Here is a 72,089-nt window from a genome sequence, read left to right on the forward strand (position 1 = left end):
ATGGAGTCCTGGAATGCATTCCACACAGGTATGACTAGCTCCCATTCTTCTATTAGGTCTTTGTTCAATACTTTCTCAATGGTTCAGCTTCTAACCATGATCAAGTCTTTCCTTTCAGACCAATTCTACTGTAGGTGATAAATACAACTATGAATGTGTAGATACACATGCTCCCTGAAGGCACTGGAAAGTGATCAAAAGCAGGTAGATACTGGATGGAGTCAACATTTGGTAGAGAAAACCACAGAGTGAATTTCTAGTTTTCAGAAGTTTTAATCTGAGAGCAGGCTCCAGTCTGCTCTGAAGACGGCAACTAATACTCTGATATAAAGCCCATGCTCTTGCCATTTTGGGGCAATTACAGTCATCTGAGGAATCCCAGGAAAACAACAATAACAATGGCAACAGCAACAGTAGCAGCAGCAGTAGAACCAGCAAAGAAAATGTCAAAATCCTGTGAATAAACTTTGTCAAAATCTCTTAACAGGCTCTGAAACATGGAAGCAGGGGGCAGCTTCCAAGCAGCCCAGCTAAGCCTAAAAGAAATACATTGAGATTTGAGTTGCAGTGGAGACAGAACTTAAATTTGCTTACAGCCCCAGTGAACTTCCTGCTTAAAAACAATCAATATTCTTGGCAGCAACATTTCAGAATCTCTACAATATATCATTCCTAATGTCCAGGTTGTAATCCAAAATTATTGGATATATGAAGAAACAGGAAAATGTGACTTATTCTGAAATGGAAACACAATTAATGGGGCTGACATCAACATAACCCAGATGTTGAAATTTGTGGACAAGGGTTTTAAATCAGCAATTTTAAGTATTCTCAAAATTGGAAAAAGATATGTACATGATGAATAAAACAGAAAATATCATGAGATAAATAGAAATTACTTCTTTGGCACAATTGTTTGCTTTATTCTACAATATAATATATATTTTTATTATACTTTAAGTTCCGGGTTACATATGCAGAACATGCAGGTTTGTTACATAGGTATACACGTGCCATGGTGGTTTGCTGCACCCATCAACTCGTCACCTACATTAGGTATTTCTCCTAATGCTTTTCCTCCCCTAACCCCCCCTACCCCCTGGCAAGCCCCAGTGTGTGACGTTCCCCTCCCTGTGTCCTTGTGTTCTCCTTGTTCAACTCCCACTTATGAGTGAGAACATGTGGTGTTTGGTTTTCTGTTCTTGTGATAGTTTGCTGAAAATGATGGTTTCCAGCTTCATCCATGTCCCTGCAAAGGACATGAACTCATCCTTTTTTAGGGCTACATAGTATTCCATGGTGTATATGTGCCACATTTTCTTTATCCAGTCTTCTTGATGGACATTTGGGTTGGTTCCAAGTCTTTGCTATTGTGAATAGTGCCACTATAAACATACATGTGCATGTGTCTTTATAGCAGAATGATTTATAATCCTTTGGGTGTATACCCAGAAATTACTTTTTTTAAAATTTTATTATTATTATACTTTAAGTTTTAGGGTACATGTGCACAATGTGCAGGTTTGTTACATATGTATACATGTGCCATGTTGGTGTGCTGCACCCATTAACTCGTCATTTAGCATTAGGTATATCTCCTAATGCTATCCCTCCCCCCTCCCCCCACCCCACAACAGTCCCCGGTGTGTGATGTTCCCCTTCCTGTGTCCATGTGTTCTCATTGTTCAATTCCCACCTATGAGTGAGAACACGTGGTGTTTGGTTTTTTGTCCTTGCGATAGTTTGCTGAGACTGATGGTTTCCAGCTTCATCCATGCCCCTACAAAGGACATGAACTCACCATTTTTTGTGGCTGCATAGTATTCCATGGTGTATATGTGCCATATTTTCTTAATCCAGTCTATCATTGTTGGACATTTGGGTGGGTTCCAAGTCTTTGCCATTGTGAATAGTGCCGCTATAAACATACGTGTGCATGTGTGTTTATAGCAGAATGATTTATAAGCCTTTGGGTATATACCCAGTAATGGGATGGCTGGGTCAAGTGGTATTTCTAGTTCTAGATCCCTGAGGAATCGCCACACCGACTTCCACAAGGGTTGAACTAGTTTACAGTCCCACCAACAGTGTAAAAGTGTTCCTATTTCTCCACATCCTCTCCAGCACCTGTTGTTTCCTGACTTTTTAATGATCGCCATTCTAACTGGTGTGAGATGGTATCTCATTGTGGTTTTGATTTGCATTTCTCTGATGGCCAGTGATGATGAGCATTTTTTCATGTGTTTTTTGGCTGCATAAATGTCTTCTTTTGAGAAGCGTCTGTTCATATCCTTCGCCCACTTTTTGATGGAGTTGTTTGTTTTTTTCTTGTAAATTTGTTTGAGTTCTTTGTAGATTCTGGATATTAGCCCTTTGTCAGATGAGTAGGTTGCAAAAATTTTCTCCCATTCTGTAGGATGCCTGTTCACTCTGATGGTAGTTTCCTTTGCTGTGCAGAAGCTCTTGAGTTTAATTAGATCCCATTTGTCAATTTTGGCTTTCGTTGCCATTGCTTTTGGTATTTTAGACATGAAGTCGTTGCCCATGCCTATGTCCTGAATGGTATTGCCTAGGTTTTCTTCTAGGGTTTTATGGTTTTAGGTCTAACATGTAAGTCTTTAATCCATCTTGAATTAATTTTTGTATAAGGTGTAAGGGAGGGATCCAGTTTCATCTTTCTACATATGGCTAGCCAGTTTTCCCAGCACCATTTATTAAATAGGGAATCCTTTCCCCATTGCTTGTTTTTGTCAGGTTTGTCAAAGATCAGATAGTTGTAGATATGCGGCATTATTTCTGAGGGCTCTGTTCTGTTCCATTGGTCTATATATCTGTTTTGCTACCAGTACCATGCTGTTTTGGTTACTGTAGCCTTGTAGTGTAGTTTGAAGTCAGGTAGCGTGATGCCTCCAGCTTTGTTCTATACCCAGAAATTACTTTTTAAAACACATGCACTAAAACTAGAATTCTAGAATGCAAAAATACACTCTCTGAAATTTTAAACGTTGACTGGATGTACTTCACAGAATAGTAAAAAATGGCAGATGTGTCAAAGAACTTAAGAAAAATATAATTGAAGTTAATTAATTTGAAGAACAGAGAGGAAATGATTTTTAAAATATACAACATATGTGTAATTGCAGTCTCAGAAATAGAGAAGACAATGAATAGTGCAAAAAAAATGTTTGAGCAAATAGCAACTGAAATGGTAAAAGACAAACATCACCTTCTCAGTGAGGTCTTCTGGTATGAACTGAATGTTTGCATTTTATTCCCCCAAAATGCATATTTCAAAATTCTCACCTACAATATAATGATATCTAGAGGTAAGGCCTTTGGGAAGGGATTAGATCATAAGGGTGGAGCCCTCATGAATGTGATTAGTGTCCTTATAAAGAGACCCAAGAGAGCTCTCTTGTCCCTTTCCTACCATGTGAGGACACACTGAGAAGGTGCAGTCTACAAACCAGGAAGCAAATTCTCATCAGACAGTGATTATGTCAGTGCCTTCATCTTGGACTTCCCAGGCTCTAGCAACTGTTTGTTGCATAAGTCTATGTTGTTTTTTATAGCCACCCAAATAGACTCAGACACCTTCTCAGACTACTTTTTGTTAGATTACAACCTCCTTTCTTCCCAGTATTGTACATCCTCCCTTATGCCTTATTTTTCTCTATATCACTTATATCCATCTGATATACTAGATACTGTACTGGGATTTAAGCTCCACAAGAATGAGTATTTTAACAAACATTTTAATTGCTATATCCTTAGTGCCTAGAGCAATACTCACCATATGGTAGGTACTTAATAAATATTTGTTGAATGTTGAATACATGAATCTCACTTGTATTCCTAACTTTGAATGCAAAATTTCCAAGCATCATCACTGAGTGTATGGTGCTTATGCTCAAATGACATTCACTCTATGAGCAAGAGAGTATGGGTAACTTTTTTATTCTCTCTTCGTTTTTCAAGTGGCTTTTCAGAGCCCATCACACTGCAATCAATGAACTGGGAACTGTTTTCTGAATTCTCTCTCTGTAGTTTGAATGTAGAGTGAGGAATTCACCTGAGCGCCTGAATTCTTATCTGTTCTTGTCTACGCATTTCCCTAAATTAGCTTATGTGGTAGAAACTGAAGTCTCCAAGGCACATATATTTCACATTCAAAAGCATATTCCTAACATTGTGTTACAGGTGTCAGAATTCATCATGTGTCAGATAAATCCTAGAAAGCAGATGAGCACATATCTTAGATGACACCTTCCTACTGTGGCATCACTCCTTTTTTCCCCTCAGATATCTAAACAACCAGAGCAATAACATTTAGGTGATGTTGTGTTTACTGTGTACCCTCCATCTGGGTGAAGGCAGACATGTAATGGGGCTTGTCCACTTTGATGTTGTAAAGGGCTTGCCCTGGGCAGCATTATGAAGGAGGCACGGTTTGACCTGGGTGTGTATCCACTGTGTGTCAGTCTTGACCTGCAGTGCACCAACCTGTTCTTCATGAGAAGGAAATTATTTATAAGTAACCCAGTCACTTCCAGGAGTATAATTAACACAGCCAGGCAGTCTATCTCCTTTTCCTCCATTCTTTGTTTCTTCCACAAAAATGTATTAATTGTGGGTTTCATGCCGGACTCTATGCTAGACAGAAGTGATCTCTGCCCTGTGGAGCTTAGAGTTTAATGGGGATTTAGGAAAATAAGTGGCTGATCAACATATAATGCCATTAAGTATCACAAGAGAGCTTAAAGCAAAATGCTGTGGCAGCTAGGAAGAGCCATGTGACCTAATTTTGTGGGAGCAGACAAGGCTTCCTGGAGGTAGCTAAAGCCAAGAGGATGGGTAGAAGTTAACCAGCTAAAGTTAAAAGAATAAGGTTGAAGAGGAGATTTTTGGCTTATATAAAGGTATAGAAGTGAGCGAGTTCTAGATGTGTCCAGATCACTGACAGTGGCTTGCTGTGGTTGGAGCTTATCACCATAAGGAATAGAGAGAGAAGCTGCTGAAGAAATAGGGAGTCATGCAGGGATTGGAAGGTGTTATTAAGGTACTCCATTGCATCCTAAGAGCAAGGGAAGTTAATGATGAAATTTTGGCTGAACGATGATGTAGTCAGGTTTTATCTCAGGAAAATTATCTCATCATATTGTGTAAAATAGATTTGTGGAAGTGTTGTGGGAAACTGGAGGAAGGAAGAAGAAATGGAAGCTGTTGGACCAATAAACTACATAGTGGGGAAGGAGACTATAGAACAGATTTGAGAGATCTCTAGGAGGCTTCTTTAACCCCACAAATCAATAGAGCCTTGAAATTAATCTTGGTCATTCCTATTCAAAGACTTAAAGCACAAACACTGGAAAGTTATTGTCAAAAGACTGCCCACTGGCCCATGTTACTTCTAGAAGGAAATTAAGGGGGGATGGTTAAGTATAACTGATGGAGAACTGAGTCAGTCCTGAGGACCAGAGCCCAGAAGGATGCTAGAGAGCCTCTTGCCCATTGTGCTGGAGGGTGGAATCTGTATATGACAGACAGTGCCAGGTGAAGGCAGAGTTTCTAAAAAGCACGGAGCTCCAGGAATAGAAATCAGGAGCCAAAGGGGTGAAGTAAGAAATTTAAAATACTGAGCAACAGAAGAGAGCATAGAGTAGCTTTTCTAAAGAAAAGGAGGAATCTAAAGAAAAGGGAAAGCATGCAATGGAATGACTGTCAGAGACCCCTAAATGATATGGTTTGGCTGTGTCCCAACCCAAACCTCATCTTGAATTGTAGCTCCCATAATTTCCACGTGTCATGGGAGGAAGCTGGTGGGAGGTAATTGAATCATAGGGCAGGTCTTTCCTGTGCTGTTCTTGTGATAGTGAATAAGTCTCACAGGTTCTGATAGTTTTATAAAGGGGATAAAGGGGAGTTCCCCTGCATACACTCTCTTGCTTGCCGCCATGTAAGATGTGCCTTTGCTTCTCTTTGCTTCCCACCATGATTGTGAGGCCTCCCCAGCCATGTGGAACTGTAAGTCCATTAAACCTCTTTCCTTCATATATTACCCAGTCTCGAGTATGCCTTTATTAGCAGCATGAGAACAGACTAATATACCCCTAACCAAGACTGTAGCTGGCCTTTTATGAAGAGGCAGGGTCTTGGCTATCCTACTCCCTTCAACTTGTGTCCCTTGAGCTTTTTCCATTTCCCTCAGGACACTGGTACCTGGGGTGAAACCCTGACCTTTACTTCAGCCAGCCAATGGGTGCCCTCCCTCTACTCAGCTGACAAAGGGGTATGCTGCCTGTTACTTCAGCTAATGGAGGGTGCCCTGCCCTTTCGGAGAGATGAGGGATAATGATTTTGTTGTTTTCATCCTGTCAGTGTCAATTCCAGACCTCCATGCCCACCCTGCCTTGCCTTGTTTTCAGATGATAGTTCTCTGAGTGACCCAGTAGGGTCACTATACTTGCTGTTTATAAAGCTGGTGTGCACCTCCTCAGAGCTAAACCCTCACTCACCTGTGAAAACACACTTCTTTTGTGTGTTTTTCTGGAGCTGAACTGACTTTGCCATGCCTGTCTGCAGACATAATCATAAGATGTTGTTTCATCAATATTCTGATTCATATTCCTGCACACTACTCTTTGACCCTCAACCGTCCTTTGCTCAACAGCTTGCTTTGTGTGATGTGTAATTGTGCCTGGGAACCAAGGCTTTCATTCTCTTTTCTGCCCTCTCTTGCTTGCTTTTGGTTTTCTCCAGGTCAGAAAACACAAAATGCTGGTCTGCTGGAGAAGTGAGAGTGGTTTAACTCTCTTCTACAGTGTTATTTTCATGATTTTCATGACCTTGTGCTCTCACAGAAGTTTAAAAAGTTGAACTTACTTTCCAGGGTGCTTGGAAACTTCTAATGAGAATGGAGATAGGATTGATGCTTAGAAGCTTGGTCATTCCAAAATAATCCTTACACAGGAAAAATCAGAAAATATGAAATCCACTTTAAAAATGTGTGATTCTCGGCCAGGTGCAGTGGCTCACGCCTGTAATCCCAGCACTTTGGGAGGCCGAGACGGATGGATCACGAGGTCAGGAGATCGAAACCATCCTGGCTAATACGGTGAAACCCCGTCTCTACTAAAAATACAAAAAATTAGCTGGGAGTGGTGGTGGGCCCCTGTAGTCCCAGCTACTCCGGAGGCTGAGGCAGGAGGATGGCGTGAACCTGGGAGGCGGAGCTTGCAGTGAGCCAAGATGGCACCACTGCACTGCAGCCTGGGCGACAGAGCAAGACTCCATCTCAAAAAAAAAAAAAAAAAAAAAAGTGTGATTCTCCTAAATGCCAAGAAAAAAATATATAGCTGGCACCCCAAGGGATCATGACCTAATAGCATACCCAATCGTGTTTCTCTCAGTCTAGTAATACAGTTCTCCTCAGAGCCCTCTCCGTAAGGATCTTGGGATGTAAATAAGTTACAAGACTGGAACTGCATACCAATCAGTGTCCTGTTGCTATTTACTGGCCCTGTTTCAGTTCCCTGTGGCTCCAAGAGTAAGACAATGGGCCACATTGCCCTTCATTAGATGTTTAATGCTTTTGGAAAGGAGTAGGGTGGACCAATTCAAGATTGTTCTAACTTTTGTTTTTCTTTTGTCCTTATTGCTACCTCTTGTCACTACCTGTCTTCTTAGCTCTCTATATATTCATTGCCACTTCAATGAGAGGTTAAAATTTCCCTGTGGATATGGTTCTAGGCCAGAAGAAAAAGCTGTTTTGTCGCTTTAAGGAAGGTACCAAAGTGAAAATGAGGAGATGAAATATGAAAATCCAGAATAGAGTCACATTGGCTGTATGGAGAGGAAAATATTCTTTAAGACTTCCTGAAATAGGAAGGGGAACATCACACTCTGGGGACTGTTGTGGGGTGGGGGGAGGGGGGAGGGATAGCACTGGGAGATATACCTAATGCTAGATGACGAGTTGGTGGGTGCAGCGCACCAGCATGGCACATGTATACATATGTAACTTACCTGCACATTGCGCACATGTACCATAAAACCTTAAGTTTAATAATAATAAATAATAATAAAAGAAGAAAAAAAAAAAAAAAAAAAAAAAAAAAAAGAGTGAATTATAGAATGTGAAGAATTATACACCACTTACATACATTTTAAATCCTTAAATGTGGTCTATAATTTAAAAATGTATTGTTATTACAAAATAAAAAAAAGCCATGCAAAATAAAAAAAATAAAAAAAAAAAAAAAAGACTTCCTGAAATAGCACATTTAGGATGTATCTGTATCATTTAGGATGTATCTGTATCTATATTCTTATCAATATCTATTCCAATGCTGACCCAATTGCTTATGTTTCTCTGTATAAATGGTCCATTTACATAAGAAATTATGATAAGAACAATTTATTTCTCTGGGGCATTTTGAACTTTTATTAAAAAAGGTACATTTCTTTTTTTTTCCTTTTTTTGTTTTTTTAATGTACCACATAGCTTAACGGTATGAACATGACAGGAAAGATATTTAATTTTTACACTTAAGAGATTCATTTTCCTAGAATTTGGTGCATTATAGTGGATTGAGAATCATTTAACTGCATACTTTAGCAGCAATATGAAAATTCTAAAAATGAATTTTCTGACATAGAAAAGTACATCACAGTACTTTTCTTATGCTCTTATGAAAACTGCTCTTATAAAAGATAACATTTTTCCTTCCCTAAATGAAAAATAGATGAATAAACTGTTCCAATTTGTAAAAACTAAAACAAAGATTTGTTTTAAATTTGAACTACTCAGAAATAAATTTGGATAATTGCAATATTTGTGGTTATAGAGACATTTCAGCTTTCCACTTGCATTTTAGTTTCTTCTTTTTTAATACCTCCTTTTATTTCTCTTATATGTCAAAATGTTAAAAAAAATCCAGGGAACTAGAAAAGTAGGATAGATTCAGATGTATAATCTATACTTCCCTTTCACTCCTAGTTATTTCTTTATAGACTTTGGGGTGGTGAAAATGGGAAAAGAACTAACTTTTGTCAATAGAAATTCTGCACTAGGCCGTGTGCCAGGCCTTTCTCGGGTTATCCCTATTCAGCTTCACAATTGTTTATTGGGTCTTAATATTTCTACTTTTCATCTGAAGAAAGTGCAAGTCCACACAACTGGTAGGTGAAAAGCCAGGATTTAAATCTATGACTCTCAGACTTCAAAATGTGTCCTCAATACTGTACCATTTTGTTCCCTTCTACCCCAGGTTATGATTCACTGAAAGTTTATTTACTCTTCAGAGTGAATCCCAATTTAATGAGCTCCAAGGGACATCAAAATTATTAAACTCTAAACATCCTTCAAAAAAATTGCATTTAATGTGAAGTAATACTGAGGGAACTTTTTCTTTATTAATTTTTTTAACGTGGAGAGAATTCTTAATATTACTAGTATTTTCCTAGGAATACAGCTAACAAGAGAAGTAAAGGACCTCTTCAAGGAGAACTACATGTCACTGCTAAAGAAAATTAGAGAGGACACAAATAAACGGGAAAATATTCCATGCTCATGGATAGGAAGAACCAACATTGTGAAAATGGCCATCCTGCCCAATGTAATTTATAGATTCAATTCTATTCCCATTAATCTACCATGAATGTTCTTCATAGAATTAGAAAAAAACTACTTTAAAATTAATGGGGAACCAAAAATAGCCCAAATAGCCAAGACAATCCTAAGTGAAAGAACAAACCTGGAGGCATCATGCTACCTGACTTCAAAGTATACTACAAGTCTACAGTAACCAAAACAGCATGATACTGGTGCAAAACAGACACACAGACCAATGGAACAGAATAGAGATCTCAGAAATAAGACCACAAATCTGCAATCATCTGATCTTTTACAAGCCTGAGAAAAACAAGCAATGGGGAAAGGATTCCCTATTTAATAAATGGTGCTGGGAAAACTGGCTAGCCATATGCAGAAAATTGAAACTGAACCCCTTCCTTACACCTTATACAAAAATTAACTCAAGATGGATTAAAGACTTAAATGTAAAACCCAAAACTATAAAAACCCTAAGAGAAAACCTAGACAGTACCATTCAGGACAAAGGCTCAGGCAGTATTTCATGACAAAAACGTTAAAAGCAATTGCAATAAAAGCAAAAATTGACAAATGAGATCTAATTAAACTGAAGAGCTTCTGAACAGCAGAAGTGAACAGACAACCTACAAAATGGGAGAAAATTTTTGCAGTCTTTCCATGTGACAGTGGTCTAATATCCAGAATCTACAAGGAACTTAAACAAATTTACAAGAAAAAAAACAACTCCATGAAAAAGTGAAAAAAAGACATGAACAGACACTTCTCAAAAGAGGACATTTATGTGGCTAACAAACATATTAAAAAAAGATCAACATCACTGATCATTAGAGAAATGCAAATCAAAACTACATTGAGATACAATGTAATACCAGTCAGAATGGCGATCATTAAAAAGTCAAGAAACAACAGATGCTGGTGAGGCTGTTGAGAAATAGGAATGCTTTTACACTGTTGGTGGGAATGTAAATTAGTTCAACCATTGTGGAAGACAGTGTGGTGATTCCTCAGAGACTTAGAATGAGAAATACCATTTGACCCAGCAATCTCATTATTGGGTATATACCCAAAGGAATATAAACCATTCTGTTATAAAGGTACATGCACAAGTATGTTCACTGCAGCACTATTCACAAAAGCAAAGACATGGAATCAACTCAAATGCCATCAATGATAGACTGGATAAAGAAAATGTAGTACATATATACAATGGAATACTATGCAGCCATCAAAAGGAATAAGATCATATCCTTTGCAGGGACATGGATAGAGCTTGACACCATTATCCTCAGCAAACTAATGCAGGAAGAGAAAACCAAACACCACATGTTCTCACTTATAAGTGGGAGCTGAACAATGAGAACACATGGACATAGGGAGGGGAACAACACACACTGGGGCCTGTTGGGGCAGGGTGGGCAGCAGGGGTAGGAAGAGGATCAGGATAAATAGCGAATCCACGTGGGGCTTAATACCTACGTGATAGGTTGATAGGCTCAGCAAACCACTGTGGCATACGTTTACCATTAAATGTAAGTATATATATATATACACACACACACATACATACATACATATATATATACACATATATGTAGTATTTTCAAGTAGATTAACAGAGGAAAGTGTGTGGTACAGAAATAAATTGTCACTTTCCTTGTAGTGGTTCCTGAACTGGGAAAACTTATTGTTAGATTACTTTGATTTCTTTATTTAAGTTTTGTTATGCCATTAAGCTATAAAACATATCTATGTAGGAGAAAAATTAGAATATATCAATAAACCACCATCCAGGGGCAGCTAAAGTTAATGTTTTCTTCTAGATTTGTATGTATATATGTAATTTTTTACAGAGATAGTATATTTTACCTACTAGTTTAAAATATAAATTTTTCCCCTTAAAAATCTCTCCAATATTTTATGTCAAAAATAAACATCCATATTAATTTTAGAGACTAATATCATAAGAATGCTTCATAGTTTATTTAGCCTATATTGGACATTTATGTTGTTTCTAATATTTTATTTACATAATGTACTGTTATAAGTATCCATGTCCATGCATCTTTGCACATCTCTGATTATTTTGTAGGATAAATTGCCAAGTGTAGTTGTTTTAGATATAGCCTTGAATATTCTTATTTTTGAATATTATAAAGGTAATATACTTGGGGGCAACCATTATTCAGAATTCAAGCTAGTCTGTATAATGACACTGTTCAGCTCAGAATGGAAATATCAGATCTTTAAGGGTAACAATTTGAGACACTTATGTAATGTCCCAAGTTTGAATTTTGAATTTCTGACTTGTTGAATTATAGAGAACATTCTTACCTTACAGATGAGGACATTATTATTCATTTACATATCTGTCATTCCTTAATATGTAAAGTCCTTGAGAGCCAAGATCACATTCTTTTTAAATTTGTGTCTTAGAACCAAGCACCATACTTGGCTCAGAGCCCCTGTTCAAAAAATATTCACAAATAACCTTTGGCCAGGTACAGTGGCTCATGCCTGCAATCCCAGTGTTTTGGGAGGCCTAGGCATGAGGCCAGGAGTTTGAGACCAGCCCAGGAAACATAGCAAGACCCCGTGTCTACAAAAGTAATTTAAAATAATTAGCTGAGAGTGGTAGTGCATGCCTGTAATCCTAGCTACTTGGGAGGCTGACGTGGGAGGATTGCTTAAGCCCAGGAGTTTGAAGTTGCAGTGAGCCATGATTGTGCCACTGCACTCCAGCCTGGGCAGCAGAATAAGACACTCTATTGAAAGAATGAAATAAAGAGAGAGGGGGAGAAGGAGAGAGGAAAGGAAGGAAGGAAGGAAGAAGGAAGGAGAAGGAAGGAGAAGGAGGAGGGAGGAGGAGGGAGAAGGGAGGGGGAGGGAGGGGGAGGGAAGGAAAGGAAGGAAGGGAAAGAAAGGAAAGGAAAGGAAGGAAAGGAAGGAAGGGAAAGGAAGGGAAGGAAGGAAAGAAAGGAAGAGAAAGGAAGGGAATGAAGGAAAGAAAGGAAGGGAAGGGAAGGAAGGCAAGAAAGGGAAAGGAAGGGAAGGGAAGGAGGGAGGGAGGGAGAGAGAGGGAAACAAAGAAAAAGAAGGAAACAAAGAAAGAAATTATAAATAAATAACATTTAGGTATTGAGTGGCTAACAGATTTGCTGAAGGTCAAATGGCTAGTTCAAGGTAATGTTCACACTTGAACCCATACTCTTGATTCCAGACTTCTCAATTTTACAAGTGCCTCCTCCTGAATTTCCCCAACAGTGTAGGGGCTACTACTTATGAGGGAGTGCCATCCCTCGAAAGCAGGAGAGAGGGAAAGAGGGAAGGAGGCAAGAAAGGAGGAAGCACAATTAGGAGGCCATGTTACCAAGAACATCACCTTTTGGTATCTAAGGCCACTGATTGCTTGATGTCATGGGATCATTTTTTCTGGGAGGGTTTTTGAACAACAGCAATTAAAGATACTCCATTAGTAGGAGAAAGAGAGACATTTATCTGTCAGTTGCAATCTCCCATGAAGCATTAATCCATTGGTTGTGCATATGTAGGCTTTGAATTAATTCATCTGGAATGGGAGATGGAAGACAAGATATATTGTTGGCTTCTACCTACTAATGTCAGTTGCTATGGGAGTTGGGATAAAACAGGTAGCTAGGGGATATAGAAACAGAAGTGGTTGAGCAGATCTGATTAGTGCCTGCAAGTTGTCTGATACAACTAACTTACACATTCATTCTCTTGGTTAATAAATGTTAAACATATCCTTGCATATGGTGATGAGTTAGTGGTGAGCATATACTCAGAAACTAGATACAGTCTTTGTTCTCCAGGAACTTACAACTTTAGCTTAACTTGGGCTCGTCAACCATATTTCTTTTTTATTCTCAGGTGCATTCCCATATCTTTCTTTACTGTACCCTTTTTTTCAGAAAACTGTACTCTTGTGGGTTTGGCCAGTGAAGACACTGGAGGACGTTTTAGAATGGGAGTTAAAGTGGTGACATCTCTAGCAGCAGTAGCATTTCCTCTGGGGTTCTACCTCCCTCATGGCAACCTGTGGCTCTGGCTCCATGGTTGGGTCTGCCTCCTGGGATCCTCCTATTCCCAATGGTGCTCCAGCCCTAGGAATAGTAGTGGCTTCCTGCTGTTGTTAATCGATGGATTTCCTCACTGTCTCCTAATTTTTAAAAATTCTTTCATCACCTAGTAACCAATTAGTGAAACCAAGTGGACCTCAACAAAAACAGTTCTTCCAAAAAAAAAAAATGAACCAATGACTCCTAATAGTTTCATTGATCATGAAATAAATAATAATCTGCCAATGTAATATTGAAAAGGGTGACTATTTCGCTCCCTACCAGTTCATGAAAATCATCAGAGTAGTAAATTTTTAATGCAGACCTCATCATTAAAATCTTATTTTATTTGAAGCCACAAGGAGTTAATATAAAACTAATCTAGAGGGATAAGCATAATCTTGTCAGGACGGACATTTTTCTTCATGAAAAGGGAACATTATTTCTGCCAGGAGGTCATTAGAAATCAAACACATATGTTGAAATGCTGACTCTTACTTTAATTTTGAAAGAATGCTGCATATGTAAACTGATAAAAGAAAAAATATGTATTATTTTCTCTTTACCTTTCCAATGCCTTCATTTCCTTTTTCTGAATATGAGGATAAACATGGAAGGAGAGATATAGAAAAGGTTTTTAGGGAGGTCAGCTGTCTCTCTAGCCATTGTGCAACATCAAATGACCTTTATGAATAATACAGTGCAAGCATTTGCACAGCTGAGCTATGCTGTGTGGTCTTAAAAAAATTAATGGTGTCTGAAATTTGCATAAACTCTAAGCAATATTAATATTATTGCAATCATTATAATCTGTATTAATATTCATTGTGTACTCTATTAGGTGCTTTATAAATGTTATCTCATGAATTGTCAAAATATCCTATAAGCTCAGTATCATTTGTCCTATCTTACAGATGTGTAAAGCAAGAGAGATGGAGTACTATGCCCAGTTTTACAGAAAGTAAATAATGGAACTGTATATTAAATCCAAATCTGTGAGACTAAAACTCCCTACTGCTTTCTCCATACTATGCTACTATTTTCACTAGATAAAACTTTTTTTTACTTTAAGATCTGAAAAGTATAAGTGATTACTGATCTATAAACTATGATATTTTTAATAAACATTTAATTTTTTCTGTTCCTTAAAAGTAGAGTATGTGAATTGTTTCTCTCGGCTGTTCTCTTTCATAGAGAGAAATTCATAGAATTATGAAATACAGTGAGTCCATAGAGAATATCTAGTCCAACCTCCTAATTTCACAGATGAAAAATCTTAGGTCTAGAGGCAGAAAATGATTTGGGCAAGAAAACTGCTACCTCTCAGAATCTTCATTTGCAGACAGGCATATGGTATCCATTGAGACTTAAATGGAGGAGAGAGGAATGGCAGGTTTAAATGAAGCCATCTGGAAGTTACCACTTGCCAAATGAAACAGATGGAAATTTTCTTTGACATGTAGCAAGGGACCCTGATGTGGGCTTCTTCTGTCTATTCCATTGGGAATTCTAAGATGTAAGGACTTTTGGAGAAGATCAGGCTATTGAGGATTCCAGCATGTGCCAGTCCCAATAGGCTTATATTTAGGATAGTTAGGAAAATATGATCAACTCTCACAAGGAAAAGTGATATCCTATAATTTTCTGAAGGCTCTCCTAGATTGAGAGGGCACCTGTCACAGGTTGGTAGAGAATCAAAGTACAGTTTCCAGTTCAGTCTTGGGAAACTGGTAAAGGAAGAGGGAGTGATTTTTAAGATGATTGTGTGAGATACTCTTTTATGACTCATCCTGTAAGGAGGTTTTCCTGAAAAACTGAAAGGACAAGTCAAATACTACAATCCCAGGAAAGTGAAAAGTAAAGACCAAGGGAAAATGAATACAGAACAAATGAAATAATTTTAACACTGATGATTAAGGTTAGTTTGAGTCACAAAAGGAGAAGGACAATTCAACAGAGACCAAGAGACTGAGGGAAAGATGTACAAGAACCCCAGAAGGAACAGGCTTCAGGGACTGCCAAAGAATCAAGAACCCAGAGAACAGTATGCTCAGCCTTCAATCTCTCTCTTTCTCTCTCTCTCTCTCTCTCTCTCTCAATCTTCCTCCCTGCTTCCCACATAATTTCAAAGCAGAGTATGCCATCCCACTGACCCAGAGTTTATACCATCTCAGCTCTAGTCACAAGAACAAACTATGTGGCTTTCTGTGAATCACTATCAAATTCCAAGACAGAATATTTGACCCTTGTTCCAATCACCTATCAAGAAGGAGGTTGGACAAGTGAGAGTAGACATTCTGAAAGAAAGGGAGTTTTTTAAACTGAGCAGACACCCTACAATGTCAATATCAGCCAATTTTTTGAAATTGAAACTGGATCACAGCAGTGGCTAATGGGGCTCTTGGTAAGCAACATAGATTGAGAATGAATTTTATCTTGATTAATGAATGGCAATCAACTAATATTGTAATATACTCATTACCAAAAATAGCCAAATAGGAAGGTATAAAAAGAACAGAATAAATGAATTCATTTATAATAAAGAAAAATAAAGTGACTTTATATGTAATATTTTGCCTCATGGACAACTTTACCTGGCTTAAGTCATTGTTTACAACTCTGATTCTTTTTTTTTTTTTTTTCTTTTGAGACAGAGTTTCACTCTTGTTACCCAGGCTAGAGTGCAATGGTGTGATCTCGGCTCACCTCAACCTCTGCCTCCTGGGTTCAAGCAATTCTCCTGCCTCAGACTCCCAAGTAGCTGGGATTACAGGCATGTGCCACCATGCCCAGCTAATTTTGTATTTTTAGTAGAGATGGAGTTTCTCCATGTTGGTCAGGCTGATCTTGAACTCCCATCCTCAGGTGATCCGCCCACCTCTCCCTTCCAAAGTGCTGGGATTACAGGCGTAAGCCACCACGCCTGGCTGCGACTCTGATCCTTAAGACCATTTTGTGACAATTACTTCTGTCTAGCTTTTTCTCTCTTTCCTATCTCGGGATAAAGGGGTCTGTCATTGTAAAATGAGGCTTTGTTTTGTGGAGAGTAGCAATCTAAATACAAGAATTTTGTGTCATAATACTCAATGTAGTGACGTTTTCCCTTTTTTCCTATGATACTATTTTAATAATAAAAGTAAATATGTTTATTGCATAATGTTTGGAATAGAGAATCGTATAACAAAGGAAATAAAATCATTCATAATCAGGTATAGTGATTTTTAAAACAAAAATGATTTTAATCTAATTCTAGGTTTAGAAGCATTAAACAGACAAATGAATGTTCTTAGATTTTTAGAATCCAATCCCCTGTATGGTAATAAGAGACACTTGATTGGATAAAAACGCCTTCAAGTATTGACAGCCTACTGACTGATGTGTTTTACTATTGCCCAATGCAGCACAAACCCTTGGTATGTAGGTGCTGCCTTTGTAAATATATCAGCTGCTGAGTGTATTAAAATGCACTGAATTAATCAAGTGTGACTGATGATCTTAATTGGTGGTGGAGACACAGTAACATTTTTCTCAAAGCAACTACATCATGTAATTACAGAGGAAACTGTATAGCATTTGTTAGTTAGACTAGACACCTCTAATGACGTTAGCCAAGCAAAGGGTATTATTATCTCCCATTTTAAGATTTAAAAATCTGAGACAAATATCAGTTAAATAGGTAACAGCTCCAAGGTCATACAAAAGAATTAAGAGCAAAATCAGACTTTAGGTCTCTTTAACCCTAAACTCTATGTGTTAACCACTACAACCCACAAACTTTCTGACTGATTGGGTTATAGTTTATGTAAAAAGAAATAAAATATTTATCACTGGTTCCAACTTTTATATATTTCTGGGGTTACTTATAGATGCTGAAAATAAATTAACTCTAGAATGTAGCTCCATTGCTGAAATAAATAAATAAATTTGATGAGTTGTAGTATGGGCATGAAATGACATCTGAAGTTAAAGAAAATAGGAGAAATAAGTCACTTAGAAGAAAAACTGTTTTTACATAAAATCAGCATCCAGTTTTGATAAGAATCAAAGCTATTTTAATTTGTGCTTTTCAATGAAAATAGAAATAGTCTCATCATGATCAAATCAAATATAATATAGATTAAAATAAGCATAAGCATAGCCAGAATATTGAGGGCAAATCACTTACTTTTTGTATAACAACAAAGCTATTCAAATTAGAAATCAAATCATATGTATTAAATTAAAAATATATTTACTAATAATTTCCTTGGACAGTGTTTTCAGGGTAAAATGCTTAAATTTGTTTCTGAGATTAGCTCTTTATTCTTAAAAAGCAAGTGTTAACATTGTTTATTATTTATTATTTTTCCCATTTTAAGATGAAGAAAATAAATGAGGTTTAGTCAACTGTCCCAAGTCACACAAGTATGGAGCCATCTCACTATACTTCATATGGTGTTGATACCTATGTCAAATTGCAATGTTTTCTAGGAATAAGTCAGATGAATAAGACATTATTAAGTGTTCTCCAAATTTTGTAATCAAAGTGTTTTCTTAATCACAGTTGTAGGAAGGGCCCAAAAGCTTAGAAAGAGCCATGTGTGTGTGTGTGTGTATGTGTATATATATGTGTATGTGTGTACATGTTTGTGTGTGCGTGTGTGTGTGTGGGTATATATATATATATATATATATACCCACACACATATGTATATGTGTATATATATGGATATATGTATCTATGTGTATATATATGGGTATATATATACACACCCATCTGTAATGGAAAAGAAAATAGTGAGTTTGAACTAATTGGTCCTCCCATCACTGTGCCAATCTCTGAAGCTCCTCAAGAATACCTCAAGAATAGTTTAAGAATATTTCACATAATTTATAATTTGATTTGTTGTAATTTTTATCTTTTGTTTTAAGTGAGAGAAAAAAATATACAAACAGACAATGGCCAAACATAAAAAAATGGAGCTCCGACCCACAATATTAGCACCCAGCCCAGGAAACCAACCCATTATCTATAGTAACCAGCCCAGGAAGCCTGCCTACTCTCTACAAGTCAGACTTATAAGAAGTCAGACCACTGTCTCTAACAACCAGACCCGAAAGCCAAATAGTAACTCCTGTAATAATTAACTGGCAGTTTACCTAATTTTAGTCCCTGTTTCAAATTTAGGACCAGCTAGAGAAAGCCAAATATGTACCCCCTAAGCAATTACGTAGGAAGTCCCACTTCTAGTTATGCTACCTTCATCAGGATAAGAGATTAGGATTAGGGGCTGTTCATGACAACAGCTCCTAATCAGGACACACCTGAAGTCTTCCCTCTATTCCACTATAAAGCTTTCTTGTTACTCTTGCCTGCCTTTGAATCTCTGCCAAAATACAAGTGATGGTGGCTGACTCCTTTGCTATAGCAAACTGAATAAATAGCCTTTTTCTCATGTAGTGGGTCTTTTAAAAAACATTCTCCATATAAAAGCTTTGTTATTTATATAAAAATGATACACAATTACTATTTTTAAGAAAATTTCAAGCAATACAGGAGAAAACAAAAATCTAACCACCCAAAGATAAAACACCATCACTATTAGGTGAGCATAATAGCAGATACATATTTTTGTCTACAGATAAACAAAAGAATGAATGGGTAGATAAATGAATGAAAATGATTTTTATAAAATGGCATCCAGAAACATATTCTATTTTAAATTAAATGTATTGAATTAATTTTATGTATTGAATTAATGTATCGAAATGTATTGAATTAATTTTACACACACATAAATATATGTATATATATACACATATATACACAGACGTATATATAAAACAAATATATATATTTGTTATGAATAGATTGTTCTGAAGGTAAGTAAAATATTGTGAAAAATAAGATGTGGCAAATCATTTTTTTGAACTCAAGACTTTAAGTTTAAATAGTACCAAATTCCTGCATGCTATGAAGAATAGGAAAAATTTGTATTTACATTTCTCATTCCTCCATTTTCCCTTACTTTCTTATATTAGTTATTTATATTAGCATGTTTGTTCTGTCAAAATTGGTAATATTTACATTATTTTATATAAAAACATAATGGCTAACATTTATTGAAATCTTCAGATTCCAAACATTACTCTAAGGCTGCCTGCCTGCCTTCCTTTCTCCCTCCCTTCTTTTTTTAAATTTCTTTGTTCTTTCCTTCCTTCTTTTTCTTGTTTTTTTTCTTTTCTTTTTTTTTTTTTTTTTTTTTTTTTGAGATGGAGTCTCACTTTGTAGCCCAGGCTGGAGTGCAGTGGTGCCATCTCAGCTCACTGCAACCTCCGCCTTCTAGGTTCCAGCAATTCTCCTGCCTCAGCCTCCCAGGTAGCTGGGACTACAGGCACATGCCACCATGCCCAGTTAATTTTGTATTTTTTAAGTAGAAACAGGGTTTCACCATGTTGGCCAGGCTGGTCTTGAACTCCTGACCTCAGGTTATCCACCTGTCTCGGCCTCCCGAAGTGCTGGGATTACAGGCGTGAGCCACCGCACCTGGCCCCTTCGTTTTCTTTAATCTGAGAGCTGTCCCATACTCATTTTTGGCTTACAACATATTATATTTCTTGGCTTGTTCAGGCTTTTTATATTTATCATGTAATTTAATATTCACCAGGATCCTTTCAGGCAAGTATTATTATCCCATCTTACAAATAAGAGAACTGAGATACCAAGTGGTTGAGTAATTGTCCAACATACATTTAATAAGCAATGGAGCCATATTTTAAACCCATTCCAATCTGTTATCAGAGTTTGAACTCTTCATTTCTGTAGAATAGCCATAGTTCCACAGTTGTTTAGGTTTATTTTTATCTTTAAGTGGATTTATATGGTTTGGATTTGTGTTTCCGCCCAAATCTCATATCGAATTGTAATCCCCAATGTAGGAGGAGGGACCTGGTAGGAGGTGACTGGATCATGGGGGTGGATTTCCCTCTTGCTGTTCTTGTGATAGTGAGTTCTCATGAGATCCAGTTGTTTAAAAGTGTGTAGCACCTCCCTCTGATCTCTCATTCTCTTGTTCTGTCCATGTAAGACGTTTCCTGCTTCCTTTTCACCTTCAGCCATGATTGTAAATTTCCTGAGGCCTCCCCAGCCATGCTTCCTGTACAGCCTGTGGAATTGTGAGTCAATTAAATCACTTTTCTTTATAAATTACTCATTCTCAGATAGTTCTTTATAGCAATGTGAGAACAGACTAATACATGGACCCACTGCTTACTTCCAGTACCTTACTATGTTTCTCCATTTCTGGATTCTTTATTTTGATTCAGTTCTTGGTTTGCTGCATTTTATTGCATTGCATTGAAAGACATTTTATAAAAGTTCAGAGACATTGAATTCCTTTATTTGCTTCTTAATGTCTAAGAATATTTGTGAGTTGTTTTTCTACTCCAAGAAATATGAGTCTGGATATGAAATACTTGAGTCATTTTTATTTCCCTTTGGACTTTATATACTTTTCTCAACTGTTCCTGTTTCATTAATAGTTTTATTAGAAATTTCCTACTCATATTTTAGTTTTCCAAACTCAAAAATTATAGTTCTAGAGTTTCTTTTTTCCCAAGAACAACTCTTGAGGACTTTATACCTTATGTTTACTCATTATTAAAAATTTCTGCCAGAAACTTCTATACTTGAATGATTACCTCCCTTGATAATTAGCTTTGGGTCACAGCTCTGAACATTTGAATTTATTGTCTCTGGCATTGAATATTGCTATAGAGTAAATGTGGCTTGATTTTTTTGACTGTTATATTTTGAGATTTTTTTTTTAAATCCTGCCTGTATATTTGAGGTAATCTTTTTTACTTTTCGATGTTGAAAAATTTAATCAGAATATATCTTATATTGATCATTTTTTTGGATTTCCCTGACCACACTGGACCTTTTAACTTTGAATATACTTTTTGTTCTACTTGTTAGGTTCTCTGAGGAACACAAATTTCCTAATGATTTTTCTTTTTCTATCTTACCTGTATAGTATCTTCTAACTGTTTTGTTCTCTTCTCCAATTTTCTCTGCATATTATTAACTCAAATCTTTCCTCTTTAATAGTAAATTATTTGGTGCTTATAATTCATTTATTGGCTCTGTAATTTTTCTTTTAATTGAATATTGTTAATAATTTCGTTTTTGAGCTCTTTTTTATTATGTGTGTTTTTTATTGTGTTCTTTGATAGCTTAGTACATTCAAAGAGAATATTCTTATTTCACTTGAATTATTCTTTCTTCCAGACTTGGTTCTTCATTTTGTTACAATATAAAATTTATATTAATTCAGTTGTGTTCATTTTCATTTATTTGTGCTTGCCGTGGGTAGCTCTGCCAAGATCTTCTGTTTGCTCTAATATAATATAGATAAATTAGCTTTGATCCTCTTCCAGTCAACTCAAAAGACTATTCTTCCCACCACCCACATGTTCCCTGCACTCCTAACTAGCCAAGCTATTGCACCAAAGTGATTTCTTTTCCTTCCTTTTTCCCTCCCTCCCTCCTTTTCTTTCTTTCTTCCATTCTCTCTTTCTTTTTTCTTTTCTTTTTTTTATAACCTTAGAGTACAAGCATGGAAAGAGAAGGGTAACAACTTATTAGTTCCTTATATTGCAGTTTGCTTTGACAAGAAACTAAAACATTCATTATTTGCTTTTTCTTCTGATATGTTCTCAAATATCCTGTACTATCGTTTCATTTCACTTGGTTGAAGGTATATCCTATTTTTCTGGTAGAATACCCTAAGCCTTCAGTCAATTCATTCACATCAAAATGTAACTTTGGAAAATTCTGTTGTTGCTCTTGCTCACTCATCATCCAGCATGGCATTTACTCTTAAGAATTTGCCTAGCCCTTTTTTTTCTACATTCCTACGTATCCTTTAGTCTACTTTTTGTCAAATTGGAGATATCAGTGAAAGCCTTAAGATTTGGAATACTCACCTTCTTTCCACAAAATGTCTGTCAATGAGCAATAATGGTAGTAAGTTTTAGAATCTGCACACACTGTACCAAAATTTTCTAATTCCTTCTGTGGGCTACTGTTTTTCTATGTAATAATATTTGCTGCTTTTGAACTTTTTTGTTTCTTGCCTTTTTTTTTTGCTTTTTTTCTATTTTATATGTATATTTTTTAGGTGTATGAAGGGAGAGTGTGTAACATTAAGCACCAGGAGCACCGAATGGGAGGGGTATATAAACTGTTGAGGGCAATGGTCACTAACTATTGAGTCGGGAGTAGAGGACTCTGTGAGAGGTACAGAGTTTTTGAAAGAAGTTTGCAACTGCTTATGTCCTCCAAAAATTGTCTGCTGGCTGAATAAAAATAGCACTTATTGAATTACTATATTTCAAATGAATTCAGGTGCTATTTTATGGTGAATAAAATAGAAAGTAATTTAAATGCATTACTGAATTCTTTATAGCTCTTTGTCATTATGTATATAGGTGAGGCAATATAGTAGTATTAAGAGGCTGTAGACAGAATGCCATGTCATACCGCAACCTTGAGAAAGTTATTTAACTACTACCGTAAGCATCACTGTAAAATGAAAGAAAAATAGTATTTACCTCATACGGTCATTATGAGGCTTACATAAAATAATACATGCAAAGCATTTGGCACAGCACCTGACACCTTATCAGCACCCAATTTTAGCTTCTACAGTTGCAATCCATGGATACTATTATATGAGGATCTAATGATTAGCTAGAAAGGGATCTTATCATTTTAATGTTGTAAATTACAGCAGGGCAAGATCAGCTTGAATCTGTGGACATGACTTATCTGCTTCTGTTAGGTTAAGCCACATAAATGCTACAAACTGGAAGAATGTATTGAGCATTCCTACAGAGAAACAAGTGTGATGTCAGTTTAGCATGTAGCATGCATTTGGATGCATTAGATGTCACAGCTTGATTTCCCCAAGAAGCAGATGCTGACATGAAGAATGGCAGGAAGAACTTTATTTAGAAGGCTCTCAGGATCAACACATGTGAAGGAAAAGGGAAAAAAGCGGGATTGGGCCGATGTAGAAGTTGGGCTTTGATACCAAGAAAGCCACAACTGTTCTGCACAGGGAGCTTGAAAGTTATGATGGCCCGCCAGAGTAATCCCAAGTTGTGAAAAAAAACAGAGGTGGACCTTTATATTCCCATATTGACCAGTCATCAGTTGCAGGCTGCCTCTGAAGAAACAGACACATCTTAGCTTGATGTCTTTCTCTTTTTTTTTTTTTTTTCTCCCTAGCTGAGACTAATTTCTGTCGAGGGCTGAAAACCATTCGGCAGTGGGCAGCATTTCTAGCAGCTGGGGGCATAAGTTCTTCAGATCTGAAGAGGGATCTGGGTGTGCACAACAGAGTCCACTGCATTAGTTATGGCATGTTCTTTAAAAGTCATATATTCCTGGCTCAAAATAGTTCTGTAATACCATTCAGAATAAATTCCAGAACCAGTTTACTACCTGCAGTTTTAAAAAAAATCCATCTAATTACCATTTTTATTATATGTTCTGAAGTAATGAAGAAAATAGATACTGAAAAATATTAATGCGTTCTCTGGTGAGAATGTATTTTGATATGTGATTGCATATAGGCATTTAAAATACACATCTATTGCATTTAATCTGATCAGTCCTGACCATCTATGTTTTGAAGACTATATATACATATATACCTGTATACATATATAAATACGTGTGTGTGTGTCATTATCTGCATATATATATATATATATTCAGACCTGTTTTGTGAGCAAGTTTGATGTTTTTCAAGGGTCAGTATCAGGCACTTTGGGAAATATAAAGAATAAGAAGCATGCCAGACTTTAAAAAGCTAAAGGAAGATAAAACACGTGCACAATAATTATTTGTAGCAGTCCACTTTAAAGAGTTATGTGGCCTGACATGAACATGACAGGATAGGCAGAATAGTGGCATAGTCCAGAGCACAGTGTCAGGTCAGGCTGCTTGGGTTCAAATACCAGCTCTGTCACCTCCATGCTCTGTGACATCAGGCAAAGTATTTGACCTTTCTGTGCCTCACTTTTATTATCTGTAAAATGGGTTTAATAGTACCTGTACCCTAGAGTTGTTATGAGGGTTACATGAGCTAACATATGGCTATGATCTATGTCTGTGATCCAGTGCAAGATCTAGTCTATGATACAGTAGAAGAAACATAATTTTATTTTTCTTGTAAAAATCATATCAATGACCTATCAGGTAGGACCCTTCCCTACCTGATAAAAATAAAATTGAAATTCATGTTTTTATGGGAAATCTAGGGTCCTGAAAGAATCACAGTACTTAAAGAGCATTTGAAGAATAGCCTTTGGGTCTGCAGTATATACTAGTCACCACTGTTACCTATCCTTTATCTGCCTCCATCAAAGGGGCATTTAGATTTTGGCTGATTCCAAGGGCTGCAGTCTCTAGTCCCTGACCACCACAGGTATATCTTGCTATCATTTTTATCTGAGACCCACTTTATTAGTCCATTCTTATATTGCTATAAAGAACTACCTGAGACTGGGTAATTTTTAAAGAAAAGAGGTTTAATTGGCTGAAGGTTCTGCAGGCTATACAGAAAGCATGGCTTGGGAGGCCTCAGGAAACTGACAATTATTGTAGAAAGTGAAGGGGAAACAGACACATCCTATATGACTACAGCAGGAAGGAGAGAGAGAAGGGGGAGGTGCTACACTTTTAAACAACCAGATTTCATGAGAAATCACTCACTATTATAAGAACTGCAAGGGGGAAGTCTGCCCCACGATCCAGTCACCTCCCACCAGGCCCCCCTCATCCTCAACAACGGGGATTACAATTAAACCTGAGATTTCGGTAGGGACACAAATCCAAACCATAGCAGCTGCCATCTCCCTGGCTGTAGAAGATGGAGCAACACACCGTTTCCCCATTGCTTGTGAACTTCCTAGACTCCTACTCTCCCATTTGCTGGAAAAACTCTCTCAATACCCTTCTCCAAAAGCTAATTCACTACCTTTCCCAACCCTGAAATCTCTTCTCTCAGATCATCTAATTCCATATTCTCTTATGAGCCTCGATTTTTGAAAAAAAAAAGTCCAGATTGCAACTGATCTTTTGAGTACACTTGCATTTTTTCCCATTTCTGGGAAAAGGGAAGACAAAAACATTGCTATCTTCTAAGACACAGAACTGTAAATTATTTACAGCAGTGACAAGAAAAGGCAAATTAATATCCCAATGCATTTTTCTACCACACACAGATTACACTATGTGAAATATTATGCATATCTTTCTATTTAACTTATAGTTGCAATATAATATAAAACCCATTGCCTGTGTGAGTTTGAAATAGAGTTTCAAGACCTGCAAAATTTGAAAGTGGTAACTTTAGCAATCTGCTGTTAGCAAGGAGTGAAATATCAAGAGCAACCTTTTTTCCCCACCCTTTCTCTTATATCTGTTTATCAAATTTTCCACAGATCACACGTGTTCAGTTTTTTATTGGAAAAGCAAGTGCATTCTTTGAAATTATATTGCTCCCACACCTATATCCTATTTCCTAAGCATTTTCTCCAGTCTATTAAGATGTTCAGATATGCTTCTGTCAAAATGATGCTGTTTCATTCCCAGAGATAGAATACTGAGCAGGCTGAATGTGCACTCAAAGGAAGTAAGTGTTTTATTGGGTGATAGGAAGTGAGGGACCCTGCAAAATCATGTTTTTGAAGACAGTTATAACATCTAATGAAATCTTGAACTGCCCAGATACTGCTCAAGTGGAAATAAGTTGGAAAATGATGACAATGTTTAGATATAGCAGAGAGGAGTATTCTTAATAGAAAAGACATGATGGAATCCTAAATATTTAGCTGTACCTTACAATGTGATTGTCACACCAGATACCTTGGTGAGTACTTGAAACATTGTATTAAAATAAATTCTCTTATAAGTTTCCTAAAGATTTTCTTCAGAGGGATTATTTTTAGAAAGAACTTATTGCATGCTACTAGGGGAAATACTGTTCTTATTAGTCTCTGGTCATAACATACTTAGTAACCTGTTAATACATAACTGTTTTGTGTGTGGGTTTCCATCTAAAGACACCTTATTTAATACATATTTTCCATTCATTTACATTGAAATAGCAACAGCATCATACCTCATGCCTCAGAAAAGCTAATCTAACACATGTGTTTTCTTCATAAGGCACATCACAGCCTACTTAGGCTTAGAAGCATTAGATAGAACTTCAGCATTATTCTTTGGGGCCATTTTAAACAGTAAAATCACTAGCAAAAAGTACAAAAATGCAAAAACCATAGTACTAAATAGACTGCAAAAGGGACACTTATTTATAGCATGAGAGCTTAAACAGTAAGGCAGCTCATTGCTTTACTTGACCTCAGGTTGGAACATACACGTTGGGTGACAAATTTTTTGCCACACTGTGCATGTCCATGAATAACCATGAAGGCAATGCATGTATTAATATTGGGCATACAAGTAAATATTAGTGAGCAGGCAACTTAAAAGAAACATAGAATCCATGAACAATAAGGATCCACTGTACTTGGAAATAAATATTTATTGGGTCACCAGTGCCCTAAAGGAAGCAACATAACCACAATTTCTTAGAGGTTATTTGAATATTTCAAGGTATTTTAGATCGGGTCATAATTATTTAGTTAGAACACTAATGTTGAGATCAATCTTACCATTTTATGCATAGGAAAGATCAATCTCATCACGTTATATATGAGAAAGATAAACTCTAGAGAGGTAAAGCAGCTTTTTCAAAATTGCATTATAAGTCATACAGTGGCACAACAGGACCAACATCTCTTGATTCTAAGCCTGTTTCTCTTTCTACTACACCACCCCATGTAATGTATGTGCACTTTTAAAAATGCAGTCTACATTGTAGAGTGCAGAGATTGACATTTTATCAATGATTATGCCAATTTCTTGTCTGAATTCATCTTTAAAAAGTGGGAAGTTCAGCAAAGCAAAAGCAATGAGTATTGATAGTCAATCTTGACAATTTCACTGTTTTCAGTGGCAAATCTCTGAGTTTAATTTTTATGGCTAATCATATCACAGATTCACCATACCCGTAGAGGTATATGCTGTCTACATTTACACAAACAATTTTTAGTCTTCAGCAAGTAGTATGAGTAAAGTCAACCAAGATGATTTTTAAATGGATTGTTAAAGTGATAAAACTAAATTTAAAATATTTTATAGTAATATGCAGTATCAAAAACTAGACTTTCATTTTCTAACTTATTTTTTTGTACTGTATGTTCATTAGGATCCAGTCCAAAGTGCCTTAGAACACTCAAATAACTCAACTTCTGAAGAAAAAAAACTATGGTTATGTTACTTCTATAAAGTACTAGTGATCTTAGAGGTGTTTGATAAAACAAAGTGATGAAGAGCATAAAGTATATCTACTTTAAAATTAGTGATAGTTTCAATAGTGCCAGGCTTACTCTAACATAGACGACAGAAAAATAGATAGAAATATAGGTATCTCAAATATTAAAACATATCTAATAATTTTAATAGCATATTTCACTGGAATGTCTCTACACCCAAGACAACTGACATTTTTATCTGTGGGATTAATGATTTTCAATTTGTTCTCAATTTGCTACAGTAACCAGTGATCAAATTTTAATATTCCATTGAGTTAAAGTCACTAATTATTTAAAAAGGGCAGAGGGAGAGAATTCTGTTAAAGAATTGGTTTGTGAGACTTGAGCTATATTCTGGAGAAGTCATAAATATCTCTTTGTTAGTTTCTTCTTTCAAATTTGACTACAAGTGTAAATGGGTTCTATTGCTTTCTCTAATGATTTGGCATGGATCATTAAGTGTCCTAGGACTTTAAATATTTCTTCCACTAGGAAATTGAGGATATAGCTGATAGACTGCTGCCCAAGAGCCAAAGGGCCTGGAGACAAGAGACTTACTAACTTGTTGAGAGAAATTCTGTTTGAAGATAGTAGTGAGTAGGTAATGAATAATTATTCATTTTACTTAAAGCCATGATTAATTCAAGCACAATGAGTGATTTTTTTTAAAGAGCTGTGTTGCAAAAATAAGTTACAATAATAATGTAGAGGTTTAAGTAAAGAGGCCAGATTTAGAGTTAATAATTTGATGATCATAAAATCTTAGATCCTATTCCCTACAGCATAAATGTTGGCAAAACCTAGTGTCTTCCTAAATGAGAGCTACTCAGCATTCCAACTTCTGGCTAAAATACAGACCAATAATATGTTTCAAAACCATATTGAAGTTTATTCCTGAATAACTTTAGTAATTCTTATTTTAATTACTAAAAACAAAATTTACACAAATTAAAATAATCTCAAAAATGGGTGAACGAAATTAATATCCTGGCAAAGAAAGAGCATGGGCTTTGAAGTCAGGCAAAATTCACCACCAGACTGGTTGGTCTTTTGATTTCTCCAGGCCTCCTCTGTAAATTGGGGCAGCAATCTCTACATCACAGTGTGGTTATGAAATCTAAATGAAATAATGTCTATAAAGTCCGTGGCACGTGTATGTCATCTATTGCTACATTTAAAAATTACTCTTAAATTTAGTGGATTAAAACAGTGAAGATGTGTTATCTTGCTGTTTATGGGTCAGAAATCTGGGCCTGGTTTAGCTGAGGGCCTCTGGATTAAGTTCTCTCAGGAGGTTGCAGCCAACTGTTGACTGAGTCTGATGTCTCATCTGAAAATGTTACTGGAGGAAGATTTTCCTTCAAGCGTGTTCATGTGGGCCTCTGTTCCTTAGAGATGTTTGATCATGGGCCTCATTTCCTTGCTAACTTCTTACTGGGGGTTTCCCTCAGTTTCTCTTCACATGGATCTTTTCACAGCACTGCCTGATGACATGGAAGGTGACCTCCCCAAGGAAAGAGAGAGAACATCTAATCTAATCTGAGAAGTGATATCCCACCACTTGTGCCGAATTTGATTCATTAGAAGTTGATCAATAAATCCCACTCAAGAGCAGGATGTGACAACCAAGAGGTGAGGGTTCATGTACCACTGCATTGGACCAGGCATAGTGCTGAGTTCTCACAGATATGATCTACATTAATAACTCACTTCCTAAGTGGACAAATTCCTGTTGTTGTTTTTTTTTATGTATACCCTGGCCACAACAATTATGATATTAGCAATCTTTAAATTGAGCTTTTTATGTGCAAAGCAGTGTTTTCAGTGTTTTTATAAATTTTGAACTAATTTAATCCTTGCAAATTATCATGCTTCTTTTACAGACGAGAAAATAAAGTTACAGAGAAATTACGTAAGTTGCCCATAGTCACAGAGCTATTAGGTGTTACACCTGTCATATGAACTTAGGCATTTCCAAAGCCTGGAATCTTAAACATTAGCTGTACTACCTCAAAATCAATGGCCCTTAACCTTTAAGGGTGTTGGACCTTTATTATGAATCTGATGGCAACTAAAAGCCCTTTTCTAGAAAAATATACAGAGGTACATTTTTCATATGATTGTAGGGGGTTCTCAGAAATCCTAAATTCCACAGATGGATGCCTGATTTAGAACCCCTGTGTATAATTGTCCAACTTGGATAAAATTCAGTAAAGGCTAGATTTGTACATAAAACAAGCTGGTACAGTGAGAAAGAAGTAGGTTGGGAGTCAGTAGAATTGGGTTTGGATTCCACTTCAATGGACAAGTCATTCAACTTGAAACCACAGTTCTTTTATGTATAAAATGGCCACAAATAAGTACAATGTTGGTGGGAATGTAGATTGATACAGCCATTATGGAAAATATGGAGGTTCCTGAAGAAGTTAAAAATAGAACTACCATACAACTCAGTCATTTCTCTTCTGGGTGTATACCCAAAGGAGATGAAATCGCCACCTTGTAAAGAAATCCACACTCTCAAGCTTATTATAGCATTATTCACAATAGCTAAGATATGAAAACAACCTAAATGTCTGTTGATGGATGAGTGGATAAAGAAAATGTGGCATACATATAATGAAATATTATTCAGCCTTAAAAAGGGAGATTCTGCCATTTGCCACAACATGGATGAATCTGCTTGGACATAGACATTATGCTAAATAAAGTAAGCCAGACTCGGAAAGAAAAATATTGCATAATCTCACTTACATGTGAAATATAATTTTTTCTTTAAAAAAAGCTCAGATATACAGAGATAGAAAATGAAACAGGTTGCAATGGATGGGGAAGGAGGTTGGGGGAGAGGAGATGGGGAGATATAGGTCATATGATGCAAAAGAGTAGATATGTAGAAGGAACAGGTTTAGACATCTAATGTATAATATGAGACTAAAGTTGATAAAATTGTATTAAGGGTTTTCATTAAATAAATAGATTTTAGTGACTTTTGTCACAGAAAAGGAATTATGTGAGATGATAGATATGTCAATATACTTCACTATAATAATCATTTTACTATCCATAGGTATTCCATCACGTCATGTTGTAAACCTCAATACACAATAAAATTTATTTTTTCAAAAGAAAAAATATATTTTGAAAAAAATTGACACAATAAGCTTCTCCATGTAAGCACTAACATACACTGAGTGTAAAAGCCCACGTATATTACCTTGTTCCAAGCACTACTCTAGGTGTCTTCCTTATAGCATCTCAATTAATACTTACACATCCTCCCCTCTTCTCTGCAAGATAGATAGTATTTTAATCCTGTTTAAGAGATGAGTAAACTGAAACACCAAAAGATTAAGTACCTCGTCTAAGGTCACCTGCTAAATGGCAGGGTCAGAATTTGAACAAAGGCAATCTGACTTGGAAGTCCATATTTTTCAATGCTATATACTATCACCCCCCTGGGGCTACTACAAGAATATAGTAAATATGCATACATGAAAACACTCTATAAGTGGCAAAGTGCTAAAATATCCCATATGTATAGTTGAAAGAGAAATGGAGTTGATTTACATCACAATCATATATCTTCACAGCTATGTGACCCTGAACAAGACACTTATTTCATTGGGCCTCTGCTTCTTCAACTGTGCAAAAGAACAAGTAAAAAATGTGATGCCTATAGGGAGGTACTTAGTAAACTGATAAACTATTAAATTAACATAGGTTCTTCTCATATATATTTATATTTCATCTGATTCAATTGACAAAGGTCTTTAGAATGGATAAATAACATTTCAACAAAACAAAACCTTGAGTTTATTTTATAAAGAATAATTTCTAGAAAGTGGTAAGCCCAGCTACATTGCTATTATCTCTTATATTTAAATCTCTCTATATGGAGGGCAGTTTAAATCTTTGAAAATCTGTTTGGTTTCCTTCTTAAATTTTTCCTCATTTACCATCACAGAGAACACTTTTTTTTTTCTTTTAGGATAGGGTTTCACTCTGTCACACAGGCTGGAGTACAATGGTGAGATCATAGCTCACTGCAGCCTTGAACTCCTGGGCTGAAGTGATCCTCCTGCCTTGGCCTCCCAAAGTGCTGGGCTTACTGGTGTGCACCACTACACCTGGCCGAGAACAATTTCTAATCCTATTTTTTTATTTTAAAACACACTGAATAGCTAAATGCTACTTAATATGAAAACAGGATTTCAGTTTGCTCTATGATGAAGCTTCACTACACATGTATTAAAAAGGCAGCATGTGTAGTGTTGAGTGTTGACAATGGGCTCAGGCTGCCAAGGTTCAAATCCCAACTCTATCACATATAGTCTTTGTGACCTTAAGCAAGTAGCTTAACTGCTTTATACCTGCTTGTACATCTGTAAAAATGGAGGGTAATAATAGAAGTAACCTCACAGGATTGTGATGTGGGTTAAATGAGTTTTGTACATGAATTATTTAGAACAGTGCTTACCACTTATTAAATATTCACTAAATATGAGTTATTATTATATTTGTATGATTTGAAATTTCTTCTCTTCCCATATCTCATTTTAATATTCATAAAGTGGGAATATTGTTACATTTTATTTCTGGTTAGGATTATAGTACATTCTCAAGTTGCCTAGAGATGTTTTAAGCTCTGTAGGTGCTATGGATCTACAAAGGGTAACTGTTGTTCCATTTTTAAAAAGGAAAAGGTAATTACTATGTGGTCTTTTTTTTTCAGGAGGAGCATTAGTCAACACGGTTTTGTTTTGTTTTGTTTTTGTTTTTGTTTTCTTAGCACACACAGAGGTGGAAGCTACTGTGGCATGATTCAAATGACGTAGAAAGCTCAATTCTGGACTGAATTAGAATGTTTTTCCCATATTGGAATTTTTGTAACTGCAATAGGAGAGCAGGAGAATGTCAGTTTCCATGTGGAAAAGAAAGCCTTTCATAAGAAACACACAGTATTTTCAATAGAATACACAAAGAATCTGTTTTAAACTGCCTCTCCCCTTAAAAAAATGAAACCACATATTTTTCTTTGCATGCTATGTCTACAACAGCCCTCTGCTTTATAGGTAGTTTAAAGGTATGCCAGGAACCTCCCAGAACAGCTTCTCACCAAGCCCATTTTTAGTTTTGTTCCCTGGTAGGAAACAGCAAAGCTTACAAGCTTTGTACACGAATTATTTACAACAGTGCTTTCGGATGAGGGTTTTTCCCCTATCACCACTGGGGACTATCTGAGCCCTCCTGTTGCCAAACCATCACCTCATAACATTGACTGAGACTGGCTCAAAGGAAAAATCTATTTGAGTTTATAAAATAAATAGCTATCTGTTAGTAAAAGATTGTGGCTAATAGAATCCTGTCATTAGCAAAACTCTCATTTAATTAAAGAAGCAAGTTTCTATGAAAGCAACCTCCTCCTCTGAACATGTCAAATTTAAAATCAAGCAGAAAAGGATGCTTAGGATTTTTGCTAGTTGAATGCAACTGAGCTGTGAGCCTTATTTAACAGGATTCCTGATCTGCTATGCCAGACTCAGGTGAACTCCAAAGAGTGGACAGGGAATATATGCTTATTAGGATACATATTGGGGGAAATGCAGAGGGGGGCTGGGGGAGAATTGCAGCATTCTGAATGCAGAATGCACCCAGCCTATCAGGGAATAAGGGTTAAAAGTCTCCACATGCCTGAGTGAAATGAAACCTGGAAGAGTTTAGAACCAAGGTTCCTGCCATGTGTCTCTAACGGGTCAAGAAAACCCCATAGCAGAGACCAAGAGAAGTCCAAGACACAGCCTGAATGTAAGTAGAGCAGAGTCTTAGAGCTCAGTCATGTCAGTGAAGACAGAGCCATGACCCAAGTAAACAAGGATTGGGAGGGGAGATGGAAAAGGTTTCTGAGTAAAATTATTATTTCTATTCCTTAAAATGGACAATATGCATACCAGCCATGGACACCAAGAGAGCCATTGGTTTCCTCACATGAGGATGATAAGTAATTCTGCTAGAAATTTAGATAATCTCCCAAGAGAAAGGGGGAGAGAAGAAATCTAAATTTGGCTACCCAAAATAAAATGAGTTTAGATTGGAAGAGTTTAAGTATCAATAGGTAAGACTAAACTTTTGCCTTCTAAGCACAAGAGGCAAATTTTTATCCACACAGCTAAATTTGGTGTAATAGGCTCCATCATGGAGGACAAGAAAGAAGAGGAGGAGTGCTCACCTCCATGTGGGGAGAACCAAAGGGTACAGAGAAAGGAATTTTGAAATTAATCCACTGTAGATTCTTTTTTTTTTTTTTTTTAGGTTTTCTTTCATTTATTTCATCAACAATTTGTCATTTCTATCACACAGATTCTGTACATGTTTTGTTAGTTTTTTTGTTTTGTTTTTTTTTTCTATTATTATTATTATTATTATTATTATACTTTAGGTTTTATGGTACATGTGCGCAATGTGCAGGTAAGTTACATATGTATACATGTGCCATGCTGGTGCACTGCACCCACCAACTCGTCATCTAGCATTAGGTATATCTCCCAATGCTATCCCTCCCCCCTCCCCCCACCCCACAACAGTCCCCAGAGTGTGATGTTCCCCTTCCTGTGTCCATGAGTTCTCATTGTTCAATTCCCACCTATGAGTGAGAATATGCGGTGTTTGGTTTTTTGTTCTTGCGATAGTTTACTGAGAATGATGATTTCCAATTTCATCCATGTCCCTACAAAGGACGTGAACTTATCATTTTTTATGGCTGCATAGTATTCCATGGTGTATATGTGCCACATTTTCTTAATCCAGTCTATGATTGTTGGACATTTGGGTTGGTTCCAAGTCTTTGCTATTGTGAATAATGCCGCAATAAACATACGTGTGCATGTGTCTTTATAGCAGCATGATTTATAGTCCTTTGGGTATATACCCAGTAATGGGATGGCTGGGTCGAATGGAATTTCTAGTTCTAGATCCCTGAGGAATCGCCACACTGACTTCCACAAGGGTTGAACTAGTTTACAGTCCCACCAACAGTGTAAAAGTGTTCCTATTTCTCCACATCCTCTCCAGCACCTGTTGTTTCCTGACTTTTTAATGATTGCCATTCTAACTGGTGTGAGATGGTATCTCATTGTGGTTTTGATTTGCATTTCTCTGATGGCCAGTGATGGTGAGCATTTTTTCATGTGTTTTTTGGCTGCATAAATGTCTTCTTTTGAGAAGTGTCTGTTCATGTCCTTCGCCCACTTTTTGATGGGGTTGTTTGTTTTTTTCTTGTAAATTTGTTGGAGTTCATTGTAGATTCTGGATATTAGCCCTTTGTCAGATGAGTAGGTTGCGAAAATTTTCTCCCATTTTGTAGGTTGCCTGTTCACTCTGATGGTAGTTTCTTTTGCTGTGCAGAAGCTCTTGAGTTTAATTAGATCCCATTTGTCAATTTTGGCTTTTGTTGCCATTGCTTTTGGTGTTTTAGACATGAAGTCCTTGCCCATGCCTATGTCCTGAATGGTAATGCCTAGGTTTTCTTCTAGGGTTTTTATGGTTTTAGGTCTAACATTTAAGTCTTTAATCTATCTTGAATTGATTTTTGTATAAGGTGTAAGGAAGGGATCCAGTTTCAGCTTTCTACATATGGCTAGCCAGTTTTCCCAGCACCATTTATTAAATAGGGAATCCTTTCCCCATTTCTTGTTTTTGTCAGGTTTGTCAAAGATCAGATACTTGTAGATATGTGGCATTATTTCTGACGGCTCTGTTCTGTTCCATTGATCTATATCTCTGTTTTGGTACCAGTACCATGCTGTTTTGGTTACTGTAGCCTTGTAGTATAGTTTGAAGTCAGGTAGTGTGATGCCTCCAGCTTTGTTCTTTTGGCTTAGGATTGACTTGGTGATGCGGGCTCTTTTTTGGTTCCATATGAACTTTAAAGTAGTTTTTTCCAATTCTGTGAAGAAAGTCATTGGTAGCTTGATGGGGATGGCATTGAATCTGTAAATTACCTTGGGAAGGATGGCCATTTTCATGATATTGATTCTTCCTACCCATGAGCATGGAATGTTCTTCCATTTGTTTGTATCCTCTTTTATTTCACTGAGCAGTGGTTTGTAGTTCTCCTTGAAGGGGTCCTTCACATCCCTTGTAAGTTGGATTCCTAGGTATTTTATTCTCTTTGAAGCAATTGTGAATGGGAGTTCACTCATGATTTGGCTCTCTGTTTGTCTGTTATTGGTGTATAAGAATGCTTGTGATTTTTGCACATTGATTTTGTATCCTGAGACTTTGCTGAAGTTGCTTATCAGCTTAAGGAGATTTTGGGCTGAGATAATGGGGTTTTCTAGATATACTGTCATGTCATCTGCAAACAGGGACAATTTGACTTCCTCTTTTCCTAATTGAATACCCTTGATTTCCTTCTCCTGCCTAATTGCCCTGGCCAGAACTTCCAACACTATGTTGAATAGAAGTGGTGAGAGAGGGCATCCCTGTCTTGTGCCAGTTTTCAAAGGGAATGCTTCCAGTTTTTGCCCATTCAGTATGATATTGGCTGTGGGTTTGTCATAAATAGCCCTTATTATTTTGAGATACGTCCCATCAATTCCTAATTTATTGAGAGTTTTTAGCATGAAGCGTTGTTGAATTTTGTCAAAGGCCTTTTCTGCATCTATTGAGATAATCATGTGGTTTTTGTCTTTGGTTCTGTTTATATGCTGGATTACATTTATTGATTTGCGTATATTGAACCAGCCTTGCATCCCAGGGATGAAGCCCACTTGATCATGGTGGATAAGCTTTTTGATGTGCTGCTGGATTCTGTTTGCCAGTATTTTATTGAGGATTTTTGCATCAATGTTCATCAAGGATATTGGTCTAAAATTCTCTTTTTTTGTTGTGTCTCTGCCAGTCTTTGGTATCATGATGATGCTGGCCTCATAAAATGAGTTAGGGAGGATTCCCTCTTTTTCTATTGATTGGAATAGTTTCAGAAGGAATGGTACCAGCTCCTCCTTGTACCTCTGGTAGAATTCGGCTGTGAACCCATCTGGTCCTGGACTTTTTTTGGTTGGTAAGCTATTGATTATTGCCACAATTTCAGCTCCTGTTATTGGTCTATTCAGAGATTCAACTTCTTCCTGGTTTAGTCTTGGGAGGGTGTATGTGTTGAGGAATTTATCCATTTCTTCTAGATTTTCTAGTTTATTTGCATAGAGGTGTTTGTAATATTCTCTGATGGTAGTTTGTATTTCTGTGGGATCGGTGGTGATATCCCCTTTATCATTTTTTATTGCATCTATTTGATTCTTCTCTCTTTTTTTCTTTATTAATCTTGCTAGCGGTCTATCAATTTTGTTGATCCTTTCAAAAAACCAGCTCCTGGATTCATTTATTTTTTGAAGGGTTTTTTGTGTCTCTATTTCCTTCAGTTCTGCTCTGATTTTAGTTATTTCTTGCCTTCTGCTAGCTTTTGAATGTGTTTGCTCTTGCTTTTCTAGTTCTTTTAATTGTGATGTTAGGGTGTCAATTTTGGATCTTTCCTGCTTTCTCTTGTGGGCATTTAGTGCTATAAATTTCCCTCTACACACTGCTTTGAATGCATCCCAGAGATTCTGGTATGTTGTGTCTTGGTTCTCGTTGGTTTCAAAGAACATCTTTATTTCTGCCTTCATTTCGTTATGTACCCAGTAGTCATTCAGGAGCAGGTTGTTCAGTTTCCACGTAGTTGAGCGGTTTTGAGTGAGATTCTTAATCCTGAGTTCTAGCTTGATTGCACTGTGATCTGAGAGACAGTTTGTTACAATTTCTGTTCTTTTACATTTATTGAGGAGAGCTTTACTTCCAAGTATATGGTCAATTTTGGAATAGGTGTGGTGTGGTGCTGAAAAAAATGTATATTCTGTTGATTTGGGATGGAGAGTTCTGTAGATGTCTATTAGGTCCACTTGGTGCAGAGCTGAGTTCAATTCCTGGGTATCCTTGTTGACTTTCTGTCTCGTTGATCTGTCTAGTGTTGATAGTGGGGTGTTAAAGTCTCCCATTATTAATGTGTGGGAGTCTAAGTCTCTTTGTAGGTCACTCAGGACTTGCTTTATGAATCTGGGTGCTCCTGTATTGGGTGCATATATATTTAGGATAGTTAGCTCTTCTTGTTGAATTAATCCCTTTACCATTATGTAATGGCCTTCTTTGTCTCTTTTGATCTTTGTTGGTTTAAAGTCTGTTTTATCAGAGACTAGGATTGCAACCCCTGCCTTTTTTTGTTTTCCATTTGCTTGGTAGATCTTCCTCCATCCTTTTATTTTGAGCCTATGTGTGTCTCTGCACGTGAGATGGGTTTCCTGAATACAGCACACTGATGGGTCTTGAGTCTTTATCCAGTTTGCCAGTCTGTGTCTTTTAATTGGAGCATTTAGTCCATTTACATTTAAAGTTAATATTGTTATGTGTGAATTTGATCCTGTCATTATGATGTTAGCTGGTTATTTTCCTCATTAGTTGATGCAGTCTCTTCCTAGTCTCGATGGTCTTTACATTTTGGCATGATTTTGCAGTGGCTGGTACCGGTTGTGCCTTTCCATGTTTAGTGCTTCCTTCAGGAGCTCTTTTAGGGCAGGCCTGGTGGTGACAAAATCTCTCAGCATTTGCTTGTCTGTAAAGTATTTTATTTCTCCTTCACTTATGAAGCTTAGTTTGGCAGGATATGAAATTCTGGGTTGAAAATTCTTTTCTTTAAGAATGTTGAATATTGGCCCCCACTCTGTTCTGGCTTGTAGGGTTTCTGCCGAGAGATCCGCTGTTAGTCTGATGGGCTTCCCTTTGATGGTAACCCGACCTTTCTCTCTGGCTGCCCTTAACATTTTTTCCTTCATTTCAACTTTGGTGAATCTGACAATTATGTGTCTTGGAGTTGCTCTTCTCGAGGAGTATCTTTGTGGTGTTCTCTTTATTTCCTGAATCTGAATGTTGGCCTGCCTTGCTAGATTGGGGAAGTTCTCCTGGATAATATCCTGCAGAGTGTTTTCCAACTTGTTTCCATTCTCCCCATCACTTTCAGGTACACCAATCAGACGTAGATTTGGTCTTTTCACATAGTCCCACATTTCTTGGAGGCTTTGCTCGTTTGTTTTTATTCTTTTTTCTCTAAACTTCCCTTCTCGCTTCATTTCATTCATTTCATCTTCCAGGGCTGATACCCTTTCTTCCATTTGATTGCATCGGCTCCTGAGGCTTCTGCATTCTTCACGTAGTTCTCGAGCCTTGGTTTTCAGCCCCATCAGCTCCTTTAAGCACTTCTCTGTATTGGTTATTCTAGTTATACATTCTTCTAAATTTTTTTCAAAGTTTTCAACTTCTTTGCCTTTGGTTTGAATATCCTCCCGTAGCTCGGAGTAATTTGATCGTCTGAAGCCTTCTTCTCTCAGCTCATCAAAGTCATTCTCCGTCCAGCTTTGTTCCGTTGCTGGTGAGGAACTGCATTCCTTTGGAGGAGGAGAGGTACTCTGGTTTTTAGAGTTTCCAGTTTTTCTGCTCTGTTTTTTCCCCATCTTTGTGGTTTTATCTACTTTTGGTCTTTGATGATGGTGATGTACAGATGGGTTTTTGGTGTGGATGTCCTTTCTGTTAGTTTTCCTTCTAACAGACAGAACCCTCAGCTGCAGGTCTGTTGGAGTACCTGGCTGGCCGTGTGAGGTGTCAGTCTGCCCCTGCTGGGGGGTGCCTCCCAGTTAGGCTGCTCGGGGGTCAGGGGTCAGGGACCCACTTGAGGAGGCAGTCAGCCCGTTCTCAGATCTCCAGCTGCGTGCTGGGAGAACCACTGCTCTCCTCAAAGCTGTCAGGCAGGGACATTTAAGTCTGCAGAGGTTACTGCTGTCTTTTTGTTTGTCTGTGTCCTGCCCCCAGAGGTGGAGCCTACAGAGGCAGGCAGGCCTCCTTGAGCTGTGGTGGGCTCCACCCAGTTCAAGCTTCCAGGCTGCTTTGTTTACCTAAGCGAGCCTGGGCAATGGCGGGCGCCCCTCCCCCAGCCTCGCTGCCGACTTGCTGTTTGATCTCAGACTGCTGTGCTAGCAATCAGCGAGACTCCGTGGGGGTAGGACCCTCTGAGCCAGGTGCGGGCTATACTCTCCTGGGGCACCGTTTCCTAAGCCTGTCGGAAAAGCACAGTATTCGGGTGGGAGTGGCCCGATTTTCCAGGTGCCGTCTGTTACCCCTGGAAGGGGAACTCCCTGACCCCTTGCGCTTCCCGAGTGAGGCAATGCCTCGCCCCTGCTTCGGCTGGCGCACGGTGCGCTCACCCACTGACCTGCGCCCACTGTCTGGCACTCCCTAGTGAGATGAACATGGTACCTCAGATGGAAATGCAGAAATCACCCGTCTTCTGCGTCGCTCGCGCTGGGAGCTGTAGACCGGAGCTGTTCCTATTCGGCCATCTTGGCTCCTCTCCCCCACTGTAGATTCTTAAGGCAAAAGTCCTCTAACTTTCATTTCTATCTTCTCTCCTTACTTTGAGAGAGAGCTGGGAAAACAGTTACTAGGGCCAGCTTGGGTTTGGAAGCCCTGCTTAAAGTTTTGCAAGGCCTGGAATGGACTTCCCATTTTCACGGTTGCCTGCAGCCCACTTCCATATATTGATTTGCACCTTTCATGTTTAAAATAAGACTTATGGCAAACAGCATGGGTTCATTTTAAAATCTGCACAGATACCAGTGGTTGGATGGGGGTTGACAATGACTTAGAAAATGGTGCCTCTGAGTTTTCGAAGCATTAAGTTCCTTTGTTATTTGCTTACTCTTTTTTATGCCCATGGCTTCCAAAGCAGCAAGTGAAATGAAATCAATACAATTCCCAGAAATGAGGTCTCCCATGTTTTCCCTGGCAACCAGGGGTTGTAGTATGTGAGACCAAATATTGAATTTCATCTTTAAATTGACTGACTTAAACAATTGCTTGTTTTATACATAACGACATGTGTCCATTGACAAGAAAAAGTGTTCTGTGTCAGGGGCCAACAACCAATTTTAAGGAAAAAAAGTGGAAGAAGAATTGGGATATAGAATAAGAACAATAATTTACTGAGATCAATGTATCTTATGAAAATCTAAACATTAAAGAGAAGATCCATTTTTGAAATTGAGATTGAACAGGTGAACTGGTACTACACTATGCTAGTTCTGTCAAGTAGGTAGTTGGGAGACTGAAAGATGATAGCAGAGAGAGTAGAATAGGAGCTGAGGATAGGACCCTTTTATGTTCATTAATTAGGTAAATATAGGTTGAACATACACCATGTACCAGACACTGTTCTAGACACTCGGAGATAAAATGTCACTACCCTGATGGCAAGAGAAACAGACACATAAACAAAGAAGATAATACACATAAACAATGAGGATAATATGATCACAACTGGTGGTGTTTTGGTGAGATGTCTCTTCAATAGGGAGAAAAGGGAGGGTGGGATGCACTTTGCAGGCAGAGAGGACAGCTCATTTGTAAGATCTGAGGGAAAAAATGTACCTGCAGTTAACAATATGGTATTGTATCCTTTAAAATATAAGAGCATAGGTCTCATTCTAAGTGTTCTTGCCAAAAAGAAAAATACTCCAAATGACAGAAAAAAAAAAACAAAACGCCTCACACACAAAAGAACACAAGGAAAATTTGGAGGTAATGGATATGTTTAGTACCTGGGTTACAGTGATGGTATCGTTGGTGTGTGCATATGTCCTGTATGTCCAAACTCATCAAGATGTGGACATTAAATATGTGCAGTTTTGGGGGTATGAATTATACCTCTAAAAATGTTTAAGAAGGAAGGAAGAACAAAGATCTGAGTAAGAAAGGAACCAAGTAGAGCTGTTTTTGTTGTTGTTGTTATTGTTGTTGTTTGACACAGTGTCTCACTCTGTCGCCAGACTGGAGTGCAGTGGCACAATCTTGGCTCACTGCAATCTCCGCCTCCCAGATTCAAGTGATTCCCCTGCCTCAGCCTCCCAAGTAGCTGGGACTACAGGTGCGCACCACCATGCCTGGCTGATTTTTTGTATTTTAGTAGAGACAAGGTTTCACCATGTTGGCCAGGATGGTCTTGATCTCCTGACCTCATGATCTGCCTGTATTGGCCTCCCTAAGTGCTGGGATTACAGGCATGAGCCACCATGCCTGGCCCCAAGTAGAGCTTTTGAAGGAACAAGAGAGAGTCAATAAAGCCAGGGGGCCTGGTGTACAATGAGAAGGGAAATATGGGTCGGATATATCTGGAAGCACAAGCAGGGACTCAAGTATGCAGGATTTTGAAATTTGCTTAAGAACATTAGGAATCTGTTGAATAATTTTAAAGCAAGTAAATGGTAGATGGGATGATGCTTATAACTTTTATGAATTTTACATATTAAGGTATATTTACATGTATTGAGGTATAATTTATATACCAGAAAATCACAAATTTTAAGCATCTTATTCAATAATTTTTAGTAAATTTACAGTGTTGTGCAACAATTCTCTCAATCCAATTGAGAAGATTTAATCATGAAAATTTCCCTTTAGCATATTTACAATTAATCTCTGTTCCCTTCTCCAGCCCCAGTCAACCACTAATTTGATTTCTTATAGATTTGACATTTCTCCAGATTTCATATAAATGGAATTGTATAATATGTAGTCCTTTGCTTCTGGCTGGTTTCACTTCACATAATGTTTTTGCAGTTCAGCCATGTTATAAAATGTATCGATATTTCATTCTCTTTTATAACTGAACAGTACGGTGTATGGATATGTCATATTTTGTTTATCCATTCACCAAGTGATTGGTGTCAAAAGACAAAATTACAATAAATTTAATTAAGATCTCAATTGGCTTTATTGTGATTTCAGAATTGGGCAACACTTCATTCCATAAAATAGAATAAGTGTTCTGATGACCTGAGCAAAAGGGGATGTGTTAGGGCTTCATGCCGAAGCTTTGTGCAAAACAATTAACATCTTAACTTAAAACAATCTATTATGGATTCAAACTTACAACTTAATTTTAATAGTATACATCAACTTTGCTCTCCTATAGCTCCATTGCCTCTCTACTTGTGTGCTATTATTATACATATTACTTGTTAGTACATTTCAAGCACATCGACACAGTTTTATGTCTTTTAACCATATGCAAGAAGAAAAGTGTTACAAACTAAAATATATTTATACTATTTCTCATATTTGCCTATGTAATTACCCTTATTAATCTTTCTATTTCTTTGTATGAGAGTTACTCTCTAGTTTGTTTTCATTTCTCCTAAAGGACTCCCTTTAGTTTTTCTTGTAGGGTAGGTTTGGTAGGGATGAATTATCTCAGTTTTTGTTTACCTAGCAATGTCTTAATTTCTCTTTAATTTTTGTCAGATAGGTTTGCCAGATATAAAATTATTCATAAGGAGGGTGTTCCAAGATGGCCAAAAAGGAACAGCTTCGGTCTGCAGCTCCCAGCAGGATCAATGCAGAAGATGGGTGACTTCTGCATTTCCAGCTGAGGTACCTGGTTCATCTCATTGGGACTGGTTGAACAGTAGGTGCAGCCCACAGAGGGCAAGCCGAAGCAGGGTGGGGCATCGCCTCACCCCGGAAGCACAAGGGGTTGGGGGATTTCCCTTTCCTAGCCAAGGGAAGCCGTGACAGACTACATGGAAAAATGGGACACTCTCGCTCAAATACTGCGCTGTTCCCAAGGTCTTAGCAACCGGCAGACAAGGTGATTCTCTCCCATGCCTGGCTTGGCGGCTCCCACTCCCACAGAGTCTTACTCACTGCTGGCGCAGCAGTCTGAGATCAATCTGTAGGTTGGCAGCCTGGCTGGGGGAGGGGTGTCTGCCATTGCTGAGGCTTGAGTAGGTAAACAAAGCAGCCAGGAAGCTCTAACTGGGCGGAGCCCACCACAGCTCAACAAGGCCTACTTCCTCTAGACTCCACCTCTGGGGGGCGGGGCATAGCTGAACAAAAGGCAGCAGGCAACTTCTGCAGACTTAAACGTCACTGTCTGACAGCTCTGAAGAGAGCAGTGGTTCTCTCAGCATGGCGTTGAGCTCTGAGAATGGACAGACTGCCTCCTCAAGTGGGTCCCTGACCCCCGTGTAGCCTAACTGGGAGACACCTCCCAGCAGGGGCCAACAGACACCTCATATAGGCGGCTGCCTCTATGGGACAAAGCTTCCAGAGGAAGGATCAGGCAATAATATTTGCTGTTCTGCAGTATTTGCTGTTCTGCAGCCCCTGCTGGTGATACCCAGGCAAACAGGGTTTGGAGTGGAACTCCAGCAAAGTCTAACAGACCTGCAGCTGAGGGACCTGACTGTTAGAAGGAAAACTAACAAATAGAAAGGAATAGCATCAACATCAACAAAACGGTCATCTACACCAAAACCCCATTTGTAGGTCACCAACATCAAAGACCAGAGGTAGATAAAACCACAAAGATAGGGAGAAACCAAAGCAGAAAAGCTGAAAATTCTAAAAATTAGAGTGCCTCTTCTCCTCCAAAGGATCACAGCTTCTTGCCAGCAACGGAGCAAAGCTGGATGGAGAATGACTGATGAGTTGACAGAAGTAGGCTTCAGAAGGTCAGTAATAACAAACTTCTCTGAGCTAAAGGAGAATGTTCAGACCCATTGCAAGGAAGCTAAAAACCTTGAAAAAAGATTAGATGAATGGCTAACTAGAATAAACACTGTAGAGAAGACCTTAAATGACCTGATGGAGTTGAAAACAATGGCACGAGAACTTCGTGATTCATGCACAAGCTTCAATAGCCTATTTGATCAAGTGGAAGAAAGGGTATCAGTGATTGAAGATCAAATTAATGAAATAAGGTGAGAAAACAAGGTTAGAGAAAAAGAGTAAAAAGAAATGAACAAAGCCTCCAAGAAATATGGGACTATGTGAAAAGACCAAATCTACATTTGATTGGTGTACCTGAAAGTGATGGGGAGAATGAAACCAAGTTGGAAAACACTCTGCAGGATATTATCCAGGAGAACTTCTCCAACATGGCAAGGCAGGCCAACATTCAATTTCAGGAAATACAGAGAACACCACAAAGATAATCCTCCAGAAGAGCAACCCCAAGATACATAATCGTCAGATTCACCAAGGTTGAAATGAAGGAAAAAGTGTTAAGGGCAGCCAGAGAGAAAGGTCAAGTTATCCACAAAGGAAAGCCCATCAGACTAACAGTGGATCTCTCAGCAGAAACCCTACAAGCCAGAAGAAAGTGGGGGCCAATAATCAACATTCTTAAATAAAAGAATTTTCAACCCAGAATTTCATATCCAACCAAACTAAGCTTCATAAGTAAAGGAGAAATAAAATATTTTACAGACAAGCAAATGCTGAGAGATTTTGTCACCACCAGGCCTGCGTTACAAGAGCTCCTGAAGGAAGCACTAAACATGGAAAGAAACAACTGGTACCAGCCACTGAAAAAACAGGCCAAATTGTAAAGACCACCAATGCTAGGAAGAAACTGCATCAATTAACGGGCAAAATAATGAGCAAAAATCATAATGCCAGGATCAAATTCACACACAAAAATATTAACCTTAAATGTAAATGAGTTAAATGCCTCAATTAAAAGACACAGACTGGCAAATTAGATAAAGAGTCAAGAACCATCAGTGTGCTGTATTCAGGAGACCCATCTCATGTGCAAAGATGCACACAGGCTCAAAATAAAGGGATGAAGGAAGATCTACCAAGCAAATGGGAAGCAAAAAAAAAGCAGGGGTTGCAATTCTAGTCTCTGATAAAACAGACTTTAAACCAACAAAGATCAAAAGAGACAAAGATGGCCATTACATAATGGTAAAGGGATCAATTCAACAAGAAGAGCTAACTATCCTAAATATATGTGCACCCAATACAGGAGGACCCAAATTGATAAAGCAAGTCCTTAGAGACCTACAAAGTGACTTAGACTCCCACACAATAATAATGGGAGACTTTAACACCCCACTGTCAATATTAGACAGATCAACGAGACAGAAGGTTAACAAGGATATCCAGGACCTGAACTCAGCTCTGCAACAAACAGACCTAATAGACATCTACAGAACTATCCATCCCAAATAAACAGAATATACATTCTTCTCAGCACCACATCACACTTATTCTAAAATTGACCACATAATTGGAAGTAAAGCACTCCTCAGCAAATGTAAAAGAACAGAAATCACAACAGTCTCTCAGACCACAGTGCAATCCAATTAGAACTCAGGATTAAGAAACTCACTCAAAACCACACAACTACATGGAAACAAAAAACTTGGTCCTGAATGACTACTGGGTAAATAATGAAATGAAGGCAAAAACTCAACGGTGGGAATTGAACAATGAGATCACCTGGACACGGGGTGGGGAACATCACACACCAGTGCCTGTCTGGGGGTGGGGACCTGGGGGAGGGATAGCATTAGGAGAAATACCTAATGTAAAGGATGAGTTGATGGGTGTAGCAAACCAACATGGCACATGTATACTTATGTATCAAACCTGCACATTGTGCGTATGTACCCTAGAATGTAAAGTATAATAAAAAAATAAAATTCTTCATTAACGGTCTTTGTCTTTCAGCCCTTTGAACATACTATCCCACTTCCTTCTGGCCTCCATGCTTTCTGATGAGAAGTCATCTGTTAATCTTAGGGAGTATTCCCTGTACATGAGCCTCTTCTATCTTGATGCTATCAAGAATCTCTGTCTTTCAATAGGCATTTTATGATGTGTATAGGTGTGGACCTGCTTGAGTTTATCCTACTTAGAGATTTTAGAGTTTCTTACATTTATAAATTAATGTTTTTCATCAAATTTGGGAAGTTTTGATAATTATTTCTTCAAGTATTTTTTCTTGCTTCTTTGTTTTTTCTTCTCCTTTTCTGAGATTTCCATTATGCACATGTTGCCATACTCAGTGATGTCCCACAGTTTCTGAGGCTTTGTTAATTTTTCTCCAGTCTTTTTACTTTTTGTCCCTCACATTGCATAATCTCAATTGACCTGACTTCAAGTTTACTGATTCTTTCTTTTGTCAGTTCAAATCTGCCGTTGAATCCCATAACCACTTCAGATTTTGTACTTTTCAACTATGGAATATTTATGTATATTGATTCTCATCATTCTTATGCTTTTCTTTAGTTCTTTAGATGTAGTTTCCTTTCTTTCTTTAAATATATTTATAACGGATGATTTAAAGTCTTTGTCTATTAAGTCCAACATTTGGGCTTTATCTGGGAAAATTTCTGTTGACTGATTTTTTTTTCCTGCATATGCACCATACTTTTTCTGTTTGTCTCATAATTTTAGTTTTTGTTAAATTAGACATTTTAAATAACATAAGTAGCAACATTAGAAATCCAATTTTTGTTTGGATCCAGGGTTTGTTGTTGTTGCTTTAGTCGATGGTTTGTTTAGTGACTTTCCTGGACTAATTTGTAAGGTCTGTATTATTTGTTGTATGTAGTTTTGCCACTGTGTGAGTAGTCTGGCACTGTAGTGTAGTCTTTGCTCAGTTATCTTAGTGGCCAGATAATTATATTGGACTGAGATTTTCTTAAATTCTTTGAACAAATTAGCCTCCTAATCTTTGTAGGGTTTCTGTGTGTTTGCTGAGGCATACCTTCAATGCTGAGTTAGGCAGTTTACTGCTCAGCCTTAGCTTATACTCCCTGTTTGAACAGAGCCTGGAGGTTAACCAGAGGGAAAATATTAGAGCCTTCTTCGGTTTTTCCTGGGCATAAGCACAATCTGCACATGTATGTGGCCTTACAGATTCTCACAAGCTTATAAACCTCCTATGGCCATCTCATTCCTCAGTTTTCCCCTTTAAGTCTTCTGTGGAGCCTCTTGTAAGTCTCAACAGATATTAATACTTGAAACTGCTGTGATGTTAAATAATTGCCCCGATTCCTTTTGACAAATGCCCTAGGAATAGGACTGTTTGCACAGAGTGACCTTTAAATTAGGTCAAATAAACATAAACTCTAGGAATGGAGCTACTCAGAACATTTTCGGACAGGTCAACTAGTATTAGTTCTCAGGGTATGGGGCTTTTTAGAAACGCCAAATATCAATTTTTCCCCATCTGTTGGCTGCTGGTCTCCTGTCTTTTGCAGCTCTCATGGTTGTGAGACTATTGATTTTCAAGGTTGTTGCAGAGCTGGAAATGGGGTAATGGAAATAGGGTAAGTTAAAATGTCACAAAACTCATTGTTATTACTGAGATTCACTTTTTTAAAAAAATTAGCAAACACTCCTTGGATTTTTGTGCGACTTTGCCTAATATCCTGAATTCTGAGAAAGTTGATTTATTCAAATTTTGCCAACATTTTTATTGCCTTTATGAAGGAATAGAATTTACAGGTTCTTACTCAAATATACCAAGAACATGCCTCCTTAATTAAGCCTTTCGCAGTACAATGGTTTTTCATTTTAATGACATTCAATTTATCAACTTTATTCTTTTTTGGATCATGCTTCTGATGTTGTTTTGAAAATATTGTTTTTAATTTCTAATAAATACCTATGTGAAAATATTAGATAGTTGGATATTTGAGTGTGGAGTTCTGATTAAATATCCAGGATGGGGATATAAATTTTGGATTCATTAGTAAATAGATGTGATTGAATGAGGTCATAAAAGCAATAGGTAGACAGAGAAGAGAACAGAGTTAAAAGATCATGCCCAGTGGCATTCCAACATGAAAAGGAAAAGAATATGAGGAAGAGCCAGCAAAGAATCCCACTAAGAGTTCAGAGAATGGAAATCCAAGTAACTGTGGTGTCTTGGCAACCGAAAGAAGAAAGTGTGTGAAGGAAGAAAGAGTGATGAAGCCTATCAAATTATTTTCCTGGGGCTAATAAGACAAGGTTGGCCATGTCTTTGGCAATGTGGCACTTATTAGTTTTGGTGGGATGTTGGAGGATAGCACCTACAGGAAGTTAAAAAAAGAATGTAAGGAGACAATTTGAATTTATTGAGTATACACAGCTATTTTAAAGAATGAAGCTTCTCTGGGGCTGAAAGCTGGGTGAAGAAATTAGAATGCCAGTAAGGGACACTTTACCTAACTGGCTACTTGTAGTGCTTCTCTCTTGGCTATCTGTATCCTCTTTATTCAGGTAAGATTTTGGAATTTTACCAAATACGATAATATATATTATGTGATTTGACTATTACAAAAACCCTACTATGATGGAAGGGAAGTGACAATTATTACCTCAACTTTGAAGATAAGGAAATGAGAGTCACTTCACTGGAGGTGAAGTGCCTTACATAGAGTCTCCTGAAAGAATGGTCTTGGCTGCAGGCCTTTTAACATCATCCTACTAAAAAGCTGGCCATCATTTTCAGGTTGACAACACTGCAGCAGCCTCCTGTTATGTGAGGATTAGATTCAAAATTTAGTACTTATGACTAAATTTGAGTAAGGGAAAAATTACTTTTAAAAATCCCCTGTAATCACCAGCAGGATATGGCTTATTTGAAGTCAAAAGCCAACAACTAAGATTTTTTTTCTTAAAGTTGTTTTTGCATTTATCTAATTCAAGTAAGTTAAATGCATCTATGATGAGACCCCACTGAATTTCAGTAACAATGTTTGAAACCCGCAGAAACTATATTATCTAACAATCTGTAAACTCCCTGAATTTCCCTTCTAGAATCATTATTCTGTACCTAAATGAACCTCCATTGTTCTAAATTTTGAGGAAGACTTTTTTTTATTATTATTATTATACTTTAAGTTTTAGGGTACATGTGTACAACGTGCAGTTTTGTTACATATGTATACATGTGCCATGTTGGTGTGCTGCACCCATTAACTTGTCATTTAGCATTAGGTATATCGCCTAATGCTATATACATGTGCCATGTTGGTGTGCTGCACCCATTAACTTGTCATTTAGCATTAGGTATATTACCTAATGCTATCCCTCCCCACTCCCCCCACCCCACAACAGTCCCTGGTGTGTGATGTTCCTCTTGCTGTGTCCATGTGTTCTCATTGTTCAATTCCCACCTATGAGTGAGAACATGTGGTGTTTGGTTTTTTGTCCTTGCGATAGTTTGTTGGGAATGATGGTTTCCAGCTTCATCCATGTCCCTGCAAAGGACATGAACTCATCATTTTTTATGGCTGCATAGTATTCCATGGTGTATATGTACCACATTTTCTTAATCCAGTCTATCATTGTTGGACATTTGGGTTGGTTCCAAGTCTTTGCTATTGTGAATAGTGCCACAGTAAACAAACGTGTGCATGTGTCTTTATAGCAGCATGATTTATAATCCTTTGGGTATATACCCAGTAATGGGATGGCTGGGTCAAATGGTATTTCTAGTTCTAGATCCCTGAGGAACTGCCACATGGACTTCCACAATGGTTGAACTGGTTTACAGTCCCACCAACAGTGTAAAAGTGTTCCTATTTCTCCACATCCTCTCCAGCACCTGTTGTTTCCTGACTTTTTAATGATCGCCATTCCAACTGATGTGAGATGGTATCTCATTGTGGTTTTGATGTGCATTTCTCTGATGGCCAATGATGATGAGCATTTTTTCATGTGTTTTTTGGCTGCATAAATGTCTTCTTTTGAGAAGTGTCTGTTCATATCCTTCACCCACTTTTTGATGGGGTTGGTTTTTTCTTGTAAATTTGTTTGAGTTCATTGTAGATTCTGGATATTAGCCCTTTGTTAGATGAGTAGGTTGCAAAAATTTTCTCCCATACTGTAGGTTGCCTGTTCACTCTGATGGTGGTTCCTTTTGCTGTGCAGAAGCTCTTTAGTTTAATTAGATCTCATTTGTCAATTTTGGCTTTTGTTGCCATTGCTTTTGGTGTTTTAGTCATGAAGTCCGTGCCCATGCCTATGTCCTGAATGGTATTGCCTAGGTTTTATTCTAGGGTTTTCATGGTTTTAGGTCTAACATGTAAGTCTTTAATCCATCTTGAATTAATTTTTGTGTAAGGTGTAAGGGAGGGATCCAGTTTCAGCTTTCTACATATGGCTAGCCAGTTTTCTCAGCACCATTTATTAAATAGGGAATCCTTTCAAATTTTGGGGAAGTCTTAAGGGCTCTAGGATTCAGTGCTTGGGGGCATCAAGAAGGTCCATTATCATAAAGAGCTAAGACATGACCCTACTGTGTTAGCTTTGTTGCTAAACAACTCTTCACAGCGCAATTTTTTCTGTCATTGTATTTGGACTTCAGCTAACCCATGTACTTCCTGGGAACTTTCACAGGTCTTTGAACATACAGAGTAAAAGCAAAGAATTCACATATTGATCCCTTGCTGTTACAAATTCAGTGGTAGGAAACCTGCCATCTGCCTTAGTTTCAGGTATCTGACGTCTTAGGGATGAATAAGACAGCTTGGAAAAATTGCAAATGAAATAAGACCCCCAATTCCACTTTGCTATCAAGGAGCTGTAAGAAATGGGCGTTCAAGGACTTTACTTTCAATGTTTCTAATTTTTTGTAACATTCTAGTATCTGTGCCATTTTGAATCTTAAGTTATACTATGGGAATTTATAAAAACTTTTAGTCTAAAAGACATTGCTAACATGATGAAGGGCTTAAAACCAAGCGTATCTCCAAGAAATCCAAGCTATTTCTAAAGGAATAGTCAACTGAATTGATGAAATAAAACAACCAGAAAAGTAATTAAATTAACAGAGGATTTTAACTTTGGAGTTTAAACTTAATTTTTTTTTTAAGTTTAAAATTTAATGATGTATTGGGTTAGGATAGGTTTGCAAAGAGCACACCAATTGAAAAATACCCAGGTTTTACCACTTACTGGTAATTTACTTAAACTTGCAGAACTTAGCCTCTTGTTCTTCTTTTCCATCTTCTCTTTCTTCCACTGGTATGGGGCTAGCAATCTAGCAGGAAACATTAAATTGTTATTTTTTTCTCCCACATTTACCTTCCCCCTCATTTTAAAGTTACACAGCTATGCTTTGTAATTTCTTGCCTCTGGAATGTTTGTAATGTATTCCATAGAAAGCAGAAGCTTTGATAATTCTCTTTCTGTTCTGTTGAGCTTTATTTTTTTCAGGATCTTAAAGCCATGAAAGATTATGCTAGCATTCTGAAACAGAGAGAGTTGGAAGCAGATGCATGAATCAGAAATAAGCTGAGCAGGGAGGGAAGCTTCTAAGAAATTGGAAAAACAGGAAAGTTTATGCCTTCTGAGAAGAGAGGATACCTGTGCTCAGGGATTATGTTGCAATGACGTCGAGACCTAAGAGAGAAATGGCTGCCATCTCCTAGGTCTCCCCGCCCTGCCTAAAGGTCACATGCCTCAAGCCTCACAGGAAAGCAGCAGAGCAACTTCTCCTGAAGTGACCATGTGAACTGAGATGATTACGGGTGTCTGAATGGGCATCAGCATGGATGAGTGATCACCAGATGGGCCTCCCCAAAATCTTAGTGCTATTTTGATCCTGGTGTTTTACACAACTCTGGGGTAAAGGGTGGGGAATGCTGCAACAATAACAGGTTAGATCACCTTTCAACCCAGGAAGCTGGGGACCACAGTCAGTATTAGGTTGACTGAAAATAAATTTTAATGAGAAATTTCTTGCACGCCTGATGTTGTGGGCTGAGAATCTGACAAGTAATATATACTGATTTCCTCTGTCCCTCCATTCTTTCCTTCCTTTCTCCTTTCCTCAGTCCCTCCCTCTCTTTCTCTTTCTCCTCCTCTCCCCTTTTCTTCCTTCTTAGTATCTTTCTGTAGTTGATCTGAATCATAATTATTGCTGACTTTCTGGACTGATTAGCTTAATGGGTTGGGGCTTGATGTCAATGGAGCAGTGATCCCACTTCTGTTTAGTCATTGTTCAGAAAGCTTTGAACAGAAAAAAGAACTACTCAATGACTAAAGCTGACTCTTCTTTTCTTCATCAGTCAAAAAAAAAAAAAAGTCTCACAAATAGGAATCGATTGCTCAAAGAGAATTTTACAATATGCATTACTAAGACTTAAAGAGATATGTCCCACAGGGCCTGACCAATCAGAGCATTGTATCCGCTCAAGACAGTCACTGGTTCAAAGATGACAGCAAGACATAGAGCACTGATTCGAAAGTTCAGGAAAGAACTTTTCAGTAGGAACTCTGGGTCTAAGTATGATGTAAGCCTAGAATTGACAGTTGTCATTTTTGCCACCACGTGAGAAGAACTTATCTAAAAAGTGAAGACACTGAGTCTCTGAATCCAGCCTATTTTAAGCTTTATAATCTCCTGAATTTCTTACGTACATTAGCCAATATAAATTACCTCCTCCACTTTTTTCCTTAAAGTATTTTGAGTTGGGCTTCTGTCACTTGCTTTCAAAAGTACCTGATTAATACAGAAATCACGTCAAGTCAGGGAATAACTGTAATCTATAAGGGAAAAGCCAGGATCCCAGAAGCAATTCAAAGCATTTGTAGCAAAAAGAAAGGTCATAGTAATCATATATTTTAAATAATATTAACTCTATTTCTCAGTAGCATGTCTACCCTTGTTTACTTGTAAAGGCTTCCAATAGGGGTCACTCTGTAAGAACAGAATGGTGGTTCCTCTGCTCTTCTGCAAGTTTTGTAATTTCTGAAACAGGAATTATTTCCAAGTGGAAGGCTGCTGTGAACCCACAATGGCTTTCATGGAAGATAATAAGTTTGTATCAATTTACAGTTGTAAGCAGAAGAAGCTTTTGTCTGTTAAGGCTTGTTCATTAAAAGTTACAGAACATTATATAACACTACACAAAGCCTAGATAAAGAAGAAGGGCTACAATATCTGCCAAAGATGTTGCCAGTGCTGTGGATTCTTTTACCTGAGAGAAACGACATTTGGTTCATTTACTGATCTTGTTGGATGACTGATTGCATTAAACCAACATATGCCAATTCATCACCAAAGCCAATTTCTTGCCACTGGGTCATAGAACAGGTGATATTATTTTATACTATGAGGCAGAACCTTGATAGGCCCTTTTTCTTGTAAGTGCTAGCAAAATAATAAATTTACCCTGTACCGTTTTGGGATTAAAGAAGGAAGGTGTTCTGCTTACTTAGAAGAAAATCAAAATTATTCTTGCTCATGATGACTATGCTTTTTTTCTGATAAAGAAAAAAAAGTAGAAAAAAATGTTAATCTTTAAAACCTAGTGCATTTTGGGGTTTTGTGGGTTTTTTTTTTTTTTTGGCTTTTGTTAGTTGCGTCATTGTGTCAAGTGACAGCAGGTAGGTCAGGTAAGTTTAAGCAAAAAAGGGAAAGTCATTAGAAGGTTTAGAAATAGAGAATGGACAGCCAACTGCAAGAAAGTCAGCGATGCTGTTGGACCTCAAAAATAATTCACACCAGAGATGAGAATTTGAATTTTATCAAATGCTTTTATTAAATGTGTTAATAATAATTGTGTCTTTTTTCTTGTCATCTAGATGATTTATATTAATAGACACGTATTAGGGTAGGCTAACTTCTACAACAAACAGAATCAAACAGCACAACAGTTCAAAAGTTTATTGTTGAGACAGAATTAGAGATGAGTAGGTTAACAAGGCAGTCTTCCTCCACATAATCATTCAGAGACCCAGACTGACAGTCTCTACCATCTTTGAAATATAGCTCCTGTCGTCTTCAGCAAACTAACACAGGAATGGAAAACCAAACACCCCATGTTCTCATTTATAAGTGGGAGCTGAATGACGAGAATACATGGACACATTGGGGGGACAACACACACTGGGGCTTGTTGGCGGGGTGGTTGGAGGGAGGAAGAGCATCAGGAAAAATAGCTAATGGTTGCTGGGTTTAATACCTAGGTGATGGGATGATTTGTGCGGCAAACCACCATGGCACATGTTTACCTATGAAACAAACCTGCACATCCTGCACATGACCCCTGAACTTAAAATAAAAGTTGAAGATAAAAAAATAGCTCCAAGATCTTGGTATCATTTCTATTCCAACCACTTAAAAGGGAATAAGAGCATGCAGCAGTCCTTTGCAAGATGCTAGTTTTGCTTACATTCTGCTGGCCAAAATGTAATCATATAGCCACATCCAGTTGCAAGAATAGCTGGGAAATGTAGTTTCAGTTTGGGTAGCTAATTTCCAGCAGCAAATAATATACCATAGATAATTGGACAAGAATTCTTAGTGGACAGCTGGTTATCTCTGCCATAATGTCCTAATATAGACACACCTTTGACTTTCAGGGATGAAACACACTTGGTTGTAATGTATTATTCTTTTAAGGTCTTATATATATAAAAACTGGCATTACTATTCATAAGTGAGTAAACCTGTAGTTTTATTTTTCTATGCTAAATGTTTTATATTTAGTTATTTGTATGCTTTTGGCTTTATTTTAAAAAATTGAGGGAAATTCTGGAAAAGTATAAAAATTATTTCTTTAAGCTTTACAAAAATTTACCCATGAAACATCTTGCCTAAGTTCTTTTAGTAAGTAATTTTTTTAAACAAATTTCATCATTGTCAGGTTCACAACTACACCAAACGTCATGCTAAGGGTCAGGTTCCAGCCCCAGCTAAGGGCCGAGGGGAGTGGGTGTATGTGGCGCAGGGAGCTGGAAGAACACGTGAAAGACAGTAGGTAAATGAGACATGGCTTGATTCAGCATCCCCTTCACGGGGGTCAGTGTTACATTTATACACCACACAAAGATTAGTGGCTGAGAGCCAGATGGTGAGCTTGTCTATGTTATGTCTACATGGCTATGATTATATAAGACACGGGACTAGTAACAGGTATGTCCACGCAGTACTGGCTTTACTACCCAAACCCGGAGTCCGAATTCTCCGGCCCTGGTGTGTAAGTCCAGACCATGCAAAATGTTCACCCCCGGAATATGTTCAGGTAAAGGAGAAACATACACAGTATACAGGCACAGAGCCAAGTGGCCATTGCTAAGATGCAGAGACACAGGTTTCACTTTCACCAACTGGCCCCCATAACCATCAATGAATGCAGTTTTGCCCGGAAACTTACCCGGGTTTCCATAAACAAAGCTGCAGTCTGCACAAGTATCTACCAGTGCTAGGACCCACTGTACATTGGTGGGAGGCCAGTGGATTGCCAGTTCCACACGTGGCCTCTGATCATCGAGCCCCCACCTCAAGCCGGGCACCTTGGCCAGTTCCCTGTCAAAGGAAGGGTCTGGTCTCTTTGGCCGTCAGCAAACAGTCCTGGAGTACAGCATCTGGGTGGGGCTGGGTTGATCAAGAGTATTTTGCCCCCTTTCGGACATTTTCTGGAATTGCTGCTCCAGGGACAATTGCCTCCACAGAGCCAATGGCATCCCATTGGGTTGCCTGTCAATTTTCTCCCAAGCAACCCCAGCTGCAATTAAATCAATCCACATCTGCACGTGGGTCACCCGTTGGGGCCCCTGTTGATCTCCTGGGGTGGTTACCTGCAGAGGGGACACCTTCCCCTTGTTTATGGCATGGGTTCCCCAGTCCTGCCAATGGCCTTTTGCCTCCCTGAGGGCTGCCATAGCAGTAGTCACTTCATGTATGTGGCACCCCACATACAGAGTGAACAGCAGCTAGAGAGCCAAAAGCACTCAGGAGCGCTGAGCCCAGCACAAGATCCCTCATGTGGGAGGTAAAATGTTCATCATCCAGCCCCTGGGTATTCAGATCAAACATAGCCTGCCACATACCTATCTCCTGGAGTACCTGCACCAAATCAGTATATGATTGCCATTTACTCAGAATTTCTATTATCTCTCCAGCATCATTCCAAACAGTCCATATGGCTGCCATCAGCCACTCAATTAACATGTGGTCACCTTGCCCTTGTGCCAACTGTCAGCACAGCTGCAGCTGCTGATGAAGGGAGGGGCGAGTTGTGATAGAAGCCAGCTTCTCCGTCTCAGAAGTGTAGCAAGAAAACCTCATCCCAAAGGCAGAGTAACCAGGCTGGGAGGCGCTCCCCTGGGTGCTGCCTGCATTGCTTACCTAACTCCTGCAACTCAGTGGGGGCATAAGCACTATAAGAGGTGTGTTTCACCACTGTGGGGGAGTCCCTGGGCTCTCCCCTGAGGACCCACCAGCTGCTCATCTTCTACCTTCTGACGGATCACAGGATGAGCCCATAGCAGAGGAGCCTCCTCTTCCTCCTCAGCAACAGCATCAGACTGAGTGGGAGTGTCCCGCCTGGAGGTTGGGCTCAAAGTCTCGCTGACAACTGTTTCTGACTCCAGGCTGCTTATCTGGGCCTCTAAGCGCCCTGCTTGCACCTGGAGGTCCTTCACCCCAAGGTTTTGCTCCAAGCTGTGCATTTGGGCCCCCGGGTGCTCAACTTGTGCCTGGAGGTCCCTTACCTGTGCTATGTCCCACAAGGACTGAGCATGTACTTCACGTAGTGCAGTCAGAAATGCCCATCTGACTCTGCTGGTGAAGGTGTGTTCCTTGTTGCTGTGAGCTTCCAGCTGCTTCAGTGCCTTCTCCACACTTGCTGGAGACCCGTCCACTGCCTCTCACGTTTCCATTGGGTCTCATCCAAGCAGCACCGCTGCCACCAGGTACCACAGCCCATGCTGTGGTCACATAGCGGACTGGGAGCCCTCGAGGGCTGAAGAACCACTCACCTCACCCTGCTGACGTCACCAGTTGTCAGGTTCACGAGTACACCAATGTCATGTTGAGGTCCGAAGGGAGTGGGTGGATGAGAAGAAAGCTGAAAGAACACTCGTGGCGGGGGGTGGGGGGGCATAGTTAGGTGAAATATGGCTTTATTCAGCAGCAGCTCTCATCAACAGCTTCTGTCTGTCCTGTCTTGGCTGCTTAATCTGGCGGCTCCCACACACAGCTATGAGGCTGGCTGTCCCTTGCCTTCAGGGTAAGCAGCTTAACTCTTTCTCTCTCTGGGCATGAGTGAGCTGAGCTGTGTCCTGGCTGCCCTCTGTCTGTCTGTAAAGATGGATGTATCTGACTCTCTTTCTCTTTCTCTGGGCACCAGCAAGCTGAGCTCTGTCCTGGCTCCCTCCTTTCTGTCTGCAAAGATGAACAGCTCTGGTTCTCTCTTTCTCTGGGCACATGCCTATACAGTGTCAGCAGGGCAATTATACCTTTTATAGACAATAGTGGCATAGCCAAGGGATGGCCTTCCCATGTTATGGCTACACAGCTGTGTTTACATTATACATGGAATTGTCCACATGCACTGCAAACTCTGAATCACTCTGGCCGGGATGCCCACTTCAGCCTATTCTTGACCAAAGCACAGCCATTTTCCTTACAGTAATGTATTTCCTGTTGTCCCATTTTGGATATGTATATGTATGTGAGTCATTTTTTTTCCTGTTTCCTATTTGGGCTCCACTTATAGAACTGGTTGTAAATTCCCTGGTGCTCAACAGTCTCCCTGAAGCCACCTGTCTCCTACTGCATCCTTGGGCAGTCAGGAGTCTAACTTCAGCCCTGACTCCTTGAACCTTTATGTGCCCTTGAACAAGTGATTTGACCTCGCTGTGACTTGATCTTTTTGTCTTTCAGATGGTCTGAGAGTACCTGTGCTGAAATGGAATTGTCTTTGCGCGGACACTTCTTAGATGAGACCTATTGTGGCCAATAGCTCCTGAAGAACTGAAGCCTTCAGTTCAAAACTTGTGTGAGAAAAATGAATCTTGCCAATTACTGGAGTGAGCTTAGAAATAAATCCATCCCCAGTTGACCCTTGAATGTAGCCTTGTCAAAGACCCAGAGACAAAGCATCCTGCTAATCTGCACTGGGTTCTAGGCCCACAGAAACCATGAGATAATAATTTTGTGTTGCTGTAAGCCACTAAAAACAAACAAATAAAATACTTTTTTAAGATGTTCCCCTGTGGAAGGGTTCCATTGCCAGGGATCTGCACTTCACAACCAAAGGGATTAAAGAAAATTGGCTTCTTCAGATTTCAGACTGTGGCCTGCTTCTGGTTTTTCTTTCTATATTCATATATATGTTTGTTTAAATCATCCTGCTTTTGGAGCAGGAAAAATTACTATTACAGTTTATACAAAGGGAAGAAATCTGGTACATGCTAAAGTTATTCATCTGTAACTACCTGACAAGCGCAATTAGTTGCTTGCTTCTATGGATTCTGAGCCTAAAATCCCTTCAACAGATCTTTGACCTTTTCTCAGGTAAGCTTTTGGAAGTATCCTATTTGTTCACTTACTTGGGCCAGAGACTATAGAGATTAAGAGAAAGTCTAATATATGACCCTAATTTTAGGCAAAAACAATTTAGGTGGAAAGAACAGACACAATTCAATTTAACCATATTCAACTGCTGTGCTTTAGAAAGCTGGGAGTGTGGAGAATGGAGTAGGTGTACAGAAAAATAAGAACAGTTCTGTTCTTGAGGGCTTGATAAAGGCTGCTGTGAGTTGGATGGACAATAATTACTACTGACTAGGTCTAGCTGGGATAGTTAGGGAAGACTTTCTGAAAGAGGCAACACATGAGCTGTGTTCTAAATCTCAAATAGGATTTGATGGCTGAAGATAAGGGTAATAAAACAAGAGAAACAAGTACATTCCAGATAGAAAGAATAGTATTAGCCAAGAAAAACCTATTCCAGGGCAGCAGGGAAGAGTCTGAAGTGGCAAAACAAAGTAGGAGGCAAAGCTGTCAATATAAGTAACTTGGTAGAGAAACATTAGGAGTTTGGATTTTATCCCATTAACTAGGAGGATTTAAAAACAGAAAATGCCCACAGGGGCCAGGCAAGTTATGAGTAAGTAAAAGGGCCAGGTGTAAGTGCAACAGGGCCCATGGACATAGGAATAGGGGATGTGAAAAACCAACCTTTGCTAACAGTGAGTTCTACTATGCAGTTTTAGCTGATTATAGCCAGACTCAAAAGCAACCTCTATAGGGTTGACAGTTCTTCTGATTGTTCAAGAAAAAAATTTATGTAAAATCTACTGACTTGAAAATACTAGATTAATTTATTTAATGTTATAGAGCTCAAATAAAACACATTTGTCTTATTTGTAGCCTAAGAGCTTTTGGTGGTGATGGTGGGTAACAATTTTGGTAGGAGAGAAGGCTGTGAGTTGAATGATGTCTTAGGAAGATTTGGCGTTTGTGATAGATTGGACAAGGTAGAGATATAAAAGAAAAAATGTCTCAGGCTGGGTATGCTGGCTCACACCTGTAATCTGAGTACTTTTTGTGGCTGAGGTGGGATTGTTTGAACCCAGGAGTTCAAGGCTAGCCTGGGCAATATGGTGAGACCTTGTCTCTACAAAAACATTTATTAAAAAATTAGCAAAGCATGATGGTGTGCACCTGTAGTCCCAGCTACTTGGGATACTGAGGTGGGAGGATTGTTTAAACTGGGGAGTTCGGGGCTGAGGTTAGCTGAAATATCACCACTGCATTCCAGCCTGGGTGACAGAGTAAGACCCTGTCTCAAAATAATAATAATAATAATTGCATCAGACCAGTTAAACAGGAAGACCTTATTCAAGATTACCACCATAAGGAGAGAAATTGAATTCAACTTTGCTGAATGAAAAGTGGGAGAGTTTTTAAGCACTGAGATGCACTAGTAGAAAAATACTGAAGGAAGTTAGTGGAGAGGTTGATCAATGTGATGAGAACATCTGTAATTGCTAACTGGCTGTTTTAAAAGTTAGGCTCCCATCCCTCCACAGCGACTGGACTATAAGAGTGCTGTCTTTCTTGAGGAGTACATTTCAAAAGGATGGCTCCCAGGTCCTTCCCATCCCAGGTCCTTCAGACATTCCTGGGTTATGCAAGATTTATATCTGTTAAAGCAAACGAAATATGGCCAGAGAAGGACTCCTTATTTATATATTTGAGTCCACATGAATGAAATGCAACCTAACTTAATAGGCAGACAAGATTGAGAACCTAACTTGGGAGTGTGTGCCTGTAACAGTGGCTGGGCCTTGGCCAATCCCAGCAGCCATACGTCAACCACTCATACAGTGTGGAGTGTTCAAACTGTGTTCAAATAAGGTAAATGCCAACCTGTAATCAATCCAGCTGTTTCTGAACCTCACTTCTGATTTCTGTACATCACTTTTCTTTTTTGTCTATAAATTTGTTCTGGTCACGAGGCATCCCTGGAGTCTCTCTGAATCGGCTGTGATTCTGGGGGCTGCCCAATTCGCAAATCATTCATTGCTCAGTTAAACTCCTTTAAATTTAATTCAGCTGCAGTTTTTCTCTTACCATATATAAAAGGCAGAGAAAGAATTTACAACTGCAAGTTTTCTAAAGTAAATGCTCTAAGAAAAGAGAGGACATAGGCCTAAAGTTAGAAATAAACTTGTCTAGGCTGGGCGTGGTGGCTCATGCCTGTAATCCTAGCACTTTGGGAGGCCAAGGCGGGCAGGTCACTTGAAGTCTGAAGTTTGAGACCAGACTGGCCAACATGGTAAAACCCCATCTCTACTAAAAATACAAAAATTAGCAGGGCATGGTGTGCATGCCTGTAGTCTCAGCTCCTTGGGAGGCTGAGGCAGGAGAATTGCTTGAATCAGGGAGGCGGAGGTTGCAGTGAGCCGAGATTGTGCCACTGCACCCCAGCCTGGGCGACAGAGTGAGACTACATCTCAAACACACACACACACACACGCGTGCGTGCACACACACACACACAACTTGCCTAGAGTTTAGTCAAGCTGAGTGTTAAGGCCAACTCGTTCAGAGGATAAATGCAGGGAGAAGAGTTAGAAGCTATGGCAATAATTCACATGTGACGTTCTAAAGTCCAAAATGAAGGACTAACACCTGAACCAAGAATATTTGTGAAAGGCCTTGAAATGAACGAAAAAGATTACTAGGTGCTTTCAGCTGATAAAGTAGGTGTTTTCTAGTGAGCATTCTGCCAGTTTATTTGAATCTATGAGGTTTTTGTCTTTTATTGCCTGTGAGCTGTTTTCCAAGGATTTACAGTGTAAGTTGTGGTTAACTAATTGCAATACAAATTAATCTTCTTTATAGACATGCAAATGAGATCTGTCTGCTGTAGGAACAATTCATTTTCCTTCCCCCTCTACTCATGTAGTAAACCAGTTTTATATCTACTTATAAATTATTTACATCTATTTATAAATTCATGTTAGCATTTCTTATTGCTTATATATGGGTGGTTATTTGATTGGAATAGCTTACTGGTTCCTTGTTAATTAAAGAGTTACAATATTTAACATGTGTTTAATTACATGAGAGTCTTAATTATATAGTTTTAAAAAACATTATTCTTTAATATCTATAAGAGAATAAAGGTATAAATGTAAGAGATTTAAAAGATAGAATCAATACAGCCCAGTGAAAAATGTGAAGGTTAAGAAAAAGGAAACAAAAAATGATGCTGTTGAATTTTGTATCCAGGGTCTCGGATGGATGATTTGTCGTAGATAGAAATAAGAGTAGAAGGAGGAAGAGAAGTTTGAGTGCCAAAGTGGGAGGAGAAGCATTCCTTCTTTTACAAGTATTGAGTTTGAGAGGAGGTTATAATATGCTGGTGAAAATGTCCAGCATTTGGACATGATGTGATTGGAGGTCCCATGGGAGATCAAGGCTAGCGGTATCATCTGGGAGTTGTCTTTACATGGGTGACCTACAGAGACGATGATATCCCTGAGGAAGAAAGTAACAAAAGGAGATGAGGGCAGAGCCTTGGGGATTACCCACATTTAGGGACAGGATGATAAGCTGAGGCAGCAGAGCAAGATAGATTATAAAGGTGTTTACAGTTTTTCTCAGGAGTAGGAAACCCTTTAATCCTTTCCCTATTTCTCTGAGAATTTTGTCTTAAACCTCATAGCCTTTCTTCTTCTTTTTTTTTTTTTTCTTTTTGAGATGGAGCATCACTCTGTTACCCAGGCTGGAGTGCAGTGGTGCGATCTCAGCTCACTGCAACCTCCGCCTCCCAGGCTCAAGCAATTCTCATGCCTCAGCTTCCCTAGTAGCTGGGACTACAGGCGTGCGCCATCATGCCCGGGTAATTTTTGTATTTTTAATAGAGGCAGGGTTTCGTCCTGTTGGCCAGGCTGGTCTCGAACTCCTGACGTCAAGTGATCCTCCTGCCTCGGCCTCCCAAAGTCCTGGGATTACATACCCTTCCTTCTATCTATAAACTTTTTCTTCATTCATACATCCTGACTTCCCGCTTTCCAGGATTCATTTCTCTCTTCTGAGAGTTCTGAGCCTGTCTGTCAAATAACTTGGAATCTAGAAAATGTAGGTGTGACTTCCAGAGCTGCCATTTTAAGCTGTGCAACTAAGCACAAGTGAATTCAGTTCACTGAGCATCCGTTTTCTCATATGATAAAAGCTGACCATGATACTTTCTCTATACAGTAATTGTGAGAAATAAGTAAGGTAACATAAGGCACTGCCAGGCACAGCACTTGGCATATAGTAAATGCTCTTTGAATCTAAGTATGAATTGCCAGATAGGCTCCCCTATAATGGCATGATTCATTTGTAACTTTTGCCCACAGCTGAAAGATTTACAATTACACCCCATTTATTGGGGAAAGAGCTATTTATCACAATGAAATGTTGTGCTTTTTGAATTCTAAGAGAATTAACCTTCGTCTAAATTCCACTTCCTTATTTCATCGCCTTTTCTCTTTTTGGCTTTTAGTGTGTGACAGAAATTTTTTTTTCTTGCTTATGCCTCATTTCATGATAGGCTGTCGTAAGCTTATAAGCACAGACCACAAAAATATCAGGAAAATATGAAACTGTAAAACAAAGGTTCAGTCAGGTTCAGAATTTTGGTTTAATGTGAATCTTTGTATCTTTTCTCCATGGAAATTTCATATTGCAAGGAGTAGATAAGTGGCTTGCTCTAAGAGTTTAGGAGTGATTAGGTAATTTATTTTCTGCCTCTGTCAGTGCCTGCTTTTTTTGTCACATTTTATTCTAAACTTTTGTTAAATACATATTTATAATTGAAAGGTTTTATAGTCCATTATGTGCCTTTTGTTAGCTATTGAGTTCACATGAAGTTTTCTCTAGGAATCAGCCTGAAAATAATGCTTCTTTATTTTTTATCTTCAAGGTACCCAACCCAGTTGAAGGGGAAAAAGAATGTCTGTGAGATTCTGTTAAATTTCTATCCCTACTCCTATAGTTTCATCAAGATCAAACAGATTCTACACATTGGCAGCCACACAGAGCAGAGACCAAATCAGATGCATATGTGAAGCTGCAATAAAAGAGAGCTTTATAGAAAGGAAATAAAGGCCTAGCAGGCATGGCTGGCTGACAGCTGAAGAAAGTGCTACTATCATTATTAAGGGGAAGCAAATATACTGCCAAGGTTCAGAGAACATAGTATCAAACATTGCATATGGACCCAATGCTGGGTGACTCATTCTTTTGCTCTTATTGTAAATGGGAGAGCCAAGTGCCTATTCAGAAAATCTGTTGACAACAAGATATAATCTAAAACACTTTAATAGTTGTTGAGATTTGTCAGATTCTTTGTGCAAGAAATGTGCTGAGTAACCCAGCATCTATTGTCTAATCCTACTTTTTAACCATCCAGTTACTTTACTTATGAACAATTTTTTCCAGCTAGGGTACAACATTGAAGGAAAGCAGTGCAATCATTAGGAATAGGTTATGTCATCACTGAGTTTAAAATTACATGCTTTTAAAATTTTATTTCAGGTGTCTCTTTCATTATATTTTTAAGATACTAATGTAGTTTCATATTCCTCAGCTAGTGGGCTTGCTAAATCTTATAATGTATATTGATTACTTATAGATGGAGAGCAACTGAAGTTCCTAACTAAATCCCCTCCTTTCTCCCTTCCCTCCTTCCTTCTCTTCTCTCTTTCCTTCTCTCCTCCTTTCTCTCCTTTTATCTAGCAAATATTTACTGAACACTTACTAAGCTCTGGAAGTAGAGTAGTGAAAGCCCTTCTGCACTTAAAAAGCTTCTAGTTTAGGAAAATTAAACAAATATTATGAGTATTCCAGATAATGATCAATGGCATGAATGTCATGAAACAGGATGCTGTGATGGTGACTGGGCAGTGGGGGTCCTTTAGATTAGGTAGGCAGGAAAGACCTGTGACATCTGCCTGTGACTTGAATGATAAGGAGGAGCCAGTCATGGAAAGAACTTAGGTCAGGCCTACCAGGCAGAAGGAACAGTAAGGACAGGGGTTCTGAGGGTAGATAGAGCTTGGTGTATTTAAGGAGCCAAAAGGCCATTGTGATTGGTCTCTGGTAAGAGTGAAGATTGCTGAAGTCAGAGACTGAGTCATTGTCTGGTTACTTAGAACCTTGTGAGTCTCTGTCAGGAGGTTGCATGTTGATCCCAGTACCAGGGGAATTCACCTAAATGTGGAATTGATATGATTAAAGTTTACAAAGGTAACTCTGATGTGAGGTGAGGAGAAAGAACTTAAGGAATTAAAGTAGAAGCAGAAAGGTGCTTTAAGGAGGCATTTAGAGTAATGTCAATAGAGATGATGGCCATTCAATTTGGGATGTTGTTTCTAAGGGAGAAGGGAGTAAAGGATGGTAGGTGAGAAACTAACAATGCTCATTTCAGATAAGATAGTAGAATATAAGGAAAAGGGGAGGATCCGACTTAAGAAGTGAGAAACAAAATAAACTTGATTAATCTATATAATTTATGGAGATTTTGGAGTGTTATGACAAGAATGAGATTTCCATGTAAATATAAAAATCTACCTAGATCTCAATTTCATTTTTCTTCAAATCTCTCACAGATGTCACAGCTGAGGCCAATGATGTTACCTTCATCCTCCTGCTCTCTTCTCTACAACTCTTGCAGGCTCATCACCACTCCAGAGTCTAGGTAAACTCATAAGTTAGGAGAATTTAGGAAGATACAGATCTGAGGCTCAATGCTAAAGCACCCTTCTAATATATGAGGATCACATTGCCTTTAGAGACTTAGATTGACTGGTATTTAAAAATGAACTGTCACAAATTTATATTTTTTAATGATTAAAGTTCTAAACACTCAATATTCTGAGTTTGATACTGTTGTTCATTTTACTAATGAATGGGTCTTAGAAAGAATTTTATTGTGCCTGTAGTAGGGAGTCATATATAAATACTCCTTCTGACAGATAATTTCAAGAACATTTTAATGGAGGGCCTAAAACATGTATGGCATGACATTTAAGATAGAGGAAGGCAGAAATCAAAAGTGTTTTTTTCCTTTTAATTAGTGTTGGTAACCTCACTATCACAGCTCTCTAAAGTTAAGTTTGACTATATTTGTTATTCTTGAAAATAAGTTCAACTTGACCGGCCAGCCAAGTATTTTCCAACAAACTTCCACATATTCCATTTACACTGAAGCTAATATTGCCCCCACATTTCAATATTATTGTGCTTACAGGAGCATGGCTGAGCTTATTTGATAACACCTCTTTAAATTCAGTTAATTAAATGGAAAAAATGTTAGTAAAAAACATTTGTTACTATAGTAAAAAAGTTTATTTGACTGGAATTTTTTCTTCTTTTTGGACTGATTGTTTTGGCATTGTAAATCTGCCTTCCAAATTCACCCACAAACATGTTTCTGTGGAAACAGAGCCACAAATAGAAGCAGTGGTTATTGATTTTCCTTTGGGGCTACCACCTGGTTTCTGCAAAACCCTGGAGAGCATGTGCCAACTTCCATGTGTATTTTGTCTCCTCTTTTCTCTCCCTATTGCTCCCATACCCACATGAGTTTTAAAATAATCAGTTATCTATTATTTATCAAAAAGCCAGTAAACTGGCTGTATCTTAGTCATCTCAGGCTGCTATAACAAAATATTATAAACTGAATAACTTATAAATAACAGACCTTTATTTCTCACAGTTCTGAAGGCTGGAAGTTTGAGATCAGGGTGTCAGCAGGATCAGGTTTTGGTGAGAACCCATTTATTCATTTATAGACACCCACCGTATTTGTGCTGCATCCTTATATGGCAGTAGGAGGAAGGGATGTCTCCAGGTCTTTTTAATAAGGATGTTAATCCTATTTATGGGGCCTCTGCCCTTATAATCTAATTACCTTTTAAAATCCCCATCTCCAAATGCCTTCACATTGGGGGTTAGGTTTCATTAAAATAATTTTAGGGAGACAAAAGCATCAAATCTACAGCAAGCTGATACAACAAGGGGAGGGAGTCTGGACTTTTCCTGTTATTTGAGACTTTTTGATTTGGTCCACCTATAGCCAGTTTCTTCTGACTCTGGTTTTTAGGAAGCCCACTCAGGCTTAGGCTAACCCATCATCTTAGTCAGCCCCCAATGCCACATTGAAGCTGTTCTTCCTCATGTTCCCCAGTGTTCTCTAGCCTCTCCACAATACTAAGTTTCTTGTCCTTTCATCTGGGCCTTCCACCTTGATATGGTTTGGCTGTGCTCCCACCCAAACCTCATCTTGAATTTCCATGTTTTGTGGGAGGGACCCAGTGGGAGGTAATTGAATCATAGGGGCAGGTTTTCTCATGCTGTTCTCCTGATAGTGAATAAGTCTTATGAGATCTGATGGTTTTTAAAACAGAGAGTTTCTCTGCACAAGCCCTCTTCTCATGTCTGCCACCATGTGAAATGTGCCTCTCACCTTCTGCCGTGATTGTTAAGCCTCTCCAGCCACATGGAACTGTGAGTTCTCTATTAAACCTCTTTCCTTTGTAAATTTCCCAGTCTCTGGTATGTCTTTATCAGCATGTGAAAACAGACTAAAACAGTAAACTGGTACCAGGAGTGGGGTACTACTGAAAGGATACCTGAAAGTGTGGAAGTGACTTTGGAACTGGGTAACAGGCAGAGGTTGGAACAGTTTGGAGGGCTCAGAAGAAGACAGGAAAATGTGGAAAAGTTTGGAACTCCCTAGAGACTTGTTCAATGGCTTTGACAAAACTGCTGATAATGATATGGACAATGAAATCCAGGCTGAGGTGGTCTCTGATGGAGATGAGGAATTTGTTGGGAACTGGAGCAAAGGTGACTCCTGTTATGTTTTAGCAAAGAGACTGGTGGATTTTGCCCCTGCCCTAGAGATTTGTGGAACTTTGAACTTGAGAAACATGACTTAGGGTATGTGGCAGAAGAAATTTCTAAGCAGCAAAGCATTCAAGAGGTGACTTGGGTGCTGTTAATGGCATTCAGTTTTAAAAGGGAAATAGAGCATAAAAGTTCAGAAAATTTGCAGCCTGACAATGTGATAGAAAAGAAAATCTAATTTTCTGAGGAGAAATTCAAGCTGGCTGCAGAAATTTGCATATGAAACAAGGAGCAGAATGTTAATCCCCAAGACAAGGGGAAAAATGTCTCCAGGGCATGTTAGAGACCTTTGTGGCAGCCCCTCCCAACAGAGGCCCTTCTCTGTGTGTCTTTGCTGTGTTTCTCTTATAAGGATACATTTCATTGGCATTAGAGGCCACCCAGGTGATCCAGAATGTGGAGATCCTCATCTTGAGATCTTTAATTACATCTGCAAAGAGCATTTTACCAAATAAAGTAATATTCACAGATTCAGAGGATTAGGACATGGACATATCACTTGGGGGAGGGTGGTATCATTATTTAGTCCACTACACATAGTAACTATCAAATAAACACTATGAAGAAGAGTAGCTGTTAATAATAGGATGATAATAAGTACTCTTTGGTAGGAAAATCAGAGCAGATCTCCACTGGCTCTCTTTATGTTTTCTTTCTTCTCTAAATGTATTTTATTTTAATTTTTTTAACTTTTACTTTACGTTCAGGGGTACATGTTAAGGTTTGTTACATAGGTAAACTCATGTCACAGGGGTTTGTTGTACAGATTATTTCATCACCCAGGAATTAAGCCCAGTACCCAATATTTATCTTTTCTGCCCTTCTTCCTCCTTCTACCCTCCATACTCAGGTAGGCCCCAGTGTCTGTTGTTTCCTTCTTTGTGTTCATAAGTTCTTATCATTTAGCTCCTACTTATAAGTGAGAACATGTGGTGTTTGCTTTTCTGTTCCTGCATTAGTTTGCTGAAGATAATGGCCTCCAGGTCCATCCATGTTCCCGCAAAAGACATGATCTCATTCTTTTTCATGACTGCATAGGATTCCATGGTGTTTATGTACCACATTTTCTTTATCCAATCTGTCATTGATGGGCATTTAGATTGATTCCATGTCTTTGCTGTTGTGAATAGTGCTGCAATGAACATGCACATGCATGTGTCTTTATGGTAGAATGATTTATATTCCTCTGGGTATATACCCAGTAATGGGATTGCAGGGTCGAATGGTAGTTCTGCTTTTACCTTAGTGGACTCTGTCATGCTACTTTCCCACGTCAGTGACTTCCCTCTTGCTACTGTTGTCACATGAGAGACTCTTTTGAAATCTTTATATCACTCATTCCTTAAGGTTCAGCTAAAGTTTAACCTCCTCTATGAAGTCTACTATGATCAGTACTGGTGAAAATGAAAGCACCTAACATTTATCAAGAGCTTACTTGTCATAGTACAAGAAGCATTAATCTTTCTATTGATATCCCCATTGTTCTTCCTTCCTTTGACTTCCTATAACATTTGTATCTGTACCACCATAAATTCTATTTAATTATATATTCTCAGATATAGTAATTATAGGTTATGCATGTAGCCTATGTATAAATTCTTGATAATATATATTATTCATATAGTATTTTACTACCACCATTACTACTATGGTTAACTTCCATTAGAGTACTTAACATGGGTCAGGAGCTGAGCTAACTACAGTTGACCTTCAAACAATACAGGGCTTAGGGGTGCCGACCCCCACACGGTGGAAAACATGTATATAATTTTGACTCCCCCAAAACTTAACTACTAATTGCCCACTGTTGACCAGAAGCCTTACCAATAATATAGACAGTCAACATATATTTGGAATGTTATATGTATTAAATATTATATACCTACAAGAAAGTAAGCAAAAAAAAATATTATTAAGAAAATCATAAAAAAGAGAAAATATATTTACTCTTCCTTAAGTGGAACCGGATTATCATAAAGGTTTTCATCCTCATCCTCATCCTCTTCACACTGAGTAGGCTGAGGAGGAAGAGAAAGAAAAGGGGTTAGTCTTGCTGTCTTAGGGGTGGCAGTGACAGAAGAGGTGGAGGAGGTGGAAGGGGAGGCAGGAGAAGCAAACAAACCCGTCCTATTGTTGGAAAACATCACCATATAAGTGGACCCACGCAGTTCAAACCTGTGTCATTCAAGGATCAACACTGTCTTTAAATTTTCTCTTTTAATCCTCAAAGCGATTCTGCAATGTATATGCTTCCATTATTACTCTTTAGATGAAGAAGCTGAAGTTTATAGTTGTTATTTGCCCATGGCCTACAAGTGACGGAATCAGAGTTGAGCTAAGGCCATCTAATTTTAGAGACCACACAAATGTATACATTGTCTTAAATATTTGCTGCTGTATCACATAAGGATTAGCCTTGTCTTCCTAACCATTTGGGTAGATTTGAAGCTTCTTAAAGCTATACCTCTGCTGTCCACAATTGCCTGTTTCGCTGAGTGTTTGGAATGAATACAAGTTTTATCTTGTCTTATATTTTAATGTAGGGGATGATTTAAATGATTCCTTAGCCAAAGGCTATTTGTTTGATTTCCCTTAGAAAGCAGGTAATACCTCTTCGCAATGCAGAAGTAAATGGCTGAAAGACAGCTTGAAAGGACAAAAACTGCTTCTTCAACTCACCTTTGCCCACCTCCCATCTTTTGTAAACTTTTCTTCGTCACAGGTAGACAGTCAAAAAATTCAGCATAAATTATTTTCCTCCTTGATATTGTAAAGGTCATTAATTAGATAGCATTACTAGCATCAGTGGGAGACTGAGAACTGAAAAAGGTGTAGACTTAACCTGTGACAAAGCACTCTAAAGTCCAAGTAGAGGAAGATAATTAACATGATTGTTAAGGAATTTATAGGCCTGTTTTATTTGCTATTCTTCAATAGCAAAACCTTTGCTGTCACAGTACCATGTCCACATAAACTCTGATCTGGTGAGATTTCCTTTCCATTCATTTCACTCATCCAAAGGAACAGAAGATGGTAAGATTTAAAATACACATTTTTTTTTCAAACCATCCTCAGACAGTTGTCTTGGTAGTTTACATCAGATAAGGTAGAAAAAAACAGAATTATGGATGCTAACACAGAGAAATACCATTTAGTTTTCTTTGAATTTTATTTTGTTAATACTCAATTAATTATTTTATCTTCCATTTTCTCTGCAATAAAAAGATTTCTTTTGAAGAAACAAATTAAAAATTCCCCTATCTTAATGAAGTGATGAAAATGTTTAGTTAAGAATTATCAAAAATTTCTATTAAAATTACCAAACTAACCTGGCAAATAAAAAAGGTGAGTCATTGTGTTATAAAAATGTTTACTTTGTCAAATAGATTTTAGGAATAGAACCATTATCTCCTTTCTTATGGCATTCATTTAGTTCTAACTGGTGATGATAATAGTATTGTTTATGACAGCTCACCAGCTTATGGTCTCAGAATTTTTCATCTTTACTGCATTTGATCTTCACAACAGCTTTATGGTGAAGCTACTGTTTTAATGCCCAATGAACTGGTAAGAAAAATAAGAATCAGAGATTGTATATTTTCCCAAAATCATATAGCTAGTGAACAATAGTCAGGATTTGCTCCTAGGCAGTTAGAATATAAAAAGTGTACTGTGAAGTGTGCTGCCCTCCCTAACAACTACCAATACTTTGTTCTTTATGAACAAACATTTTATATAGTTGACAATGTGACAATGTTGAATTTTGAGTCCTTTGCTCCCGGAAAGCAGCAATGGTGAAGAAATCCTCCTAACCTATAAGGATCACCCTGAGCTGATGTATTTCAAGCTAAGACCCACCTCCATCCTTCCCCATTACTCCGAAAACTCC

Source organism: Pongo abelii, chromosome 9, assembly GCF_028885655.2.
Source record: "Pongo abelii isolate AG06213 chromosome 9, NHGRI_mPonAbe1-v2.0_pri, whole genome shotgun sequence".
Taxonomy (NCBI): domain Eukaryota; kingdom Metazoa; phylum Chordata; class Mammalia; order Primates; family Hominidae; genus Pongo; species Pongo abelii.